Source organism: Entelurus aequoreus, linkage group LG20, assembly GCF_033978785.1.
Source record: "Entelurus aequoreus isolate RoL-2023_Sb linkage group LG20, RoL_Eaeq_v1.1, whole genome shotgun sequence".
Lineage (NCBI taxonomy): Eukaryota > Metazoa > Chordata > Actinopteri > Syngnathiformes > Syngnathidae > Entelurus > Entelurus aequoreus.
This window is the reverse complement of record NC_084750.1, coordinates 1,171,849-1,226,527: the sequence shown is the minus strand read 5'-3', so window position 1 is coordinate 1,226,527 and position 54,679 is coordinate 1,171,849. Positions and strand designations below refer to the sequence as shown.

The following is a 54,679-nucleotide window of genomic DNA, read 5'->3' as shown; positions in this document are numbered from 1 at the left end:
CTGATTGCATTTGTATATGAGCGAAAATCAGAATATGATGGGACCCAGAATAGCTCAATGGTCAACACTGTGGGCTCCCAATACAGGGGTACTTGGTTCAAACCCCAGACAAGTAATCATTAATTTGGCTGAATGTCGTCAAAACGACATAAATTGAGTAATGTTATGTGCTCATTGCTTGAATAACAGAGTTAAAAAATTAAGTCAATGCTAAAGATAATAATAATTGTCAAATAGTCAATGAATACACCTCAGGGGTTACCTGTGTGTGTGTGTGAGAGAGAGTGTGTGTGTGCGTGTGTGTATGAGTGTGAGTGTGTGAGTGTGAGTGTGTGAGTGTAATTCCTGAGGTGGGGGGGGGGAATAGGGGTACAACTTAATAATAGAGAGCGTTGACCAATGAGCTCTCCTGGGTACGATTAAAAAAAAAAAAAGTTAATTGGAACAGTAAAAAAAAAAAATTAAATTAATTAAATATTATGTTTTCATTACATGTGGAGGTGAAATATATCACCTGACACCTCCAATCAAAGCTTCAGAAGTTGCAAGTCAATTTACTGGATTTGAACCCGGAACCCTTTATTCCAAGTCAACAGTCTTACCCACTGTGCTATCCTGGGTGTTGAGAAGTCTTGTATCCGGCTTGTATACAAAGCTAATCAGAGACTTGTTGCTGGGTAAACTACACTATAAACCAGTGGAATAAAATACCATCAACCCGACTGGTATTGAACCCAGGACTGTTTAATCCTAATCAAGAGTCTTAACCATTGGGCCATCCTGGCACTGGTAACCCATTCTTTCCGGCTTATATAAAAAGCTAATCAGAGACTTAAGGTGGAAAAAAATGCTACCAACTCACCTGGGATTGAACCCAGCACCCTTCATTCCAAGGCAACAGTCTTACCCACTGTGCTATCCTGGGTCGTGTGAAACCCTGTGTCAGGCTTGTATAGTAGGCTAATCAGGGACTCTTTGCTGGGTAAAATACACAAGAAGTGGACCAAAATTCTATTAACCCGACTGGTATCGAACTCAGGACTGTTTATTGCATGGCAAGAATCTTAACCACTGGGCCATCCTGGGTCTTGTGAAGGTGGTTTTCTGGCTCATATAGAAAGGTAATCAGGGACTCGTTGCTGGGTAAACTACACTGTAAAATAGTGGAATAAAATGCTGTCAAACCGTCTGGTATTGAACCGAGGACTGTTTAATCCTAATCAAGAGTTTTAACCAATGGGCCATCCTTGCACTGATAAATCGTTCTTTCCGGCTCATATAAAAAGCTAATCGGAGACTTAAGGTGGAACAAAATGCTACCAACCTACCTGGGATTGAACCCAGCACATTTCATTCCAAGTCAACAGTCTTACCCACTGTGCTATGCTGGGTCTTGCAAAAATCTTGTATCCGGCTTGTATAGAAAGCTAATCAGGGTCTCTTTGCTTGGTAAAATACACAATCGTTTGACAGCCCTAATATACCGGTATGTATATATTAGGGGTGTGGGAAAAAATCGATTTGAATTTGAATCGCGATTCTCACGTTGTGCGATTCAGAATCGATTCTCATTTTTTAAAAAACGATTTTTTTAAATGTATTTATTTTGTATTTTAATTAATCAATCCAACAAATTAATACACAGCAATACCATAACAACGCAATCCAATTCCAAAACTAAACCCGACCCAGCAACACTCAGAACTGCAATAAACAGAGCAATTGAGAGGAGACACAAACACGACACAGAACAAACCAAAAGTAGTGAAACAAAAATGAATATTATCAACAACAATATCAATATTAGTTACAATTTCAACATAGCAGTGATTAAAAATCCCTCATTGACATTATCATTAGACATTTATAAAAATTAAAAAAATGAACAATAGTGTCACAGTGGCTTACACTTGCATCGCATCTCATAAGCTTGACAACACACTGTGTCCAATATTTTCACAAAGATAAAATAAGTCATATTTTTGCTTCATTTAATAGTTAAAACAAATGTACATTATTGCAATCAGTTGATAAAACATTGTCCTTTACAAATATAAAAGCTTTTTACAAAAATCTACTACTCTGCTTGCATGTCATTAGACTGGGGTAGATCCTGCTGAAATCCTATGTATTGAATGAATAGAGAATCGTTTTGAATCGGGAAAATATCGTTTTTGAATCGAGAATCGCGTTGAATCGAAAAAAAAAAAAATCGATTTTGAATCGAATCGTGACCCCAAGAATCGATATTGAATCGAATCGTGGGACACCCAAAGATTCGCAGCCCTATAAGTTACCCATGCTTTGGCTTTTGAACATTGCGCCTATAACAATCCGGATGGTTCTCTTCTTCTTCCTCGACGTCCACAGTTTCCAAAAACAATTTGAAATGTGGACTCGTCAAACCACAGAACACTTTTACTTTTTGCATCAGTCCATCTTAGATGAGCTCGGGCCCAGCGAAGGTGGCGTTTCTGGGTGTTGTTGATAAATGGCTTTTGCTTTGCATAGTAGAGTTTTAACTTACACTTACAGATGTAGCGACCAACTGTAGTTACTGACAGTGGTTTTCTGAAGGGTTCCTGAGCCCATGTGGTGATATCCTTTACACACTAATGTTGCTTTTTGATGCAGTACCGCCTGAGGGATCCAAGGTCCGTAATATCATCGCTTACTTGCAGTGATTTCTCCAGATTCTCTGAACCTTTTGATGATATTACGGAGCGTTGATGGTGAAATCCCTAAATTCCTTGCAATAGCTGGTTGAGAAATGTTATTCTTAAACTGTTTTACAATTTGCTTACGCATTTGTTCACAAAGTGAGGACCCTCTCCCCATCCTTGTTTGTGAATGACATAGCATTTCATGGAAGCTGCTTTTATACCCAATCATGGCACCCACCTGTTCCCAATTAGCCTGTTCCCCTGTGGGATGTTCCAAATAAGTGTTTGATGAGCATTGCTCAACTTTCTCAGTCTTTTTTGCCACTTGTGCCAGCTTTTTTTAAACATGTTGCAGGCATCAAATTCAAAATTAGCTAATACTTGCAAAAAATAACAACGTTTTCCAGTTTGAATGTTAAATATCTTGTTTTTGCAGTCTATTCAATTGAATATAGGTTTGCAAATCATTGTATTCTGTTTTTATTTACGATTTACACAACGTGCCAACTTCACTGGTTTTGGGTTTTGTAGTTACTGGGGCAGTATTGGTCATACCAATGCTGATATTGATCTTTTCTATTGCCAATCACAATTAGCTTGTGCTTAGCTGAGGATAAGATTATATAGACTTATGTCATTTATTTATGAATAAAAACGAACTGTTTCAGGCACATCAAATAATAATGGTATTATTATTCAATTAACTGAATATGGGAATATAAACGGCATCAGGTGCTGTAACTGACGTCAGACGCCCACTGGACCACCTGTTAGCCAGATCGTTTTGCAGCAGAGCCACTATGTGGATTATTTTCCTTATTTTTAAGTTTTTAGTGGATTTACCATTTGCCTGTGGAGAACTGGGACAAAAACAGACAAATACCAGGAGGACTTGTGTTGGATGTGCGGTATGTTAAATAAGTAAACTTTTGCATTGCATTGTGTTACATTATTGCTTTCTAAGTCATACAATATTATCACATTAAAACTAGGGTCGAGTATCGAGTATCGATTGGAACCGGGACTAACTTTCCGATTCTCCCGGAATCGTTCAAAAGTTTAAATTTCGATTCCTAGTTTCGATACCCAGTCCGCCGACCGGAAAAAAATATGTCCGCCGACCGGAAGAAGAAGCCGCTGAACACCAACGAAGAAGCGCCCACCCCCGGAAGTGTTAGCATAGCCGAGCGAGTCAGTCAAGATCAAGCATGGATAGCGGGCGTCGGCGGTCGAAAGTGTGGCTTTACTTTACAAAAAAAAATTAAATAACCGCGAAATAACAGAGCTCCATGTCCATCAAGAAACGAGTGGAGAGAGAGCTGCAGATGTACCAGGACGTTCCACCGATACTTTGACGACCCTGCTGCATGGTGGTGGAACCAACAAAAGACTTATCCTTTGCTGTCAGATCTCGCTTTCTCCTATTTATGCGTTCTAGCTTCTTCCACACCCAGCGAACGTGTATTTTCCACAGCAGGAGACACTATCTGTCCAGAACGCTCACGCATCCTGCCTGAGAAGGCGGATATGGTCATTTTCCTAAACAAGAACTGTCTCTGATTTTATACTGTACCTGCTGCTAATCTGGACTGGGTTTTGCAAGTTGTTTCTTATTGTTTATTTGCTTTTCTGCACCAGGTAAGCCCATCAGTGGGAGCACGGTAACAATTTTAAGTACCTGCAGCATCATACACTTGTGTGTGTAAATGTGTTTTCATGAGGTTTCCTGCAGCATCATACACTTATGTGTAAATGTATTTTCATGAGGTTTTCAAAAATAAAGCTCTCTTGAGGAAAGTGTACCCCTGGGAAAATGTATTCATAATTTATAATATTTATATTCAAGTTCATAGATTTGATATTTATATTCTAGTTGAAAACAGCCCTGTGAGGAATGTATAGTAAAGTTCATAAAAAGTTAATAGAATTCAAATTGAAGGAGAATGTCAGACTATTTCATTCAGAAAGACTGTAGGTTAGCTAGCTCATTTAAAATAGCATAACCTTTTTTTTGACCCTGCCTCTTAAAAAATCGGAATCGAGAACCGGCAGGAATCGGAATCGAAACAAAGAATCGGAATCGGAATCGTTCAAATTCAAACGATACCCAACCCTAATTAAAACAAACAATAACAAAGCAGTGCTAAAACAGGAAATATAGAATGATAAATGGCAACAGGGACATACGGTTCAATATAAAGTGCCAGAAAAGTTTGTGTTCATTGCTCTATTGCACATTTTTTTACATTGTTCAACAGCTTGATACAAGCTACAACATATGACAATTTGAGATGGTTTCTTTTGCACTTTGGTATACGGTTTCTTCTTCCTGCACTCAAAATGAGTCAATCGATCTTGAAATATAAAACACTGCTAAAACATTTTTTTTAATATGAATTCAGTTGTTCCTGTTGATATGGAGAATTGTATAATATTTTAAGTGAATTTTTCTTTGTAAAATCCAGCATCTTTATATATTTCATCTAAAATTGGACAATTTGGTTTGTCTTGGAAGATGTTTCGCGGCTCATCCTCAGAACTAGATCTGACTAATCCAGGTCTATGAGCACGAACTGATGAAGCCTCCTCGGATGAGCGGCGAAACGTCTTCCAAGACAAACCAAGCAGTCCAGTTGCAAACGATTGACCGCCCTGAGATGACAACGACCTGGATGAATGAGAACATTTATAGGTATAATTGGGACAATATATTCATTTTTAGACTATAGCTGAAAATTAGCTTCCACAACTCAAAATACCAGCAGCCAACGCTGGTATACAGCCTGTGTTACGTTGTACAATAATAATTTAAAAGAAAGAGCAAATCGATATAAGCAAAAATATGTTAGTGCTCATTACTAATAACACATTTGTTTTTATATTTACAGTATGTATCGTATTTTTCGGACTATAAGGTGCACTTAAAATCCTTTCATTTTCTCAAAAATCGACAGTCTGCCTAATGTACGGTATAATTCTGGTTGTGCTTACTGACCTCGAAGCAATTTTATTTGGTACGTGTTGTAATGATAAGTGTGACCAGTAGATGGTAGTCACACATAAGAGATACGTATAGACTGCAATATGACGCCAGTAAACAACACCAAAACTTTAAATGTTCCATTGAAAATAAAGAACTTTACAGACGGCACTCAAAAATCTGTCGAAATGTTTTAGTATGACTTTGAAGCCGCACCGCTTGATGGATTGTCGGCCCATTACGGCTACCGTAGTCAGAAATACAAGTATTACTATGGTGTGTGTATAAGGACCGCAAAATGGCAACCATTAGCAGACACATCTGGTGTTTTGTTTCACAATATTATGAAAAAACAACTTTTCTTACATTCTGGTACCTGCTGATGTGTATTTCAATCAATGTATTTGAGATCTGCATAAGTCCTGACAATTTGCGCACGTCCGCCACTGTAGTCCGTAACGATGCCGTAGTCGATAAGCTTCTTCTTTTTCACTATCTTCTCGTTATGGGACATTCACCCTCTGCTCTTGACATTTCTTTTTAATATAAAGTAGCGTGAAGTTCTAACTAATATCTCGCTATGGAAGCGCTAAAAACTACCTGTATAGTGGGTTTACATAATTCACCCATTGAACTTTAGTTATTAGAGAGTTACGGTCGGACGTTTTTTCACGGTACACATTTGTTGCACTAGTGAGCCACGGATGAGAAGATGCTGCTCCGTTGTTGATTTAAGTTAAGTCTGAATGTCATTAAAACAGTTAGCTCCATCTTTTGACACTTCTTCAACTCCCGTCCTTGCCCGCCACACCGTTACAACAAAGATGAGGGGGAGAAGATGCTGTCGAAGGTGAGCCATGTAAATAAGACCGCCCACAAAACGGCGGATCCTGAATCGACTGTCAGAAAGCGATGTAAGGATGGTCTGTAAAACATAATCGATGCAACATTTTGACCAAAGAACCACCATTACATGTTATGTAGACCACAAGGAAGTGTTTTCAATTTAGAAAAAATTATAATAATGTGACCCCTTTAATGCGCTCTATAATCCGGTGCCCATTTTGTATGAAAAAAAACCTGACTAGACCCGCTCATCGGCAGTGCGCCTTACAATCCAGTGCGCCCTATGGTCCGGTAAATACGGTACATTTTTTTAGCCTTTTTTAAAGAAAATATATACATCTTCGACTGTTAAGCAAATTGTATGGTAGCGTCATATTGACCACGCCTCCACCACCACAAGTGTATTGGTAAGCTGGGGAAACCCTGATCTCATTAAGGTTGCACGATTCATACACGATACAAATGATATGAATTAGTTATTAATTAGTTGTTAATTAATTAACTTGTGATATCGTAATAATGCATGTTGATGACACAATGTAGCTGTTTCCGCAAATTTAGGGACAAGCTAACAAATCTTACACATCTTACACAAATAACTACTTTGCTGTGGGCTTTCTAAGAATACCTGCTAGCTAAACTCTGCTGTAACATACACAGCACATCACACTCGTCCTGCTCCAGAAATTCTGACCGGGCTATAAAGATAATTAGTTGATGTATTTATTTTAAATAAAAATATTGTTATTACAATTTTTGGGAGATTTCAAGGACGTACTTAAGATTTTTTACAAGATTGTGATAGAACTTAAGACATTCCAAGGTCTTAAATTGAAATGATTAGATTTAAGACTTTAATTCTGTGTGAACGAAGTGATAAAGCCTACTTGGATGAGAGGCCAAATGTCTTCCAAGACAAAGTCCAATTGTGATGGATTGAATGCCCTGAGAATAAACTGATATGTGGATGTTGTTCTTACTTGGACTGTGATGAAGCTGTGAGGACTCAGGTGGTTTGTCTTCATGGTCTTCAGTCTTCACAGAGACAATAGTCAGTGGGAACTTGGTGAGATCAGCCCCCTCCTGCCCAAGGAGACACTCTTCCTCCTGAGTAATCCACACTTCCTTCTCTTCCTCTTTAATGTGGGATGGCTCTGCATCCTCCTCTTTTAACAAAAGGGGATGTAGATCTTCCTCTTTAACGTGGGGGGGCTGCTGGATGTCTGTTGGGTAAATAAGATTATTAGAGAATATAAAAAGTTTTTGATTGACACTGTTAACTAGGGGTGTAACGGTACACAAAAATTTCGGTTCGGTACGTACCTCGGTTTAGAGGTCACGGTTCGGTTCATTTTCGGTACAGTAAGAAAACAACAAAATATAAATTTTTTGGTTATTTATTTAACAAATTTGTAAACAATGGCTTTATCCTTTTAACATTGGGAACACTATAATAATTCTGCCCACGTTAATCAACATTAAACTGCCTCAAGTTGTTGCTCAGATTAAATAAAATGACAAAACTTTTCTTCTACATATAAAAAGTGCAACATTAAACAGTTTCAAGTCAACTCATCATATGTAATTTATTACAGCATTTGGGAAGCCTGTAGTTGATTTATTATTTAAATGTTATATTTTTATCAACATGTGATAGCAGGGACCCTGCCATTCAAAACTAGGCTGCTGCATTACTAATGATTAATGTAACTATAGCTGAAAAAATGGTACAATAGCAATAGGAGAGACTATTCATCCCTAAACACCATGGAGTTCATGCAGGCTTTATGATGCAGTTACATTATTATATCAACTATCAAAGACAGAAACTATTCATTTAACACAATGTCCTTTTTTGCTGCTTCAACACAGCTCAATCAACACATAAAAAGGTAAAGTGAAATAACAGACAGACAGGGCTTTGCTGTCCGTAACACACACAAACACACCGCAAAATGAGCTAACGTTACGCTAAAAGCGAATTAGCCTTCACCTCAAGCCAGGACTGCCATTTATATTTGTAGAAGGTCAACGGGCTCATAGTGATGTTACTAGTACCGGTAGTTGACTGGCAGGTGTTAATTATAATTTGGGGAGAGTATGCTGCCTGATGCTTACCTGCTAAACGCTAAGCACTGACTACATGCGCTCTGAATATGCACTGCTGATTGGCTGTTACCGCCCTGAATACGCACTGCTGATTGGCTGTTACCGCTCTGTTTGTAACCAATCAGATGGTTGTGTGGGTGGGACAATGCTGGGTGCTGTGTAGAGTACTGACAGAAACAGAGGCAGAAGGAAGCGGAGGCGGCTACTTAATATGTTCGTGTGGAAACTTGTTCGGTACACCTCCGAACCGAACCGAAACCCCCGTACTGAAACGGTTCAATACAAATACACGTACCGTTACACCCCTACTGTTAACACAATGAGATTGTGTGTGTTCTTTTGTGGGTTGTGTTAAAATGTGTAGCTAAAAAAAGAATAAAAACCAGGAAAATACTTCCTTTTGTCCCAGCCACTAAAATGACTCTGTGCAAAGCTGCCGCTGTTTCTGCCTTGGTGTACAGAGTGTGATGTAAATCAGGGTTTCCCGCAGCGCTTTGTTGTTAAGGCGGCCGCCTTAACAACAAAGAGCCACCGCCTAAACTAAAGTTTTTTTTTTGTTTAGTTTTTTTAGTTTTGTCCTTTGCAGCTTCTCAGGAATATCATATAGTTGATGTAGATGCCCATATCGGCTGTTCAGATTTACTTTACAAAAGAGAAATGTGGGATACTTCTCTTGTTGCCTTATGTGACTCTATTAAATGTATTATTATTATCATTTGGTGCTAAACTAAAGTCTTAACAAGCTGCTACGCTTCGTACTGCCTCTGCCTCTGTCAGTACGTCTCTGCAGCACCCAGCATTGTCCGACCCACAGAACCATCTGATTGGTTACACGCAGAGCGGTAACAGCCAATCAGCAGTGCGTATTAAGAGCGCATGTAACAGCCAACCAGCAGTGCGTATTCAGACCGCATGTAACAGCCAATCAGCAGTGTGTATTCAGAGCGGTAACAGCCAATCAGCTGTGAGTATTCAGAGCGCATGGAGTCAGTGCTCACGGCAGAGGCAGGCAGAGAGGAGAGACGGTGCGGGTTAGCAGAAAGGTGTTTAGCAGGTGAGCATAATGCAGCGGACTCTCCCCAAATTATAATAAACCCCTCCTAGTCAACTACTAGTAACATCACTATGAGCCTGTTGACGTTCTAGAAATATAAGCGGCAGCTCAGCTCGCTCGCAGTCCTTTAGGTAAAGGCTAATTAGCTTTTAGCGTAACGTTAGCTAATTTTGCGGTGTGTACGTGCGTGCGTGTGTGTTATGGACAGCAAAGCCCTGTCCGTCTGAGAGAAAGACAAGCATTATTGATCTACAGCTAACAACTAAGTTATTTCACTTTACCTTTTTCTGTGTTGAAGCAGCAAAAAAGGACATTATGTTAAATGGAGAGTTTCTGTCTCTGATAGTTGATATAATAATGTAACTGCATCATAAAGCCTACATGAACTCCATAGTGTTCAGGGTTGAATAGTCTCTCATTGCTATTGTACTATTTTTGCAGCTATAGTTAAAAGTTAAAGTTAAAGTACCAATGATTGTCACACACACACAAGGTGTGGCGAAATTATTCTCTGCATTTGACCCATCACCCTTGATCACCCCCTGGGAGGTGATCAAGGCAGCGGTGGCTGCAGCCGGGAATCATTTTTGGTGATTTAACCCCCAATTCCAACCCTTGATGCTACATTAATCATCGCTACGGCCAGACCTGGTCTTCTGGTCAGAGGCTTGCAGGACGGTTCTTCTGGTCGAGCTTACTGTCCCATGGGAGGGGGGGTTGGAGGCTGCTTATGAGCGGAAGCGAGCCAAGTACTATGACCTGGCAGCAGAGTGCAGGGAGGCTGGCTGGAAAGCCGTCATCTGCCCTGTGGAAGTGGGGTGTAGGGGCTTCGTGGGTTCCTCAACTGCCCGCCTACTCCGAGACATTGGATGCACAGGAGCGGGGCATCGGAAAGCCATGAAAGAGCTGGCCGAGGAGGCAGACAAAGGCAGCTTCTGGCTGTGGCTAAGGAGGAAGCATAAGAGTTGGGGGGCAAACACCTAGGACATCAGCAGGGGGTGGCAGGGAGACATCCCTGCCATCGCTCCGCCACCATGAGACGTTCTGGGGTTAAAGGAGCGAAACGTTGATGAATGGTGGTCCCCAGCTGATGACCCGTTTATGCCCACAGAGGTGTTCGGTGAGGTGTCACAGCACACCTGTCAAAAGGCACTGGAGGAGGTGCGTCAGGCAGCAATGCCCAGCAGGAATTCCATCACCTGTATCTTGATAAGTAATGTAGCAGCCTAGTTTGGAATTGCAGGGTCCCTGCTATCACATGTTGATACAAATATAACATTCACATAATAAAAATCAACTACAGGCTTCCCAAATGCTGTAATAAATTAAGCATGATGAGTTGAGCATATGTCAGCATGTAGCCCCACTTTTAACTCTTTTTTTCAAACGCTTATTGCAAACGCTTATTTACAGTAAGTCATTAATTAGACTTAGTCATTATTTTGTCTTAGTAAGTCAATATTTACTAAGTAAAAATAATGACATACTTAGTATCTGAGGCAACTAGGACTATTTTGTGTTTTGTTTTTACTTTATGGAAAAAATATCGAGATATATATTGTATATTGCCATTCAGCATACGGAGCGGAAAACAAAACCAAAAATTGTAGGCTTCTTCACGCGACGAAGTCGGCCTACTTCACCACAGTCTGTAGTTTATTGCCCCCCCAGGCAGCGATGAAATGGAGACGTGATGGTGGCGACAGGCCAAATTACACTGTTCCAGCACCTTCCCCGTCCGTCCGCCTGTCCCAGGCGACGGCCCTTCCCCCTGGAGAGACAAATTTTGTGGGGGACACACTGCATAGATAACACTTGTGTATGGAAAGAAATCTACTCTTCACAAGACGAAGGACAGCTCAGTGGTTAAGACTGCTGACTCTGAATGAGAGGTACTGGGTTTGAACCCCACTCTAGTTGACAGCATTTTGTTCTACCTCATCATACTTTACGGAGCTAGGAGTCCTCGATTACATTTGTGTATGAAAAAAAAAATCCTCTCCACAAGACCCAGAATAGCCCAGTGGTTAAGACTGTTGACTCAGGTTGAAGGGTGCTGGGTTTGAATCCTGGTTGGGTTGATATGTAATTTACAAAACTGGCTGGAGGCTTCAAGGTGACATATATTGTGAGTGTGTCACTTCTCCCATGTAATGATAAAATAATTATTTAATAAACTTTTTTTTCTATCCAATTACAATTAACCTTTTTTTATTGTACCCAGGAGAGGTCATTGGTCAACGCTCTTTATTATTAACTTTATACTCCTATTCCCACCCACCTCAGGAATTACACTCACTCGCACACACTCATTCATTCTCACACACACTCACAGGTAACCCAAGGTGTCATCATTGAGTATTTGACAATTTATTTTTTATTATTAGTATCATTAGTGTTAAATTAATTTTTCAACTATATGTTACTCAAACAACTAGCACATAACATTACTCTGTGTGGTGGAGAATACACACCCCACAATGTATGTCGTCTTGACACCATACAGCCAAATTACTGATTCCATGTATGGGGTTTGAACTCAGTACCCCTGTATTAGGAGCCCACAGTGTTGACCATTGAGCTATCTTGGGTCCCATTAAGGTTTGGTTTTCGCTCATATACAAATGTAATCAGTGAATTATGATCGAGGCAAAACAAAAAACAAGATCTTTCAAGTTATGGATTTGAACCCAGTAGTACTGCGTGAGCGGCAGCAGTCTTAACCATTGAGCTATCCTGGGTATTGTTGACACAATACTTTATTTACTGAGGAGTGAAACACTGGGAGATGGGAATAAATTCCTTCCTAAAACAATTTATTCAAGAATACTGTTAATATGTAAATATGAAATGAGTAAACATGTGAGAGTAAGAAGTAAACAAACCTGTTCGGTGTGTAACAATTTGATGCTTCTTGAAAACATCGTCCCCCTCATTCTCTTCTTTTGTTGGACACAGTTTCTCCTCGTACTCTGCTATCGTTCTTTCGCACATTTTCACACAATCACAACACTTTACACTCACACTTGATCTCTGCTTAGCGATGTGTTGAGAACTTCCACGTCTCTTTGTTAGCGGCTAACAAGCTAAGCTAACTAGCAAACTAAGCTAGCACGAGACGTGCCATCGTACGCTCAGACTAATGTATCCGAATACAAACAATTACTAACAAAGTATAATCTTTTAGACAGCATATATGTGTACATGTATGCACTAATTAAAAATACAGGACTATAATGCCCGCGCCTAGCCATTCTCCGTCAAACGCCATTTTGCCTTTTATTCGTTTTTCTTCTTCTTTCTATTTCCAGCAGACTAGTAGAGCATGTTAGGCGCATTGCTGCCCTCCACAGGTTCTTAACGGGATTTCTTCGTTATGCCTTATGGCCCACACTACATTGTACAGTACAGTGGGCGGCGCTATGAACCTTTACTGCCAGTAAGAAGAAAAGAAGAAGAAGAAGAAGAAGAGATGGTTGGTTGTTTCTCTCGCGAGATCTAATAAAAAAGCGACAAGATGGCGTTTGATGGAGAAGACGTCACTGTGGCCAGTACTGTGTTCCTTATCGTTACGTACATGTACACATATATGATGTTTCATAGAGTAACTTTATTAAATGTATTTATATTATCATTTGGTGCAGCCGGGCCGGAGCAGGAGGGGATAGAAAGAGAAAACAAGGAAGTTGTGGGAACAAGAGGGATATAAGACAGAGAGTCAACAACAACAAACACAACAATAACAACAACAACAGAACAGCAAATATGATACAAAAAGTGATAGCAAAGAAGCAGTTAGTGAAGTAAATTTTAATAACACAGAAATGACAGAACATTTTTACACTACAAATGGAGCAAAACAAATACCAATAGAAATAGCACTATTGATAATGAATAATAACAATAATTACCTCTATTATCAACAATACAATTGTTTATATTGCAACAATACATTTATGTAATGATAACTTGAAATACAAAAGAAAGCAGATAAATGGAGGGGAAGAAAGAGAAGCGAACTGTATTAACCTTGTAGATTGTTATAGTAATAATAGGTTAAGCTTTTCAGTATGCCGTATGTTACCCAGTTTCCCCTAGGTAAACAACGATAATATATGTTTTATGAAACGTGATTATATGCGTGACTGTATGTATGCATAAAGTATGTGCTTGTATATGTATAGTATGTGTATATGTATGTTTGTACAGTGAATGTATATGTACAGTATGTGTATATGTATGTTTGTACAGTGAATGTATATGTACAGTATGTATATATGTATGTTTGTACAGTGAATGTATATGTACAGTATGTATATATGTATGTTTGTACAGTGAATGTATATGTACAGTACGTGTATATGTGTTTGTACAGTGAATGTATATGTACAGTATGTGTATATGTATGTTTGTACAGTGAATGTGCGTGTGGATGTATGAACTTTGACTGTGTAGGTATGTACTGTATTTGTGTATGTATGTGGGAGCGTATAGCTATGTGTGTGCGTATGTATGCATATTTGTTTGAATAATTGTCTGTATTGTATGTGAGTATACAGTATAGGTGTATTTGTATGTACAATATATTTGTCTCCCAGTATGTGCGGAAGCCAGAGTACGGCCCCTGCCACCCAGAGAGCCCAACCTAAAACAGCAGGCGCGGTGCCCAGGGAACAAGGAACTACCGGCTCCACGCAGCCAGGCCGGCCAGCGACAGGAGCCCCAGAGACGGGCCCACCGTGCCGCCCGGGAGGGCCAGCAGCAGGACCGTAGACAGACGCAGGAGATGCAGGGGACAACCAGCCCCAAGCCAGCGAGAGACCAGACCACACACGGGCAGAAACGCGGGACGCCTCGCCCCGGGGGGCCCAGAAACTCCCCGCAACCGGACAGAAAGACCGCCTCCACCCCACCAGCAACCGGACCACCACGACCCCCCTCTTGGAGAGCACGGCGGGGCCCGCCCCAGGCATCTTCATAATAATATCTAATATGTTTTATACACACACTGCAAGTATATATAATGAAGTAACAGACACCTTCATAACAATATGTATTATGTACAATATACACACCGCAAGTATATATATATACAGTAATTAAGTAACAGACACCTTAATAACAATATGTAATATGTTTTATACACACACTGCAAGTATATATATATATATAATGTAGTAACAAACACCTTCATAACAAAATGTAATATGTACAATATACACACTGCAAGTATGTATATAATGTAGTAACAGACACCTTCATAACAATATGTAACATGTACAATATTTACTGTATTTTAATCAGTACTAGCAACAAATGTGTGTTCCTACTTCCGGAATCATGGCAGACTTATTTTTGGACAAATGAGGATTCACAACCTTTTCTTTTTTAAGCTGAATATACGGAGGATGAACTGCTGTTTATAGAAGCGAGCACGAAGGAAGCTTGAAATGTTGGGGCAAACGGAAACGGGGAGAGTGGGGTGGAAGTGACGACTATAAATGTGGTACTTGCAGCCATGCTATTTTGACATAAATGGAGTGCTTACCCAAATAAACTGGGAAAAAAAATCCCCAGCCAGCTGGACCAAACACACAACTGTCCATCAAGTGATTCACACTCCATCATGATACACACAGCACATCATGCGTGTTATTACAAATACTGCACATTATAATACTTTACATATACTGAAATATGATTGTTCATGTTTTTCAGTCAGTACAGATTTGTGTCCTATCACATTGTGTCGTGCATTATAAACTCAAACACGTTTCGTGCTGACGTAGAAGCTACCTTATTTCTTTCCGTAGCTAGCTTTTTGTCATAACGAGGATTATTTCCCGGGATGCAAACGGACTTGACCGTACAAGGCTTGCAGGTAAAAACATGATTTAATTATTCAAGCTCAAAGTACTACACAGGGATACAAACAAAAACAGAAAACAACCCGAAGGCGAGCGTGCCTAACGCATGCGAAAGCTAAGGCAAAAAACTTAGGACATGAAACATGAAACTAAAAAAACTCACTAAACTGTGGCTTGAAAAAAGAAAACTTACGTGAAGCATAAAAAGAGCAATCACAAACATACGAGCATGAAACTATGGCAAGAAAACCAGCATGAACACATGAACATCAATGTCGCCAGGACGACTAACTGAAAAAGACAGGCTTAAATAATAATGTCATGATTAGAGCCAGGTGCGTGTGTCAAATGAGTCAGGTGAAAACAATGAGTTGTCATGGTGACCAAACAAGGGAGCGTAAATAGGAACTAAAAGACTCTTAAACAACCAGAAAATAACAAAACACATGATCTAGACGACAAATCATGACACTTTTATGGCTAATTTCGAAGTACGCCGATGTGTTACTACGCTACAAAAAGAGTTTGTCAGTGTTCCCTCCTACAATAACAATGTTGCTATAGTTTGGTTATTATACAGGTTACAGAACATAAATGAAGTATTGTTGACGGTTTTTTAAGGCATTTTTAAAGTGATTTAGAGGTAGAATTGATTGCTAACATTAGCTGCATTGCAAGCCACGAAGAACCAGCCGATTTCTACATGTTAAAATGCAAAAAAAACCAAAAAATGTTGTTTTTTTGTCTCTCATAATATTTGTGATCAATAGGCAAATTTCCCCCAAAAAATGTACAGTTCCCCTTTAAGGTCTACATCCCGGAACCATACAGTAGGATAGCCCACACATAGCATTTTAGCTTTCTTTTCTTTGTTACAATATTAAATTTTTAGGTGTTATTAAATGTTATATACTTTCATATGAGTTCCTCCTTTCAAATCTTCATTTTATTTAATTACCAGTTCTTCCATTTTCAAACTGCATCTGACCAAGATACCATATTTGAAACTTGTTCTACATGTCTACCTTCTGCTGTAAGAATTATTTGAGGAACTGGTAGACTTTTGCTCACTGCCATTCCAAATATGTTTCCCTCATTATTCAGTACAGCTGATAATTGTTGAAGGCGACTTGCGTTCAGTGCTAACAAGGGTGTGTCATCAGCAAATCGTGCATTGTTCATCTTCAAACCTCTTCTAGATAAATCTGCCATGTTCTCGACTTGTCTGAACATTTTTTCGTGTATAAATGAAACAGACTTTTTACTTTTTACTCCTTTTTTATTATTGAATGTTTCTGTCGTTCCCAAATCAGTTCTTATGACTGCTGTTTGTTCCCTATACAGTCGTGGTCAAAAGTTTACATACACTTGTAAAGAACATAATGTCATGGCTGTCTTGAGTTTCCAATAATTTCTACAACTCTTATTTTTTTGGGATGGAGTGATTAGAGCACATATTTGTTTGTCACAAAAAAACATTGATGAAGTTTGGTTTTTTTATGAATTTATTATGGGTCTGCTGAAAATGTGACCAAATCTGCTGGGTCAAAAGTATACATACAGCAATGTTAATATTTGGTTACATGCCCTTTAGCAAGTTTCACTGCAATCTGGCACTTTAAGTAGCCATCCACAAGCTTCTGGCAAGCTTGTGGTTGAATTTTTGACCACTCCTTTTGACAAAATTGGCGCAGTTCAGTTAAATGTGTTTGTTTTCTGACATGCAATTGTTTCTTCAGCATTGTCCACACGTTTAAGTCAGGACTGTCAGGCTGATGGTTTTAGGTTGTCCAAAATAATTTGGAGGCAATCCTCCTTTTTCATTGTCTCATTTACTCTCTGTAAAGCACCAGTTCCATCGGCAGCAAAACAGGCCCAGAGCATAATACTAACACCACCATGCTTGACGGTAGGGATGGTGTTCCTGGGATTAAAGGCCTCACATTTTCTCCTCCAAACATATTTCTGGGTATTGTGGCCAAACAGCTACATTTTTGTTTCATCTGACATCACATGGACAAAGATAAGACCATCTGGAGGAAAGTTCTGTTCCATTATGTTCTTTACAAGTGTATGTAAACTTTTGACCATGACTGTACATCTTAAGGATTGTTTGTAGGTATTTCCAACATAGATGCCCATTTCTCACAGACATTCAATCATTTTGGAATGCATTCTGCCAAAAGCTTTGGTAGAGTCGAGGGGTCGGCAACTTAAAATGTTGAAAGAGCCGTATTGGACCAAAACAAACAAATCTGTCTGGAGCAGCATACAGATAAAAATCTTATATACGCCTTCTGATTGTAATAGTTCGAAGTGGGTGTGCGTACCAAAAGCAGCTAGAACTATAAAACAGCTTGCCAGAATAAACCGGAGGAGGCTGAACGTTAGTTTGGTATAAAGAAACACAAGGCACTTAGTAGTTCAAAGGGAATACTTTAACATTAGCTCTGAATTAAAATCAGTACTATTATAAAAGACTTAAAGCCCCACTTAAGAACTTTCAGTTTTGCTTGATTTTGGCAGCGGCAGTGGACCAAAGCGGTAGTGTTTTGCCAGAAGACCACATTTCCCATGATGCCTAGCGCATAAAGCATCACACTGACACGACGTCCGCTGTAATCTTGTCGCAAATATTCTGTCCCTAATGGCTATGCTGATGTTAAACAGCAGACACTATCAAGAAATGATCTTGGATTGCGCTACAAACATGACGACCAAGAAGGTATTGGGGCGGATGCAAGTCGGAAAGCAAAGAAAGTTTTTTCGAAGGAGTAGTAGTGGAACTGTTACGCTAGTGGCAATTTATTGCTAGCACGCACATTTCCACGCTAAAATTAACATTGAATGGTAAATGGGTTATACTTGTATAGTGCTTTTCTACCCTCAAGGTGCTCAAATCGCTTTGACGCCATCCACACACACAGTAAACTGCCATGCAAGGCCCTAACCACGACCCATCAGGAGCAAGGGTGAAGTGTCTTGCTCAAGGACACAACGGACATGACTGGGATGGCGTAGACGGGGATCGAAACAGGAACTCTCAGGTTGCTGGCATGGCCGCTCTACCAACCAAGCTGCGCTGTAAATTACTAGTTTAGCAGGAACATAGCCAAGGCAGCATCGGTCTGGAATTCTTTGTCTTTGAGCTCACGCCAGCGAGTGAAAGGCGGGGCAATGTTGATCGTGACTGTCCTTTTATTCGAGTAACCGCGATTTAAACCGGAAGCTGCCAAAGAGCGGTTGAATCCTCACGCTGCGCCTTTTGCAGCGCAGCTAACTCTGAACCCTGACTGGCAGGCTCCTAAAGCCATTATTATTACAAAATGAAAGCAAGACACGCTGCAAGTGTCTGTTTAACCCACTATCAAAATGACTAATTGGGCTACAAATACATGAGCGTTCAGGATTAAATGTTTATTTTCCCTGCAGAGCATCTTAGAAAGAATGACCTGAACCACTTAACTGCACTGCTGTACATTTAAAAACGTAATAAATAAAAAAAGATAGTTTAACTTCCATTACAATTGTAATGTATTATGTCTCGTTGCATTGATAGATATAGAATAAAGAAATCCGATTTTTGATGTCATTTTTATTTTGAGGATAAACAACAAAATGGAACGTGCATCATCGAAATCCTGTGATTTCAGACCTCTCCCTGGAAATAAAATGCAGTCCTTTTCACTCAATAATACCATTAAAAATGTTAAACAAATATGTTTATAAAATAAAGGAGTTAATCTATGCAATCATTTACAATTAGAATTGAAAATATGTAACACTTCATTATTTCAAAAACATATATAAAACAAGTGAATTATGAATATCTATATACACATAACATGTTTAATGTATGTCACATATGTTTTGTACAGTTTACTGTCACCTTTACAGTTAAATTATTCTGTACAATTTTAAATACAAGTACACAATGCTGTGTATGAATCCATGTACTTGACTGAAAGAAGTAATAATCTAAAATATCCAATTATAAATGGTAAAAGCATATTAACAAGTTCGAAAGGGACAAGCGGTGGAAAATGAATGCATGGAGAGTGTTACTCACACAACAATGATGTCACACATTTTAAATGTACTGATAATGTTAGAACGTCAAAGTTAAAGTTTTGACTTCATTTGCTGCTGCTGTTCTCACCAGCACACGTGTGTTTTTTACACTGGTACTTATAAGAGAATCTTTCACCGCACACACTGCAACTCAACACTTTCTCACCTGTGTGTGTTCTCATGTGTACTTTGAACATATTTGAACGTGCAAAACTTTTACCACAGATTGAACAGATAAAAGGTTTTTCTCCAGTGTGTGTTCTCATGTGTTCCTTCATCAATTTCTTTCGGGCAAAGCTTTTACCGCATACTGAGCAGGAAAAAGGTTTTTCTCCCGTGTGAATTCTCATGTGTTCTTTCAACAAATGTTTCCGTACAAAACCTTTATCACATGCTGAGCATGGAAAAGGTTTTTCTCCAGTGTGTGTTCTCAAGTGTTCCTTCAACAATTTATTTCGGGGAAAGCATTTACCACATTCTGAGCAGAAAAAAGGTTTATCTTTGGTGTGTATTTGCATGTGTTCTTTCAACACATTTTTGTGAGCAAAACCTTTACCACATAACGAGCAGAAAAAGGGTTTTTCTCCAGTGTGTGTTCTCATGTGTTCTTTCAAATGGGAACGTCTTACAAAACCTTTACCACAGATTGAACAGGTGATAGGTTTTTCTCCAGTGTGTCTCAGCATGTGTTCTTTCAACAAATGTTTCCGTGCAAAACCTTTACCACATGCTGAGCAGGTAAAAGGTTTTTCTCCAGTGTGTATTTGCATGTGTTCTTTCAACAAATTTTTGTGAGCAAAATCTTTACCACATAACGAGCAGGAAAAGGGTTTTTCTCCAGTGTGTGTTCTCATGTGTGCTTTCAAATTGGAACTTCTTACAAAACCTTTACCACAGATTGAACAAGTATTAGGTTTTTCTCCGGTGTGTATTCTCATGTGTGCTTTCAAATAGTGACTTTGTATAAAATCTTTACCGCAGGTTGAACAAGAAAAAGGCTTTTCTCCAGAGTGTCTCAGCATGTGTTCGTTCAACACATATTTTCGTAAAAAACTTTTACCGCATTCTGAGCAGGAAAAGGGTTTTTCTCCAGTGTGTATTCTCATGTGTCTTTTGAGATCACCAGGGCGTTGAAAAGTTTTGTCACAGTGAGAACATTTTAAGCATGTGTTGTCAGTGTGACACGTCTTATCAGCTTTAGAGTCTTCATCCTCAGTGTGGTCTCCATCAGCTTCTGTTGTCATGTGTTGAATTGAGCTGCTGCTTGGAGGCTCCACCTCTCTCTTCTCCTCACTTTCACCTTTGACCTTATAATCTTCACTCTTCACAATCACACCAATCACTGGGAACTCCTCCAACCATTTAAGATGCTCTCCCTCCTGACTGATGCTGATTTCCTCCTCTTCCTCTTTGATATGGGGGGTCCGTGGGTCTTCCTCTTCGTTTTTAACGAGAGGAGTCTGTGACGCTTCGTCTTCCTCCTTAATGTGGGAGGTCTGTGGCTCCTCCTGCTCCATTCTGAAGCTCCACTTCTGGTGCTCAGGGAGAAGATGATCTTCACAGACATCTGCAGGACACAAGAAGACAAACACATGATTTAGAAAAATCCAGCTTTGCTCAGTCACATGAGGCTTTCAGTACATTTACATTAGGGGTGTCCAAAGTGCGGCCGGGGGGCCATTTGCGGCCCGCAGCTAATTGTTTACCGGCCCGCCGCACATTCTAGAAATGCTATTGCAAAAATTAAAAAAACATTTAAAAAAGTGGAATGAGGTGAAATCTAACTAGAAAAAGTTGCAATGTTGACACAAAGCTACCATGCAGGCTTTTTTTTCTTCTTTTGTCTATCTTTCTTTCTTTTTTTTTTGCCATTGCTCCAAAAAAAATAAAAATCAATGTTATAATGAATTATTGACCTATTCAAGGCTCCAATTATTTCAAATATTTCACTTTAAAATGTTTTATGTGGGAAATATTGCATATATTGTGTGGTTGCCATACAAAAACATCAACATTTTATTTGACAAAAGAGCATAAAACAAACAAAATAATAGTTCAAACGTAAAATCGACAGATATATCTGAAGTTGAGCTCATAACTTAAGTGTTGAAAGTAAAAAAAAAACTAATAAAAATGTATCACTTTCTGAGTGGGGCACCTTTTGGATCCCAAATATATTTAAAGGGATTTTATTTATCTTTTCACTGTGATTACTCAAAAATAATAATGAATTAAAATCAATGGTGTCCTGCATTATTGATATTTTTAAGGCTCTAATTACTTCACATCAAACATTGCTTTCTGAATGTTTTGGGCAGTGGGGGAAATACTGCATATTTCAGTTTTATTATAAAAAACTAAGTTGTCTTTGACAGAAAAGGCATAAAACCTTTTTGTTTTTTTAAACTTTATATCAACCTGAAGTTGATAAACTGTACAGATTTGCTGTAAGCGTTATATAAATTAAAAAAAATAATAATTTGACTTGTTTTTAACATTTTAATGACTTAGACCCTTTATGGTCCCCGGGAGCCCTAAAGGTAAAAAACTAACAAAATCCATATATTTTGTTATGGTTTGAAAATTAAAAATATCAAAATGGCCCCCGCATGCTTTAATTTTTCCGTGTGCGGCCCTCAGTGGAAAAAGTTTGGACACCCCTGGTTTACATGTACCAAAGAAAACCAAGTTATTGTATGCCCTGGCCCGAAATCTCCGTGAGGGACAAACACACCATTCTTCACAAAATTATTCACAAGAAAAAAAGAACAAGCCAGGGCGAGGGGACTTTTAACTAGGGATGAGCAATATGATCTATAATTCATTTTGCAATATATGATTTAAAGGCCTACTGAAATGATTTTTTTTTATTTAAACAGGGATAGCAGATCCATCCTATGTGTCATACTTGATCATTTCGCGATATTGCCATATTTTTGCTGAAAGGATTTAGTAGAGAACATCGACGATAAAGTTTGCAACTTTTGGTCGCTGATAAAAAAGCTTTGCCTGTACCGGAAGTAGCGTGACGTCACAGGTTGAAAGGCTCCTCACATTTCCCCATTAATTACACCAGCAGCGACAGCGATTCGGACCGAGAAAGCGACGATTACCCCATTAATTTCAGCCAGGATGAAAGATTTGTGGATGAGGAACGTGAGAGTGAAGGACTAGAGTGCAGTGCAGGACGCATCTTTTTTCGCTCTGACCGTAACTTAGGTACAAGCTGGCTCATTGGATTCCACACTCTCTCCTTTTTCTATTGTGGATCACGGATTTGTATTTTAAACCACCTCGGATACTATATCCTCTTGAAAATGAGAGTCGAGAACGCGAAATGGACATTCACAGTGACTTTTATCTCCACGACAATACATCGGCGAAGCACTTTAGCTACGGAGCTAACGTGATAGCATCGGGCTTAACTGCAGATAGAAATTAAAGAAATAAATCCCTGACTGGAAGGATAGACAGAAAATCAACAATACTATTAAACCATGGACATGTAACTACACGGTTAATGCTTTCCAGCCTGGCGAAGCTTAACAATGCTGTTGCTAACGACGCCATTGAAGCTAACTTAGCAACAGGACCTCACAGAGCTATGCTAAAAACATTAGCTATCCACCTACGCCAGCCAGCCCTCATCTGCTCATCAACACCCGTGCTCACCTGCGTTCCAGCGATCGACGGAGCAACGAAGGACTTCACCCGATCATCAATGCGGTCGGCGGCTAGCGTCGGATAGCGCGTCTGCTATCCAAATCAAAGTCCTCCTGGTTGTGTTGCTGCAGCCAGCCGCTAATACACCGATCCCACCTACAGCTTTCTTCTTTGCAGTCCTCATTGTTCATTAAACAAATTGCAAAAGATTCACCAACACAGATGTCCAGAATACTGTGGAATTTTGCGATGAAAACAGAGCTTTTTGTATTGGATACAATGTGTCCGAATACTTCCATTTCAACGATTGACGTCACGCGCATACGTCATCATACATAGACGTTTTCAACCGGAAGTTTAGCGGGAAACTTAAAATTGCACTTTATAAGTTAATCCGGCCGTATTGGCATGTGTTGCAATGTTAAGATTTCATCATTGATATATAAACTATCAGACTGCGTGGTCGGTAGTAGTGGGTTTCAGTAGGCATTTAATATATGATAGGATAATATAGGCTTAATTCATCCCACAATGGGGAAATTATGTGGTTGGCAATACATTGAAAAAGCACAGCGCTGACGCCACTTCAGCGTCACCATTTCTACAAAGTAAAGCACAACAAAGGACCAAAAAATCTGCAATAAATAATACATATTGCGCACATACAATTGCATAGACTATAGGGCAGGGGTCAGCAACCCGCGGCTCTCGGGCCGCATACGACTCTTTAGCATCGCCCTAGTGGCTCGCTGGAGCTTTTTAAAAAATGGAAAAAGATGAGAGAAAAATATATTTGTTGTTTTAATAATGTTTCTGTAGGAGGACAAACATGACACAAACCTTCCTAATTGTTACAAAGCTCACTAATTAATATGTTTGAGTTTATGCTTCACTGATGATAGTATTCGGCAAGCGCCGTTTTTGTCCTACTATTTTTGGCGGTCCTTGAACTCACCGTAGTTGGTTTACGTGTACAACATTCTCCGTCGCTGCCACAGTGTCACGACTGGGTTCTTGGGTTTTGCTTCTCCGGAAGGCAAAGGAAAATTGGCGCGGGCAAGGCGTGAATTTAAATACATGATTTATTATTTTTTAACACTAATAAACTACAAAAAAAAGGAAGCAAACAAATGGCGCGCACAAAGGCGGAAATACAAACTTGACTAAGAAACAAAAGACATGCACGTGGGGCACAAAAACTATGAACAATAAAACAAAAACACTAACTGTGGCATAAATGAACAAAACTTACTTGGTAAAGAACTGTGACACGACATGAAGCAGAGTGACGAAATAGTGTGAGGACGCCAGGACGAACAACAGAAACAGACAGATTTAAATAGTGACGTGATCAGTGAAAACAGGTGCGTGACTCGAAACGTGAAACAGGTGCGTGACAAGACAGGTGAAAACTAATGGGTGACCATGAAAACCAAACCAAACAAGGAAGTGCAACCAGGAACTAAAAAGAGTCCAAAAAACAAACACATGGCCAAAACAAAAACATGAACAGACATGACGCATGACCAAAACAAAAACATGAACAGACATGACAGAAACCCCCCCCCCCCCCCCCCCTTACGGACAGATCCCAGATGTCCAAAAAACAGGATCAAGAGTCATGGGAGGGCGGGGGGGGGACATGGCGGTGGGTCGCCAGGCCAAGTGGCCCCGAATCCACCGAGGCATACTCATGTGGCGGCGGCGAGTGGAACGCCGCCGCCACAGGCGAGGTGGGCGACCCGGGAAGGGCCACATGCGTGGCCGACGAAGAGGTGGGCACACTTGGCGTGGCGGGCGACCAGGTAGTGGCCACAACCGTGGCAGACGAGGAGGCAGGCGCGTCGTCGTCATTGCAGGCGTGGAAGCCGCAGATGACGCAGGTGCGGGTGCACCAGACAAAGCAGGCGGCGAAGCTTGGCGTGGCACTTCGGGCGGCGAAGCTTGGTCTTGGCCGCTTGGAGGGTCTTGGCTGCTTGGAGGGTCTTGGTCTTGGCGAGGGTCTTGGCGAGCGTCTGGGTCTTGGTCTTGGACTTGGTCTTGGTGTTGGCATGGTTGGTCTTGGACTTGGTGTGGTTGGTCTTGGACTTGGTCTTGGTGTGGTTGGTCTTGGACTTGGTCTTGGCGTGGTTGGTCTTGGACTTGGTCTTGGTGTGGCGGTGCTTGGACTTGGTCTTGGTGTGGCGGTGCTTGGACTTGGCTTGGGGGTGCTTGGTCTTGGCGTGGAGCTGCGACTGGCGGCACTAGGCGTCGTGGAGCTGCGATTGGCGGCACTAGGCGTCGTGGAGCTGCGATTGGCGGCACTAGGCGTCGTGGAGCTGCAACTGGCGGCACTTGGCGTCGTGGAGCTGCGACTGGCGGCACTTGGCGTCGTGGAGCTGCGACTGGCGGCACTTGGCGTCGTGGAGCTGCGACTGGCGGCACTTGGCGTTGTGGAGCTACGACTGGCGGCACTTGGCGTCGTGAAGCTGCAACTGGCGGAACTTGGCGTCGTGAAGCTGCAACTGGCGGCACTTGGCGTCGTGAAGCTGCAACTGGCGGCACTTGGCGTCGTGAAGCTGCGACTGGCGGCACTTGGCGTCGTGAAGCTGCGACTGGCGGCGCTTGGCGTGGAGCTTGTCGTGGTGGAGCTTGGCGTGGTGCAGGTGGAGGTGGCCTAGCTGGAGGCTGTGACTTGGCCGGTCGAAAGACTGGTGGTGGCGGCCGTGCTGGTGGCTGTGGCTTGGCGTGACGAAATTCAGGGGGTGGTGGCCGAGCTGGAGGCTGTGGCTTGGCAGCCCGAAGAACGACTCCACCTGAACAGTCCCCAGCCCTAGCCCCCCCCTCAAGGAGCGGATCCCAGACGCGCTCCCTGCGGTTTGGAACCGTCCTTTGGGGTGGGTGGAGGGAGGTCAGGAGGGGGGCAAAATCCTCCCCTCTAAATTGTCCAAACAGTCTTTCTTTCCCACCCACCTGGGCTTTTGTGGGTGAAAAAAACAATTGAGACTTGGGCGTGGCTTGAGTCCTGGGGGGCGGGGCATGAACACTGGGTGACTGTGATTGACAAGTTCTAATTTTTAAAAACATGTCCTGATAATGCTTGATCATGGACATGGAGTCTTTTGCTGGGGGCGGGTGATCAAAAGAAAAACTGGGGGCGGGTGATCAAAAGAAAAAGAGTTCAGAGAAAAACAATCCATGACGTCACCCACTGGCAGCGGCGTGACGTCGTCCTGGGGAAGCCAGGCTGGCTGCAGCTTGTTTCCGCCCGGAGGGGGAGGAGCTTGCGGGAGCGCCGCATGCTGTCCGCTCGCCTTCCCTGATGTCCTTGGTCTGGAGCGGCGCTTCAGGGACTGCGGTGACGCAGCGCCGTCCTCGGACCAACTGGAGCTCAATGGCACCAGATTTCCATCTGGCCCCCACATCAGGTCTCTGCGCTTACCGGAGGAATAACGCAGCGTCTCTTCCTCCATCGCGCGGAGGACCTCCCACGCTGCCTCGTCAAAATTGTCCAATTTTTTTGCGGAGAAACTGTTCTGCTGGCGTCACGACTGGGTTCTTGGGTTTTGCTTCTCCGGAAGGCAAAGGAAAATTGGCGCGGGCAAGGCGTGAATTTAAATACATGATTTATTATTTTTTAACACTAATAAACTACAAAAAAAAGGAAGCGAACAAATGGCGCGCACAAAGGCGGAAATACAAACTTGACTAAGAAACAAAAGACATGCACGTGGGGCACAAAAACTATGAACAATAAAACAAAAACACTAACTGTGGCATAAATGAACAAAACTTACTTGGTAAAGAACTGTGACACGACATGAAGCAGAGTGACGGAATAGTGTGAGGACGCCAGGACGAACAACAGAAACAGACAGATTTAAATAGTGACGTGATCAGTGAAAACAGGTGCGTGACTCGAAACATGAAACAGGTGCGTGACAAGACAGGTGAAAACTAATGGGTGACCATGGAAACCAAACCAAACAAGGAAGTGCAACCAGGAACTAAAAAGAGTCCAAAAAACAAACACATGGCCAAAACAAAAACATGAACAGACATGACGCATGACCAAAACAAAAACGTGAACAGACATGACACACAGAAAGACGTGTTTTATGCCTCTCCTTTTTTGTCTCATTTTGTCCACCAAACATTTTATGCTGTGAGTGAATGCACAAATATGAGCTTTGATGATTTTATTGACTTGCGTGGAGTGCTAATATTCCATGCTAACATGCTATTTAGGCTAGCTGTGTGTACATATTGCATCATTATGCCTCGTTTGTACGTATATTTGAGCTCATTTAATGTACTTTACTTGTGTCCTCTGTGTATTTAATTTATATTTGCATGTCTCATGACACATTATCTTTATGTAATATTGACTGCATTTCTGGTTGTGAGCCATGTTGTTCCAGACCACAGCAAACATTACCATCATGTTCCAGACCACAGCAAACGTTACCCAGCTTGCAAAGATTGTAATAAATCCATTAGAAGAAGACAGCCTGTCCTTTCCTTTAACTTGGACACACACATCTAATTTACCACACACACCAGTAATTTCCAGGAATTATCTAACCCTCTGAGACACTTACTTAATTGTTTTGCCTTCATTATAACACTTACATAAGGCTTTTAAATTTTTGCGGCTCCAGACAGATTTGTTTTTCGTATTTTAGGTCCAATATGGCTCTTTCAACATGTTGTGTTGCCGGCCCCTGCTACAGGGTGTAATGATTCATTTTAACAACGATTCAATTTGAATCATAATTTGATGTTGCTGATGCAATTCTAGGTACAATATTGGTTTATTTAGAAAAATACAATGACACCACAGACGGGCAGGCTGACTTGAGTGATGTTTAATGTCCTTATCATTAAAAGTGCTTAACTTCATATGAAGCTTATCGTTCTTAAATCCAATGTTTTCCTTTTTCTAGTATCCATAAAATCGATACATTGCCTTTTACAACGTTGTTGGATCGATACCTATCTTCGGAAGGCAAACTTGCAGAGTTGATTCAGAGACAGAAACAGATCCAACAAAGAATCAATATTAGAAACATTTTAAAACAGGTTAAAAAGGCTCCTAAATGAGTTGCTGACATTTGCGGCAACATACACCATTTACAGTTGTATTATTTAATCAAAACTTGTATTAATCTACTTGTTTATTTACTGTTAATATCATCTTACTTTCTGTTTTAATATGTTCTATTTACACTTCTGTTCAAAGGTAATAATGACTTATTCTTCTGTAGTTTGGATACTTTACATCGGTTTTGGGCGATACTACAAATTTGGGTTTGGATCCAATACCAAGTAGTTACTGGGGCAGTATTGGTCATACCAATGCTGATATTGATACTTTGTATTGCCAGTCACAATTAGCTTGTGCTTAGCTGGGAATAACATAATATAGACTTATGTCATTCATTTATGAATAAAAACGAACTGTTTCAGGCACATAAAATAATACTGGTATTATCAAGAATGTAAATGAACTGAATGTTCAGTTCAGTTCAGTTTCAGTTTATTTCGAACATGCATACGGTACAATGTAATGCATCATATATAGTATTTCCAGTTGTTTTATTACAGTACATCCGAAAAGGAGTAGGAAGAAGCAGAGCTTATTTAATCCTACCCCTTTTCATACCATAGCAATTTTATCTAATTTCCTTGTTCTCTGCAACAGCACAGTGAATAAATAAATAATAAATGAATAATACACACATAGTATGTAAACCAATATTAAATACATAAATAATCTTTATCTCAAAAGAAAAAAAAAGAAAAAAAAGGGTTCAAGATGTTCGTCATAATTCTTGTTCTGTGTACTTTGTGAACACTTGTAGTTTGAACAGTCTCTTAAACTGAATCATATTGGTGCTTTGTTTGATTTCTTTGGTTAATCCTTTCCATAATTTAATTCCACATACTGACATGCTAAAGGTTTTAAGTGTTGTACGTGCATACACATGTTTTAAATTAGATGCTCCTCTAAGGTTAGATTTCTCCTCTTTTGTTGAGAAGAATTGTTGTACATTCTTGGGTAGCAGGTTATAGTTTGCTTTATACATAATTTTAGCTGTTTGCAAATGCACCAAATCGTTGAATTTCAATATTTGTGATTTAATAAATAAACGGTTTGTATGTTCTCTATATTCAAAATTGTGTATTAATCTAACTGATCTTTTTTGTAACGAATGCACCCTCGACTCAATGTAGCATCCTCGCTAGCGGCCAATGTTCCTCCACAGTGCAAACACACTTCTAAGGCCATGTCCACACGAACACGGATACTTAATAAACTCATACTTATCTCTGCTTTTTGGCCTCTTGTACACACGCAGATGCATATTTTTGTCTTTAAAAATGCAGACTTTTGCAAATGCTGGCCAATGTGTAGAGTTACAAAACTCTCCGCTTAGCGTATGCTTGTATGCGGCACAAACGGAGACCTGTGATGACGTCACGGTTGTGCGCTGTCATTTCCAAAGCTCAACAACACTGCCTTGTTGGCTTTAAACACACTATAAGAGGATTTATTGTATGTTTGAATGTAAACATGCTGCTATTTTCACTCAACATTATTTTTTAAAAAAGACACATCAAAATGGGCTTTGCGACACTCCCGCCTGCATGAATGACATTCAGCTGTTTTGGATATGATCGCTGTCGAACCTCCACCTGATGGGACAACTTTGACCCAAGACTTTTTGCTCTGTGTGATAAGAAATGTGCAACATTATGTTATGTTTTTAGTACTTATTAAAAGACAAATCATGAAGTTAACTTGTGTGTCTTGCTTCCATTTGTGTAAATGGATCCGGGCGCGACTGTGCACGAGCTTAAATAGCGACCAAGCAACTAAAAAAAACATGATGCGGGATCTTCCTTGCTAGTGTGTGCTGATGTTGACAATGCACATTTCATTGCACATGTAATATATCACTATATGGATGATTATATGCTTCATAATTCCAAGACAGTTTTGCAGCGGCACACAAACGTCCGTGCACTTTATATAGGCACTTAAACATGCAAAGGGGTTTCCTTCGCTCGTTAGTGCGTGCTGATTTTAGAAATAATGTACACTTCACTGCACATGTAATATATCACCATGTTGCTAAACACGTTAGAGTCCTATGAGTTTTAAAAATAATGTACATGCCATTGTACGTCTAAATTTTATCAAAATAAACATAATAGGAGGTGTAATGCATCTAAGTCAGCTATTGCTGCTTTTTTCAGGCTTCTGATTGGAAAAATTGTGCAAGAGAGCAGGTGTATGCGTTTGTGTGTAGACATAGAGTTTTGAAACTACACTTGTGTGGATGGAGATCGTTTTAACACCAAATATGGGTTTTTGAAAATCTCCGTGTATGTGTGGACATGGCCTAAGTCAGCAATTCTCATCTCCATGGCAACAAATAAACTAGGTTTCTTACAATTGTTCTGGAATTTTTCATATCCAACATAAAAATTGTCCAGAGGAAAACTAAGTATTTATTATTAGTATTTACTAACTTTTGACTATTTGAGTGCTCAAAAACCTTCAGATTACAAAAGAGAAAGGGCTTTTGCTACTGCAGAAAGGAGAAAAAGAGACAGAGGTAAAAAAAAAATTTCAAATCTTATATGCTTTCAAAAAGTAGCGAGGAGGTAGGTGAGAGGCCTGGGTGAAATAACCCATCCTGGGATGGGGTAGGAGGAAGGAGCAAAACACATTCTATCTAATTTGTGATACTAGTTTTGGTTAAGCATTGGGCAAGCCCGTTAACAACATCAATCATAAAATAAACCTATTTAGAGGATAACATTTGACTGAAAACATAATTTAGTGATCAACCAACATCACACCATTCTTTGTCCTTGGAGAGAGTGGGCGTTTGGAGACATCCCGTAAGGGCCCTAAAGATGCATAGGATAGGCCATAAATGTTTCATACCTTAGGACAAAAACATTCCAATGTATTGAAGACAATGCCGCACACACAAACCTTTAGACTCAAAGTGTGGTTTTAGACAAGAGATTACTTAAATATTAGGTTTGCCCTTACACAAGTACTACAGGAAAAGGAATAGCTAAACATGCTACACTAACCCTAACTATGTTAACCGCAAACTACAGTTCTTGAATGTAAACAACAAAGGTGGGCGGATCGATACAAATATCTACATTAGCGATATCAGGTATAATGTAAAATGTGCAGGTGTTTTACCATCATTTGACACAGACTTGTCCTGGATTTTTGACCTTTTCATCATCTTTACACTTCCTTTCACCACATTGTTTACAAACGCTGTCCTTTACGATGGCTTGAGTTGTGACGTTGGTGAAAAAATGTTCTACGTTTCTGTTCACTGGCTTCAACCACGCATTAAATGATTTGTTCTACAGCCACAAATGGTTGAACTTGCACATGCCATCTTACACAAATAACTGCTTTGCTGTGGGCTTTCCTAAGATGTCCTACTAGCTAAACTTTGCTGTAACATACACAGCACATCACACTCGTCCTGCTCCAGAAATTCTGACCGGGCTATACAGATAATTAGTTGATGTATTTATTTTAGATAAAAATATTGTTATTATTATTTTTGGGATATTTCAAGGACGTACTTAAGATTTTTTACAAGATTGTGATAGAACTTAAGACATTCCAAGGTCTTAAATTGAAATGATTAGATTTAAGACTTTAATTCTGTGAGAACGAAGTGATGAAGCCTACTTGGATGAGAGGCCAAATGTCTTCTAAGACAAACTGAACAGTCCAATTGTGATGGATTGAATGACCTGAGAATAAACTGATATGTGGATGTTGTTCTTACTTGGACTGTGATGAAGCTGTGAGGACTCAGGTGGTTTGTCTTCATGGTCTTCAGTCTTCACAGAGACAATAGTCAGTGGGAACTTGGTGAGATCAGCCTCCTCCTGCCCAAGGAGACACTCTTCCTCCCGAGTGATCCACACTTCCTTCTCTTCCTCTTTAATGTGGGATGGCTCTGCATACTCCTCTTTTAAAAAAAGGGGATGTAGATCTTCCTCTTTAATGTGGGGGGGCTGCTGGATGTCTGTTGGGTAAATAAGATTATTAGAGAATATAAAAAGTTTTTGATTGACACTGTTAACACTATGAGATTATTTGTGTTCTTTTGTGGGTTGTGTTCAAATGTGTAGCTAAAAAACAAGAAAAAACAAGAAAATACTTATTTTTGTCCCAGCCACTAAAATGACTCTGTGCAAAGCTGCCGCTGTTTCTGCCTTGGTGTACAGAGTGTGATGTAAATCAGGGTGTCCCGCAGCGTTTTGTTGTTAGGGCCGCCTTAACAATGAAAGGTACTGGGGTCAAACCCCACTCTGGTTGATGGTATTTTGTTCTACCTCATCATACTTTACGGAGCCAGGAGTCCTCGATTACATTTGTGTATGAAAAAAGAAATTCTCTCCACAAGACCCAGGGTAGCCCAGTGGTTACGACTGTTGACTCAGGTTGAAGGGGGCTGGGTTCGAATCCTGGTTGGGTTGACATGCAATTTATAAAACTGGCTGGAGGCTTCAAGGTGACATATTGGGACTGTGTCACTTCTCCCATATAATGTTAAAATAATTATTTAAATAACATTTTTTCTTATCCAATTACAATGAACCTATTTTCTTTGAATTGCACCCAGGAAAGGTCATTGGTCAACGCTCGCTCTTTATTATTAACTTTATGCTCCTATTCCCACCCACCTCAGGAATTACACTCACTCGCACACACTCATTCTCACACACACATTCACACTCACACTCCCGGATAACCCCTGTGGTGTCATCATTGACTATTTGACAATTTATTTTTGATTATTATTATCTTTAGTGTTGACTTAATTTTTACTGAGCCAGGAGTCCTCGATTACATTTGTGTATGGAACACGATCTTATCTTTACAAGACCCGGGATAGACCAGGGGTTACGCCTGCTGACTTGGAATGCATTTTTTAACTCACATTTTATGTCTCCCACCACATTATTCCTCTCTCCTACACCATTGTAATCAATTGTGCAAATGAGCCATCCATCCATCCACCCATTTTCTACCGCTTATTCCCTTCGGGGTCGCTGGAGCCTATCTCAGCTACAATCGGGCGGAAGGCGGAGTACACCCTGGACAAGTCGCCACCTCATCGAAGGGCCAACACAAATAGACAGACAACATTCACACTCACATTCACACACTAGGGCCAACTTAGTGTGGCCAATCAACCTATCCCCAGGTGCATGTCTTTGGAAGTGGGAGGAAGCCGGAGTACCCGGAGGGAAACCACGCAGTCACGGGGAGAACATGCAAACTCCACACAGAAAGATCCCGAGCGCAGGAGTCAAAATGTCAACTATCAACTTCTCCCAACTTGTATGACAGCAAATAGCTACTGTCCTTACTGAGGAGTTAAACACTGGGAGATGAGAATAAATTCCTTCCTAAAACAATGTATTTAAGAATACTGTTAATATGAAATGAGTAAACATGTGAGAGTAAGAAGTGAACAAACCTGTTCTGTGTGTCACAATTTGATGTTTCTTGAAAACAGCGTCCATCTCATTCTCTTCTTTTGTTGGACAAAGTTCCTCCTCGTACTCTGCTATCGTTCTTTCGCACATGTTCACACAATCACAACACTTTACACTCACACTTGATCTCTGCTTAGCGATGTGTTGAGAACTTCCGCCTCTCTTTGTTAGCGGCTAACAAGCTACGCTAACTAGCAAACTAAGCTAGCACGAGACGTGCCATCGTACGCTCAGACTAATGTATCCAAAAACAAACAATTACTAAAAATGTTTAATCTTTTAGTCGGCATATATGTGTACATGTATACACCAATTAAAAACACAGGACTATAATGCCCGCGTTTAGCCATTCTCCGTCAAACGCCATTTTGCCTTTTCCTCGTTTTTCTTCTTCTTTCTATTTCCAGCAGACTAGTAGAGCATGTTAGGCGCATTGCTGCCCTCCACAGGTTCTTAACGGGATTTCCTCGTTATGCCCTATGGCCCACGCTACATTCTACAGTACAGTGGGCGGCGCTATGAACCTTTACTGACAGTAAGAAGAAAAATAATAATAATGAGAAGAGATGGTTGGTTGTTTCTCTCGCGAGATCTGATCAAAAAGCGACAAGATGGCGTTCGATGGAGAAGACGTCACTGTGGCCATTATAGTACTGTGTTCCTGATCGTTACGTACATGTACACACATATGATGTTTGAAAGAGTAAACATCGTTAATTGTTAAATTATGTTCTATATCCAACACGGATTACATAATGTATTATTTAGACCAAACTGGGCCGTAATTTATTGTTCAACTTCGGCAGACACGTTCACAACAGTACATCACAAGCTCGACTCCATTTGCCGGTGCATCACTCAATAATGTCCCTGTTGCAACACAAACAATTGTTCCTAGGGAAGGCATATCTTAACAGTAGCTCCTATTGTCACATTAATAATTGTTTGTATTCGGATACATTAGTCTAAGCGCACTTTGAAGCTCCTCGCGCTAGCAAATCATATTGCTGTACAGATGTACTTTACAAAAGAGAAGAGTGGGATACATCTCTTGTTGCCTTATTTGTATTTGACTTTATTAAAGGCCTACTGAAACCCACTACTACCGACCACGCAGTCTGATAGTTTATATATCAATGATGAAATCTTAACATTATAACACATGCCAATACGGCCGGGTTAACTTATAAAGTGACATTTTAAATTTGCCGCTAAACTTCCGGTTCGAAACGCCTCTGAGGATGACGTATGCGTGTGACGTGGCCCGGCGAACACGGGTATGCCTTCCACATTGAAGCCGATGCGAAAAAGCTCTGTTTTCATTTCATAATTCCACAGTATTCTGGACATCTGTGTTCGTGAATCTGTTTCAATCATGTTCATTGCATTATGGAGAAGGAAGCCGAGCAAGCAAAGAAGAAAGTTGTCGGTGCGAAATGGACGTATTTTTCGAACGTAGTCAGCCACAACAGTACACAGCCGGCGCTTCTTTGTTTACATTCCCGAAAGATGCAGTCAAGATGGAAGAACTCGGATAACAGAGACTCTAACCAGGAGGACTTTTGATTTGGATACACAGACGCCTGTAGAGAACTGGGACAACACAGACTCTTACCAGGATTACTTTGATTTGGATGACAAAGACGCAGACGTGCTACTGTGAGTATGCAGCTTTGGCTTTTTTTTGCGTATGTACGTAACTTTTTTAAAATATATAAGCTTTATGAACCTTGGGTTAGGTGAACGGTCTTTTGGGCTGAGTGATTGTGTGTGTTGATCATGTGTTTGAATTGTATTGGCGTGTTCTATGGAGCTAGGAGCTAGCAGAGGAGCTAGGAGCTAGCATAACACGTACCGTACCGTACGTGCGCGTCACGTACGTAACTTTTTAAAAATATATAAGCTTTATGAACCTTGGGTTAGGTGAACGGTCTTTTGGGCTGAGTGATTGTGTGTGTTGATCAGGTGTTTGAATTGTATTGGCGTGTTCTATGGAGCTAGGAGCTAGCATAACAAACACGCAGGTGTTATTATGCAGGATTAATTTGTGGCATATTAAATATAAGCCTGGTTGTGTTGTGGCTAATAGAGTAAATATATGTCTTGTGTTTATTTACTGTTGTAGTCATTCCCAGCTGAATATCAGGTACCGTGAGTATGCAGCCTTGGCTGCTAAACATTCGATAACTTGACCGTATGTGCGCGTCACGTACGTAACTTTTTAAAAATATATAAGCTTTATGAACCTTGGGTTAGGTAAACGGTCTTTTGGGCTGAGTGATTGTGTGTGTTGATCAGGTGTTTGAATTGTATTGGCGTGTTCTATGGAGCTAGGAGCTAGCAGAGGAGCTAGGAGCTAGCATAACAAACACGCAGGTGTTTTTATGCAGGATTAATTTGTGGCATATTAAATATAAGCCTGGTTGTGTTGTGGCTTATAGAGTATATATATGTCTTGTGTTTATTTACTGTTGTAGTCATTCCCAGCTGAATATCAGGTCACCCCCGGCTCTCACAGCATCTTCCCTATCTGAATAGCTTCAACTCCCCACTAGTCCTTCACTTGCACTTTACTCATCCACAAATCTTTCATCCTCGCTCAAATTAATGGGGAAATTGTCGCTTTCTCGGTCCGAATCTCTCTCACTTCATGCGGCCATCATTGTAAACAATAGGGAACTTTGCATATATGTTCAACTGACTACGTCACGCTACTTCCGGTAGGTGCAAGCCTTTTTTTTATCAGATACCAAAAGTTGCAATCTTTATCGTCGTTGTTCTATACTAAATCCTTTCAGCAAAAATATGGCAATATCGCGAAATGATCAAGTATGACACATAGAATAGATCTGCTATCCCCGTTTAAATAAAAAAAATTCATTTCAGTAGGCCTTTAAATGTATTTATATTATCATTTGGTGCAGCCGGGCCGGAGCAGGAGGGGATGGAAAGAGAAAACAAGGAAGAAAGACGGGGAAATTGTGGGAACAAGAGGGGAAGAAGACAGAGAGACAACAACAACAAACACAACAATAACAAAAACAACAGAACAGCAAATATGATACACAAGTGATAGCAAAGAAGCAGTTAGTGAAATAAATATTAACACTGAAATGACAATGAACATTATTACACTACAAATGGAGCAAAACAAACACCAATAAAAATAGCGCTATTGATAATTAATCCATCCATTTCCTACCGCTTGTCCCTTTTGGGGTCGCGGTGGGGTCGCTGGATTCTATCTCAGCTGCATTCTATCTCAGCTGCATTCGGGCGGTAGGCGGGGTACACCCTGGACAAGTCGCCACCTCATCACAGCATACTTGCCAACCCTCCCGAATTTTCCAGGAGACTCCCGAATGTCAGTGCCTCTCCCGAAAATCTCCCGGGACAACTATTCTCTCGAATTACTCCCGATTTCCAGCCGGACTTAAGGCACGCCCCCTCCAGGTCCGTGCGGACCTGAATGAGGACAGCCTGTCGTCACGTCCGCTTGGCCAACCAAAAAGTAACCACAGAACACTATTGTACAAACAGATCACATTTTGAAGTGTAGGTGTATGGAAGTAGAATTGTCTCACATCAACTTATATATATCAATATGATATTAATACATATGCATGTATTAATAAATATACAAATACAAATGTGACATACAAACAAATAAATAATTTGTATAAATGAACGCGTATTTGTAAGTATATATTTGAGATTTGAAAATATAAACAAATAAAATTTATAAATATAAAAATGTGACATACAAATAAATCAAGATTTTTTTTAATAAATAAACATGTATTTGTATATATATTTTTGAGATTTGAATATAAATATGCTTAATTTTGTATTTGAATTGAAATTGCATTTGTGGATCGCTTTTTTGCTTTTGTGTCGATGAGACATTCCTCCCACAAACCAGATGCACAAATGAATGTGACCTACACACTCCCCTGAACAACCAGCAGAGGGCACTGCAGCCAGAGCTGTATAGGTCACAGAGCATTATATGCATTATATGCAAAATGCCCGGAGTTCTCTGCACAAAAACAATCCACGTCTTTACCGAGAGAACGCACAACGGGCCTGAGCTTGCTAACGTTAGCGTTGTATTAGCTAATGCTAATTTATCCAGTTCATCTGAAATACCGTGCTAGCTGCTTATTTTATTGTATCAATACCGTTTAATGACCTTGTCCCGATGTAGATACTGATCTCTTATCAGTGCAATGTGTCAAATCATCATCATATATCAATCATCATATGACCCTCCCTAGTGTGCCTCTGATTGGCTCGCCAGTGTCTGACCATGTCTATGACCGAGATCGCTCTGGCTGCAGTGCCCTCTGCTGGTTGTTCAGGTGTAGTGTGTAGGTCACATTTATTTGGGCATCTAGTTTGTGGGAATAATGTCTCATCGACACAAAAGCAAAAAAGCGATCCACCCATCCATCCATTTCCTACCGCTTATTCCCTTCGGGGTCGCAGGGGGCACTGAAGCCTATCTCAGCTACAATCGGGCGGAAGGCAGGGTACACCCTGGACAAGTCGCCACCTCATCGCAGGGCCAACACAGATAGCGATCCACATATGCAAATTCAATACAAATACAAAATCAAGCATATTTATATTCAAATCTCAAAAATATATTTACAAATACACGTTTATTCATACAAATTCTTGATTTATTTGTATGTCACATTTTTATATTTATAAATTTTATTTGTGTATATTTTCAAATCTCAAAAATATATTTACAAATACACGTTTATTTATACAAATTATCTATTTATTTGCATATCACATTTGTATTTGTATATTTATTCATATATGTATTAATATCATATTGATAAATAATAAATATCATATTGATATATACAGTATATGTTGATGTGAGACAATTCTACTTCCATACAGGTGCCAACTTACATTTGCTTCAAAGATAGCTAGTGCGTCAAAGTTCAGAGGCACTTACATTTGCGTCAAAGTTCAGAGGTTTTGGCGTCCCACGCGCTCCACCAAGCCGCGATTTAAACCGGAAGCTGCCAGAGAGCACGCTGCGCCTTTTATGAGCGCAGCTAACCCTGAGCCCTGACTGGCAGGCTCCTAAAGCCATTATTATTACACAATGAAGGCAAGCCACGCTGCAAGTGTCTGTTAGCCTACAATCAAAATGACTAATTGGGCTACAAGTACATGAGCGCTCATGATTAAATGTTTCTTTTCCCTGCAGAGCATCCTGGAAAAAATGACCTGAACCACTTAACTGCACTGCTGAACGTTTAAAAACGCAATAAATAAAAAAAGATAGTTTAACTTCCATTACAAAAGTAATGTATTATGTCTCGTTCATGGATGAAATGATAGAAATACAATAAAGAAATCAGATTTTTGATGTCATTTTTATTTTAAGGATAAACAACAAAATGGAACATGCATCATCGGCATCCTGTGATTTCAGACCTCTCCATGGAAATAATACCATTAAAAATGTAAAACAAATATTTTTATCAAATGAAGGAGTTAATCTATGCAATCATTTACAATTAGAATTGAAAATATGTAACACTTCATAATTTCAAAAACATATAAAAAACAAGTGAATTATGAATATCTATATACACATAACATGTTTAATGTATGTCACATATGTTTTGTACAATTTACTGTCACCTTTACAGTTAAATTGTTCTGTACAATTTGAAATAAAAGTACACAATGCTGTGTATTAATCCATGTACTTGACTGAAAGAAGCAATAATCTAAAATATCCAATTATAAATGGTAGAAGTTTGAAAGGGACAAGCGGTGGAAAATCAATGCATGGAGAGTGTTACACACACAACAATGATGTCACACATGTTAAATGTACTGATGTCGTTAGAACGTCAAAGTTAAAGTTTTGACTTCATTTGCTGCTGCTGTTTTAACCAGCACACGTGTGTTTCTTACACTGGTACTGAAAAGAGAATCTTTCACCGCACATACTGCAACTCAACACTTTCTCACCTGTGTGTGTTCTCATGTGTACTTTGAACTTATTTGAGCGTGCAAAACTTTTACCACAGATTGAACAGGAAAAAGGTTTTTCTCCAGTGTGTGTTCTTGCGTGTTCCTTCAAAAATGTATTCCGGGCAAAGCTTTTACCACATACTGAGCATGAAAAAGGTTTTTCTCCCGTGTGATTTCTCATGTGTTCTTTCAACAAATGTTTCCGTACAAAACCTTTATCACATACTGAGCAGGAAAAACGTTTTTCTCCAGTGTGTATTTGCATGTGTTCTTTCACCAAATAGTTGTGAGCAAAACCTTTACCACATAACGAGCAGGAAAAGGGTTTTTCTCCCGTGTGTGTTCTCATGTGTGTTTTCAAATTGGAACGTCTTACAAAACCTTTACCACAGATTGAACAGGTATTAGGTTTTTCTCCGCTGTGTAATCTCATGTGTGCTTTCAAATAGTGATTTTGTACAAAATCTTTACCGCAGATTGAACAAGAAAAAGGCTTTTCTCCAGAGTGTCTCAGCATGTGTTCGTTCAACACATATTTTCGTAAAAAACTTTTACCACATTCTGAGCAGGAAAAGGGTTTTTCTCCAGTGTGAATTCTCATGTGTCTTCTAAGATCACCAGGGCGTTGAAAGGTTTTGTCACAGTGAGAACATTTTAAGCGTGTGTTGTCAGTGTGACACGTCTTATCAGCTTTAGAGTCTTCATCCTCAGTGTGGTCTCCATCAGCTTCTGTTGTCATGTGTTGAGTTGAGCTGCTGCTTGGAGGCTCCACTTCTCGATTCTCCTCACTTTCACCTTTTTCCCCAGAGTGTCTCAGCATGTGTTTGTTCAGTACATATTTTCGTAAAAAACTTTTACCACATTCTGAGCAGGAAAAGGGTTTTTCTCCAGTGTGTATTCTCATGTGTCTTTTAAGGCCACTAGGGCGTTGAAAAGTTTTGTCACAGTGAGAACATTTTAAGCGTGTGTTGTCAGTGTGACACGTCTTATCAGCTTTAGAGTCTTCATCCTCAGTGTGGTCTCCATCAGCTTCTGTTGTCATGTGTTGAATTGAGCTGCTGCTTGGAGGCTCCACTTCTCTCTTCTCCTCACTTTCACCTTTGACCTTATAATCTTCACTCTTCACAATCACACCAATCACTGGGAACTCCTCCAACCATTTAAGATGCTCTCCCTCCTGACTGATGCCGATTTCCTCCTCTTCCTCTTTGATATGGGGGGTCCGTGGGTCTTCCTCTTCGTTTTTAACGAGAGGCGTCTGTGACGCTTCATCTTCCTCCTTAATGTGGGAGGTCTGTGGCTCCTCCTGCTCCATCCTGAAGCTCCACTCCTGGTGCTCAGGGAGAAGATGATCTTCCCAGACATCTGCAGGACACAAGAAGACAAACGCATGCTTTAGAAACATCCAGCTTTGCTCAGTCACATGAGGCTTTCAGTATGTTTACATGTACCAAAGAAAACCAAGTTATTGTATGCCCTGGCCCGAAATCTCCGTGGGGGACAAACACACCATTCTTCACAAAATTATTCACAAGAAAAAAAGAAGGGGACTTTTAACTAGGGATGAGCAATATAATTCATATTGTGATATATCATTTAATATATGATAGGATAATATAAACTTAATTCATCCCACAATGGGGAAATTATGTTGGCAATACATTGAAAGAGCACAGCGCTGACGCCACTTCAGCGTCGCCATTTCTACAAAGTAAAGCACAACAAAAGACCAAAAAATCTGCAATAAATAATACATATTGTGCACATACGATTGCATAGACCAGGGGTCGGCAACTCGCGGCTCTTTGATCACTCTGATGCGGCTCAGCTGCATACTTGCTGACCCTCCCGATTTTTCCGGGAAACTTCCAAATTTCAGTGCCTCTCCCGAAAATCTCCTGGGGTAACAATATTGAGGGCGTGCCGTGATGTCAGTGCCTTTGGCGTCCGATTTTACACTATCTGCGTGCCGGCCCAGTCACATGTCGTAAGCGGGCTTTGCCTTACACATGTAAGTGACTGCAAGGCATACTTAGTCAACAGCCATACAGTTCACACTGAGGGTGTCCGTATAAAACAACTTTAACACTGTTACTAATATGCGCCACACTGTGAACCCACACCAAACAAGAATGACAAACACATTTCGGGAGAACATCCGCACCGTAACACAACATAAACACAACAGAACAAATACCCAGAATCCCATGCATCCCTAACTCTTCCGGGCTACATTATACACCCCCGCTACCACCAAACCCCGCCCCCCCAACCCTGGGAGGGCGGGGTTTGTGTACGTGCAGGCTGGTTTTAAAGATAATGTACATGCCATTGTACGTCTAAAGTTTATCAAAATAAACATAATAGGAGGTGTTATACAACCAAGTCAGCTATTGCTGCTTTTTTCAGGCTTCTGATTGGAAAAATTGTGCAAGAGAGCAGGTATATGCGTTTGTGTGTAGACATAGAGTTTTGAAACTACACTTGTGTGAATGGAGATCGTTTTAACCCCAAATATGGGTTTTTGAAAATCTCTGTGTATGTGTGGACATGGCCTAAGTCAGCAATCCTCATCTCCATGGCAACAAATAAACTAGGTGTCTTACATTTGTTCTGGATTTTTTCATATCCAACATAAAAATTGTACAGAGAAAAACTAAGTATTTATTATTAGTATTTACTAACTTTTGACTATTTGAGTGCTCAAAAACCTTCAGATTACAAAAGAGAAAGGGCTTTTGCTAATGTAGAAATGAGAAAAAGAGACCGAGGTAAAAAAAAATCTTCAAATTGTATATGCTTTCAAAAAGTAGCGAGGATGTAGGTGAGAGGCCTGGGTGAAATGTCCCATCCTGGGAGGGGGTAGGAGGAATAAATAAATGATAAATGGGTTATACTTGTATAGCGCTTTTCTACCTTCAAGGTACTCAAAGCGCTTTGACAGTATTTCCACATTCACCCATTCACACACACATTCACACACTGATGGCGGGAGCTGCCATGCAAGGCGCTAACCAACACCCATCAGGAGCAAGGGTGAAGTGTCTTGCCCAAGGACACAACGGACGTGACTAAGATGGTAGAAGGTGGAAGGAGCAAAACACATTCTATCTAATTTGTGATACTAGTTTTGGTTAAACATTGGGCAAGCCTGTTAACAACATCAATCATAAAATAAACCTATTTAGAGGATAACATTTGACTGAAAACATAATTTAGTGATCAACCAACATCACACCATTCTTTGTCTTTAGAGAGAGTGGGCGTTTGGAGACATCCCGTAAGGTCCCTAAAGATGCATTGGATAGGCCATAAATGTCTCATACCTTAAGGCCGCCTTAACAACAAAGAGCCACCGCCTAAACTAAAGTATTTTTTTATTTGTTTTAGTTTTGTCCTGTCCAGCTTCTCAGGAAAATCATATAGTTGATGTAGATGCCCATATCTGCTTTTCAGATTTACTTTACAAAAGAGAAATGTAGGATACTTCTCTTGTTGCCTTATTTGTATTTGACTTTATTAAATGTATTTATATTATCATTTGGTGCTAAACTAAATCCTTAACAAGCTGTTACGCTTCGTACTGCCTCTGTCAGTAGTCTCTGCAGCACCCAGCATTGTCCGACCCACAGAACCATCTGATTGGTTACACGCAGAGCGGTAACAGCCAATCAGCAGTGCGTATTCAGAGCACATGTAACAGCCAATCAGCAGTGCTTATTCAGAGCGGTAACAGCCAATCAGCAGTGAGTATTCAGAGCGCATGGAGTCAGTGCTCACGGCAGAGGCAGGCAGAGAGGGGAGACGGTGAAAAGAAAGAAAAGAAAAAACAATATGTAATGTGTAATATGATGCTTTTATTTGATTTTTGTTTTATACTTTTAACTGTTATTTCTTACATTTCTTGTTTTTTGTTAGTGTTGTTTAAATATATTGTTAAATGATTGAAAATTATGACGAAAATAATTTGTAAATACTTAATTTGAAAATGTTTAATATCAAATATCTTTGTTATGGAAATAGCTTTAAAGAAAAATGCACCATTCTAGTCATTGCTGTTCGATTGCCTTTTGTTTTCCTCCAAACAGTGAAGTACATATAATGTTGCTAAGTTTGCAGCACACTACTCCATTGATAGCGGAAAACACAATCTGCGTGTAGACTACGTCACTTCCGGAACTTGAACATTTTACGACGGAGTCTGCTACATCATGTTCTGTTATTTTAATGTTTTGTATAAAACTATAGCTTACCAAGGAGTAAAAGGGAACAACAATATACAAATTAACAGAATGTACATTTAAAAAAATGAGTATTATCGCCACATTTTCAACCACTTTTACTTTTCTGTCATCGCAATAAATGACACACAGGGGCACCACTAACTCATCGCATACTTCTTTTTAAACAACGCATTTTAACAAAAATCTATCTGTGGTGTCACAAAAACTAGACTTTTAAATGATCAGTATTGTGAATTGATGTGTTTAATGTAATAGTAAAAAGTATTTATTTGCTATTTAAGGCTGCTGTTCAGTTTCAAAATAAATACTGTATTCTTAAGTAACATTTGTTTTCTATGTAATCTTTTATATGTTATTGTTATTCAAATAATGATTACAAAAGCAAAAACCATGATAACTGGTATGACGGGCATGATCATAACTGCGTAAAACAATTTGACGGAAGTCTCGTCGTCTTCGTGCACGCATGGACTGACCGTGTATTCCGGTAACGATGGAATATGGTGACAAGCACTTCTTGCTTCATCCACAACATATGTTCATATGATATTCTTCATTTTTCAGATTCAAGCTTTATTTTTGGAAGTGAGAGGCAATGAAGAGGATGTTTTCTGTTTTTTTTACTAGTGTTCTGCACTGCATTGAGAGGCTGCAAAAAGAGGACTCTGATAACTTCCATCAGGAGAGGCTTTATCGAGAGCTTAATGAGCAAGCTCAAACTGTATCTGCATTTCTTGGTGTGTGTGATGATGCGGATGTCCGTAACCTTCTAGGATCATTGTATAGATGTTTTCGCAATGTGCTGCATGAACATGAGGCCAGACAGAGAGACAAATTTGGCACCTCCAACACCCATGACTGGCCACCCAGAGCGGCCCAGATCCAGTATAGCCACTGAACACATTTCTCACAGTGTGTCCATCACTATATCATGGCAAAGAATTGCATCATGCTTTGGAATTAGTCGAAGAACACAATCCAGAGGTTGTTTGTTCCATCCTTGTTGAAATGGTCATGCAGTTGTGTGGTGACTCTGAAATAAGAATGTAACAATCGGATTAAGGCTGCAGCTAACGATTATTTTTCTATCGATTAATCTATAGATTATTTTTTTTGATTAATCGGTTAATCTATAGATAATTTTTTCGATTAATCTATAGATTATTTTTCCTTTTACCGATTATTTTTTTATTCAAAATGAAGATGAAAAAATAAATGTAGGCCCGTTTTTTCAAAAGGCATGGCTTTTATTTACAAAAAAAAGAAGTATGGCCACTCAGTCAACATTGACAACAACATGACTAAATATTCTGTAACAATGTAAACATTTAAAACTTTTAACATTTAACAAAATTAAAAGTAGCTTATTTGCTTTTTAATGTGCAAATATAAAAGTCAACATCCAGTGCAAATCTTAATATTCTGCAATAGTATAAGCATTTCAAAAGTAAAAGTATTGCTTATTTTGCTTTAAAATGTGCAAAAATAAAGATAAACATCCAATACAAAAAAGTGCAAAACGAAATATTCTGTAACAACAGTGTAAACATTTCAACAAAAGTGAAAGTATTGCTTATTTGCTAAAATGTGCAAAAATAAAGATAAACATCCAATACAAAAAGTGCCAATCTAAATATTCTGGAGCACTGTAAACATTAAGTATTGCTTTTAAAATGTGCAAAATAAACATTCAGTCCAACACAGTACACAATAACCAATTCTACTCATTCCAGTGAGTGACTAACAGTTGTAATGAAGAAAGGTTAGCATGTGTACATGCTCTGGTTCTTTTCTTGTTTACAATATTCCCAGCAGCTGAAAATAGGCGCTCAGAAGGGGTCGATGTGGCTGGAACTGAGAGGTAATTAGCCTTCACCTCAAGCCAGGACTGCGAGTGAGCTGAGCTGCAGTTTATATTTCTAGAAGGTCAACGGGCTCCTAGTGATGTTACTAGTAGTTGACTGGGAGGTGTTTATTATCATTTGGGGAGAGTCCGCTGCCTGATGCTCACCTGCTAAACACCTATCTGCTCCACGCTGAAGCGCTGACTACATGCGCTCTGAATACACACTGCTGATTGGCTGATAATGCTTCGTGTGTACCAATCAGATGGTTGTGTGGGTGGGACAATGCTGCGTGTGTACCAATCAGATGGTTGTGTGGGTGGGACAATGCTGCGTGCTGAGACAGAGGCAGAGGAGCGAAGCAGCTTGTTAAGACTTTATCAGCTAAAGTTAGCGTTAGCTTAGAAACTCGTTCGGTACACCCCCGTGCCGAACCGAAAGCCCCGTACCGAAACGGTTCAATACAAAACACGTACCGTTACACCCCTAGCAGATACAAATGACACATTCATGATTTTGTGTAATGATGACAACGTATGCTCGCGCGGACGATTGACTAGTTGATGGTTTTCTTTTCAAATGTTCGTTCATAGCCGTTGTGCTGCTATGATAGGCCATTTCCGCTCGACACAGTGTGCATACAACAACATTATTAGGCCGTTTATTGAAATACTCCCACACTTTTGACCACTTTTGGCATGCTTTTCCCCCCTCGCTCGCATCGTCTGCTTTGATCGTCTGCTTTGCGGTCCGCCATGACGGTAGTGTGACGTAAATATGCGACGCGTCGACGCACAAAAACGGCGTCGACGTATTTACGTAACCGATGACGTCGACTACGTCGACGCGTCGTTTCAGCCTTAAATCGGATCACATGAAAACAGCTAAGACAATATAAGCCATACAGAGAAATGCATTTTTAGACAATACGATTTGCCTGAGCGGCTAGGAGACACCAAAAAATGGATTAGAAAAGTCAGATTTAAAATAATATTTTTTTTTTCCCCCGCGGGCCGGATTTTGGATGCTGGCGGGCCGTAACCGGCCTGCGGGCCGTAGTTTGGGGACCCCTTATCTAGTCGATAGAAAAGGGCTAAATAAATGTAATCCATTCTTATTAGTATATGATTAGCTACTGAAGTACCACGACGTGACTCACATTTCGACATGTTACCATAGCAACAACACTGCAAACATTACTAGCTGATTTGACTGTGTACTTTTGTCCGCTTCCTCCGAGACAAACGGCAAGTTTGCAATAGATGTCAGACTCTTAGGAGCCGCGGAAACACTAGTTGCTAACTTGTTTGTAGCGGAGGCAGACTAAGGCTAACTGTTTAGCTCACTACGATGCCATGTTGTCTTACATTTTGTGTGATTCAACATCCATCCAGCCATCCATTTACTACCGCTTATTCCCTTCGGGGTCGCGGGTGGCGCTGGAGCCTATTTCAGCTACAATCGATCATTTAGAAATAAATAATGTCTAATTACCTTTTCTTCCTCCTTGCTTCGATGTCCAAGAGCTGGAACGTTGCACTTGATGATGCTGCGGTGTAAACTCGCAATGGAACGAGTGCTCCAGGCTGCTTGGCTGTCGGGGGGAGAAAGGCACCGCTGTGTGGCCTCTCAGGTGCCGCAGCACGCAGGTGCAATCAGCCCGACCCTTGTTACATTGAAAGTGTTCTTATATTCTCCGCTGAAGCCCTCAAATTATGAAGTAGAGCTCCTGCCTCAGTTAAGCTACTTGTCCGCAGTCAGGCAGACATATTGTAACTTGGCTTTAAAAAAAAAAAAAAAAAAACTTGTCTGAAAAGGGGCGGGGATTATTGGTAACCGGAACCGGAATGCAACATCGCTCACACACACTGGTAAAATGCTCGCATACACAGTGGTAAGATGCTCCCATACACAATGGTAAGATGCGCTCATACACATAACAGAAATCTTTGCACACATACTACTGAAATTGTCTCTCACACGCACGTGTAAAAAGCACACACACAGGTGAAATCCGTTTATACATACTAGCGAAAAATTATTCCAGGTGTGTGTGTGTGTGCATGAGAGAAAAACATTTTAGTTGTTTATGTGAGAGCATTTCAGTAGTGTATGTAAGAGTGTTTCAGTAGTGTTTATAAGAGTGTTTCAGTAGTGTGTATAAGAGTGTTTCAGTAGTGTATGTAAGAGTGTTTCAGTAGTGTGTATAAGAGTGTTTCAGTAGTGTATGTAAAAGTGTTTCAGTAGTGTATGTAAGAGTGTTTCAGTAGTGTTTATAAGAGTGTTTCAGTAGTGTATGTAAGAGTGTTTCAGTAGTGTTTATAAGAGTGTTTCAGTAGTGTATGTAAGAGTGTTTCAGTAGTGTTTATAAGAGTGTTTCAGTAGTGTATGTAAGAGCATTTCAGTAGTGTATGTAAGAGCATTTCAGTAGTGTTTATAAGAGTGTTTCAGTAGTGTATGTAAGAGCATTTCAGTAGTGTTTATAAGAGTGTTTCAGTAGTGTATGTAAGAGCATTTCAGTAGTGTTTATAAGAGTGTTTCAGTAGAGCATGTAAGAGCATTTCAGTAGTGTATGTAAGAGCATTTCAGTAGTGTTTATAAGAGTGTTTCAGTCGTGTATGTAAGAGCATTTCAGTAGTGTTTATGAGTGTTTCAGTAGTGTATGTAAGAGCATTTCAGTAGTGTTTATAAGAGTGTTTCAGTCGTGTATGTAAGAGCATTTCAGTAGTGTTTACAAGAGTGTTTCAGTAGTATATGTAAGAGCATTTCAGTAGTGTTTATAAGAGTGTTTCAGTAGTGTATGTAAGAACATTTCAGTAGTGTTTATAAGAGTGTTTCAGTCGTGTATGTAAGAGCATTTCAGTAGTGTATGTAAGAGCATTTCAGAAGTGTGTATAAGAGTGTTTCAGTAGGGTGTGTTCGAGAGAAAAACATTTCAGTTGTTTATGTGAGAGCATTTCAGTAGTGTATGTAAGAGGTAATTCTGAATAATGTCCCTAACGGCCCTTCATATCAAAATGTCAACTATCAACGTCTACCAACTTGTATGACAGCAAATAGCTCCTCCTTACTGAGGAGTTAAACACTGGGAGATGAGAATAAATTCCTTTCTAAAACAATGTATTTAAGAATACTGTTAATATGAAATGAGTAAACATGTGAGAGTAAGAAGTAAACAAACCTGTTCTGTGTGTAACAATTTGATGCTTCTTGAAAACAGCGTCCACCTCATTGTCTTCTTTTGTTGGACACAGTTCCTCCTCGTACTCTGCTATCGTTCTTTCGCACATTTTCACACAATCACAACACTTTACACTCACACTTGATCTCTGCTTAGCGATGAGTTGATAACTTCCACGTCTCTTTGTTAGCGGCTAACAAGCTAAGCTAACTAGCACACTAAGCTAGCACGAGACGTGCCATCGTACGCTCAGACTAATGTATCCGAATACAAATTATTTCTAACAACGCTTAATCTAGCTTAATCTATCAGACGGCATATATGTGTACATGTATGCACTAATTAAAAATACGGGACTATAATGCCCGCGTTTAGCCATTCTCCGTCAAACGCCATTTTGCCTTTTCCTCGTTTTTCTTCTTCTTTCTATTTCCAGCAGACTAGTAGAGCATGTTAGGCGCATTGCTGCCCTCCACAGGATCTTAACGGGATTTACTCGTTATGCCCAATGGCCCACACTACATTGTACAGTACAGTGGGCGGCGCTATGAACCTTTACTGCCAGTAAGAAGAAAAATAATAATAATAAGAAGAGATGGTTGGTTGTTTCTCTCGCGAGATCTGATCAATAGGTTGCGACAAGATGGCGTTTGATGGAGAAGACGTCACTGTGGCCATTATAGTACTGTGTTCTAATGTACACATATATGATGTTTGATAGAGTAAACATCGTTAATTGTTAAACGATGTTCTCTATCCAACACAGACTACATAATTTATTATTTAGACCAAACTGGGCCGTAATTTATTGTTCAACTTCGGCAGACACGTTCACAACAGTACATCACAAGCTCGACTCCATTTGCCGGTGCATCACTCAATAATGTCCCTGTTGCAACACAAACAATAGTTCCTAGGGAACGCATATCTTAACAGTAGCTCCTATCAGTAGCTTCTATTGTCACATTAATAATCGTTTGTATTCGGATACATTAGTTAGTCTAAGCGCACTTTGAAGCTCCTCGCGCTAGCAAATCATATTGCTGTACAGATTTACTTTACAAAAGAGAAGTGTGGGATACTTCTCTTGCTGCCTTATTTGTCCATCCATCCATCTTCTTCCGCTTATCTGAGGTCGGGTCGCGGGGGCAGCAGCCTAAGCAGGGAAGCCCAGACTTCCCTCTCCCCAGCCACTTCTTCCAGCTCGTCCAGCCGGGAGACATAGTCTTCCCAACGTGTCCTGGGTCTTCCCCATGGCCTCCTACCGGTCGAACGTGCCCTAAACACCTCCCTAGAGAGGCGTTCGGGTGGCATCCTGACCAGATGCCTGAACCACCTCATCTGGCTCCTCTCGATGTGGAGGAGCAGCTGCTTTACTTTGAGCTCCTCCCGGATGACAGAGCTTCTCACCCTATCTCTAAGGGAGAGCCCCGCCACCCGGCGGAGGAAACTCATTTCGGCCGCTTGTACCCGTGATCTTGTCCTTTCGGTCATAACCCAAAGCTCATGACCATAGGTGAGGATGGGAACGTAGATCGACCGGTAAATTGACAGCTTTGCCTTCCTGCTCAGCTCCTTCTTTACCACAACGGATCGATACAGCGTCCGCATTACTGAAGACGCCGCACCGATCCGCCTGTCGATCTCACGATCCACTCTTCCCTCACTCGTGAACAAGACTCTAAGGTACTTGAACTCCTCCACTTGGGGCAGGGTCTCCTCAGCAACCCGGAGATGGCACTCTACCCTTTTCCGGGCGAGAACCATGGACTCGGACTTGGAGGTGGTGATTATCATCCCAGTCGCTTCACACTCGGCTGCGAACCGATCCAGTGAGAGCTGAAGATCCTGGCCAGATGAAGCCATCAGGACCACATCATCTGCAAAAAGCAGAGACCTAATCCTGCAGCCACAAAACCGGATCCCCTCAACGCCTTGACTGCGCCTAGAAATTATGTCCATAAAAGTTATGAACAGAATCGGTGACGAAGGGCAGCCTTGGCGGAGTCCAACCCTCACTGGAAACGTGTCCGACTTACTGCCGGCAATGCGGACCAAGCTCTGACACTGATCATACAGGGAGCTGACCGCCACAATCAGACAGTCCGATACCCCATACTCTCTGAGCACTCCCCACAGGACTCCCCGAGGGACACAGTCGAATGCCTTCTCCAAGTCCCCTAAACACATGTAGACTGGTTGGGCAAACTCCCATGCACCCTCAAGGACCCTGCCGAGAGTATAGAGCTGGTCCACAGTTCCATGACCAGGACGAAAACCACACTGTTCCTCCTGAATCCGAGGTCCGACTATCCGGCGTAGCCTCCACTCCAGTACACCTGAATAGACCTTACCGGGAAGGTAGGGGTGTATCCCTTTATGGAGGATGCCTGTGCGTGACTTAAGTTTTAATCAATCAATCAATCAATGTTTATTTATATAGCCCTAAATCACAAGTGTCTCAAAGGGCTGTACAAGCCACAACGACATCCTCGGTACAGAGCCCACATACGGGCAAGGAAAAACTCACCCCAGTGGGACGTCGGTGAATGACTATGAGAAACCTTGGAGAGGACCGCATATGTGGGTAACCCCCCCCCCTCTAGGGGAGACCGAAAGCAACGGATGTCGAGTGGGTCTGACATAACATTGTGAAAGTCCAGTCCACAGTGGATCCAACACATCAGCGGGAGTCCAGTCCACAGCGGGGCCAACAGGAAACCATCCCGAGCGGAGACGGGTCAGCAGCGCAGAGATGTCCCCAACCGATGCACAGGCTAGTGGTCCACCCGGGGTCCCGGCTCTGGACAGCCAGCACTTCATCCATGGCCACCGGACCTATGCGACTCCCCCTCGCAAGGGACAGGGGAGAAGAGGAGAGAAGAAAAGAAACGGCAGATCAACTGGTCTAAAAAAGGGGGGGTCTATTTAAAGGCTAGATTATACAAATGAGTTTTAAGATGGGACTTAAATGCTTCTACTGAGGTAGCATCTCTAACTGTTACCGGGAGGGCATTCCAGAGTACTGGAGCCCGAATAGAAAACGCTCTATAGCCCGCAGACTTTTTTTTGGCTCTGGGAATCACTAATAAGCCGGAGTTCTTTGAACGCAGATTTCTTGTCGGGACATATGGTACAATACAATCGGCGAGATAGGCTGGAGCTAAACCGTGTAATATTTTATACGTAAGTAGTAAAACCTTAAAGTCGCATCTTAAGTGCACAGGAAGCCAGTGCAAGTGAGCCAGTATAGGCGTAATATGATCAAACTTTCTTGTTTTTGTCAAAAGCCTTGCAGCCGCATTTTGTACCAACTGTAATCTTTTAATGCTAGACATAGGGAGGCCCGAAAATAATACGTTACAGTAATCGAGACGAGACGTAACGAACGCATGAATAATGATCTCAGCGTCGCTAGTGGACAAGATGGAACGAATTTTAGCGATATTACGGAGATGAAAGAAGGCCGTTTTAGTAACACTCTTAATGTGTGACTCAAACGAGAGAGTTGGGTCGAAGATAATACCCAGATTCTTTACCGAGTCTCCTTGTTTAATTGTTTGGTTGTCAAATGTTAAGGTGGTATTATTAAATAGATGTTGGTGTCTAGCAGGACCGATAATCAGCATTTCCGTTTTCTTAGCGTTGAGTTGCAAAAAGTTAGCGGACATCCATTGTTTAATTTCATTAAGACACGCCTCCAGCTGACTACAGTCCGGCGTGTTGGTCAGCTTTAGGGGCATGTAGAGTTGAGTGTCATCAGCATAACAGTGAAAGCTAACACCGTACTTGCGTATGATGTCACCCAGCGGCAGCATGTAAATACTAAAGAGTGCAGGGCCAAGAACCGAACCCTGGGGAACTCCGCACGTTACCTTGACATAGTCCGAGGTCACATTGTTATGGGAGACGCACTGCATCCTGTCAGTAAGATAAGAGTTAAACCAAGACAAGGCTAAGTCTGACATACCAATACGTGTTTTGATACGCTCTAATAAAATATTATGATCGACGGTATCGAAAGCGGCGCTAAGATCAAGAAGCAGCAACATAGATGACGCATCAGAATCCATCGTTAGCAATAGATCATTAGTCATTTTTGCGAGGGCTGTCTCCGTAGAGTGATTTGCCCTGAAACCGGATTGAAAAGGTTCACAGAGATTGTTAGTCACTAAGTGTTCATTTAGCTGCTGTGCAACAGTTTTTTCGAGAATTTTGGAAATAAACGGAAGGTGGGAGACCGGTCGGTAGTTTACCATGAGGTCAGGATCGAGGTTAGGTCTTTTGAGCAGAGGATGAATAACCGCTTTTTTGAATGCTAGGGGAACAGTGCCGGAGGAAAGTGATAAGTTTATAATATTTAACACTGATGGACCTAATAATACAAACAGTTCCTTGATAAGTTTCCCAGGAAGTGGGTCAAGTAAACATGTTGTTTGTTTTATCCCACTTACACGCTGTAATAATTCCTCTAATGTTATTTCATCAAAAATAGAGAGACTATTTTGGAGGGCAGTGTCCGTCGTATATACAGTCGTATTTGTGTTAATGGAACCCAGTTGTAGCTGGGATGCGTTGTCTTTAATCTCCTTTCTAATGAGTTCAATTTTCTTATTAAAGAAATTCATAAAATCATCTGCTGAGTGGGTGGAGCTACTGGGAGGAGTCCCTTGTTGGGTTAGCGATGCTACTGTACTAAACAGAAATTTAGGATCGTTTTTGTTGAGGCGGATGAGATTTGAGTAGTATTTAGCTTTAGCTAAGGTAAGCATGCGTTTATAAGTTATTAAACTATCACTCCATGCTTGATGGAAAACCTCAAGTTTAGTCGCGCGCCATTTGCGTTCCAGTTTTCTACATGATAATTTATGAGCTCTAATTTCTTCTGTAAACCATGGGGTGCGCCTTTTAGGGGCCCTTTTTTGCTTTAGCGGTGCTATACTATCAATAATTTCGCGCAAGGCATCGTCAAAGTTGTTAGTGAGTTTATCAATAGAGCCGACATAATTTGGGAATGGTGCTATTACCGAAGGCAGTAGGTCAGCAAGAGTCATCGTTGTGGCAGCATTAATGTTGCGGCCGCTATAGCAGTTATTATTATTATTAGCTTGTTGACAAAGAGTCAAAACTTCAAATTTTATAAGGTAATGATCGGACATTACTTTAGTATATGGAAGTATCATAACTTTGGAGGTGGTGACACCCCTGACAAGCACTAGATCTATTGTATTACCGTTGCGATGCGTGGGTTCATGTATTATTTGTGTAAGACCACAGCTATCAATTATGGTTTGGAGCGCCACGCACTGAGGGTCCGATGGGGTATTCATATGGATATTAAAGTCCCCCATTATGATTATATTGTCGGCGTGCGTCACTAGATCAGCAACGAACTCTGAGAATTCACTGATAAAGTCCGAATAGGGCCCAGGGGGGCGGTAGATAACAGCCAGGTCGAGAGGTAGCGGTGTGACGGACCTCATAGTAAGCACCTCAAACGATTTATATTTATTATTTAGGTTAGGGGTAAGGTTGAAATTTTCATTGTATATTAGTGCGACACCCCCTCCCCTTTTAAGAGGGCGGGCAACATGCGCATT

The 54,679-nt window shown here is 40.7% G+C and overlaps 3 protein-coding genes across 5 annotated transcripts in view; all 3 read right to left on the bottom strand.

Annotated features, from left to right (window-relative positions):
* LOC133636372 (zinc finger protein 3 homolog) overlaps positions 1 to 12,912 on the bottom strand; it is a 23,091-nt gene extending 10,179 nt beyond the window's left edge. Inside the window, exons 1-2 of the mRNA XM_062030365.1 lie at positions 12,538 to 12,912; positions 7,470 to 7,712 (exon numbers count right to left, since the gene is read on the bottom strand). Coding sequence (XP_061886349.1) covers positions 7,470 to 7,712; positions 12,538 to 12,646 — 352 coding nt within the window. The 5' untranslated portion in view covers positions 12,647 to 12,912. The remainder of the gene's footprint in view (positions 1 to 7,469; positions 7,713 to 12,537) is intronic.
* Positions 12,913 to 19,115: 6,203 nt separating this feature from the next.
* LOC133635801 (gastrula zinc finger protein XlCGF57.1-like) lies at positions 19,116 to 34,246 on the bottom strand. The gene is made up of 3 exons (XM_062029106.1): positions 33,780 to 34,246; positions 32,076 to 32,318; positions 19,116 to 21,157 (listed from the first exon to the last, which is right to left on the bottom strand). The coding sequence occupies exons 1-3, from the start codon at positions 33,886 to 33,888 to the stop codon at positions 19,656 to 19,658; spliced, it is 1,854 nt and encodes a 617-aa protein (XP_061885090.1). The 5' UTR covers positions 33,889 to 34,246; the 3' UTR covers positions 19,116 to 19,655.
* A 5,001-nt stretch (positions 34,247 to 39,247) lies between these two features.
* On the bottom strand, positions 39,248 to 49,480 carry LOC133635807 (gastrula zinc finger protein XlCGF57.1-like). Of its 3 annotated transcripts, none has more exons than XM_062029117.1 (3): positions 49,080 to 49,480; positions 47,393 to 47,679; positions 39,248 to 41,175 (listed from the first exon to the last, which is right to left on the bottom strand). In XM_062029117.1, exon 3 carries the CDS (start codon positions 41,123 to 41,125, stop codon positions 39,725 to 39,727), a length of 1,401 nt encoding a protein of 466 aa, XP_061885101.1. In that variant the 5' UTR covers positions 41,126 to 41,175; positions 47,393 to 47,679; positions 49,080 to 49,480; the 3' UTR covers positions 39,248 to 39,724. The 3 variants fall into 3 exon arrangements, with proteins under 3 accessions (XP_061885101.1, XP_061885099.1, XP_061885100.1); XM_062029115.1 differs by having other exon boundaries at positions 47,393 to 47,564; XM_062029116.1 differs by lacking the exon at positions 47,393 to 47,679.
* Between the last annotated feature and the right edge of the window lie 5,199 nt (positions 49,481 to 54,679).

What these genes read in the sequence shown, in the direction of transcription:
- LOC133635807 (XM_062029115.1), bottom strand. Translation starts at nt 49,130, where the DNA reads ATGAGGTGGACGCTGTTTTCAAGAAGCATCAAATTGTTACACACAGAA. An exon ending in AATTGTTACACACAGAACAG is followed by an intron (nt 47,565 to 49,079) that starts GTTTGTTTACTT and finishes CAATGTAACAAG; the next exon opens with GGTCGGGCTGATTGCACCTG. An exon ending in GAAGCAAGGAGGAAGAAAAG is followed by an intron (nt 41,176 to 47,392) that starts GTAATTAGACAT and finishes TGTGTCCTGCAG; the next exon opens with ATGTCTGGGAAGATCATCTT.
- LOC133635801 (XM_062029106.1), bottom strand. Translation starts at nt 33,888, where the DNA reads ATGTGCGAAAGAACGATAGCAGAGTACGAGGAGGAACTTTGTCCAACA. An exon ending in AATTGTGACACACAGAACAG is followed by an intron (nt 32,319 to 33,779) that starts GTTTGTTCACTT and finishes TTTACCCAACAG; the next exon opens with ACATCCAGCAGCCCCCCCAC. An exon ending in ACAGCTTCATCACAGTCCAA is followed by an intron (nt 21,158 to 32,075) that starts GTAAGAACAACA and finishes TGTGTCCTGCAG; the next exon opens with ATGTCTGTGAAGATCATCTT.